General features: G+C 41.3%; 3 protein-coding genes across 12 annotated transcripts; 1 reads left to right on the forward strand and 2 right to left on the reverse strand.

Moving 5' to 3' along the window:
* Nucleotides 1–4654: 4654 nt before the first annotated feature.
* CRY1 (cryptochrome circadian regulator 1) lies at nt 4655–50264 on the reverse strand. 3 transcript variants are annotated; one of them, XM_065679565.1, is made up of 14 exons: nt 50149–50264; nt 21254–21362; nt 19575–19717; nt 17996–18180; nt 15861–15949; nt 15136–15276; nt 14729–15040; nt 11273–11424; nt 10964–11166; nt 10087–10188; nt 8783–8878; nt 7524–7595; nt 7316–7423; nt 4655–5319 (listed from the first exon to the last, which is right to left on the reverse strand). In XM_065679565.1, exons 4-13 carry the CDS (start codon nt 18111–18113, stop codon nt 7320–7322), a joined length of 1389 nt encoding a protein of 462 aa, XP_065535637.1. In that variant the 5' UTR covers nt 18114–18180; nt 19575–19717; nt 21254–21362; nt 50149–50264; the 3' UTR covers nt 4655–5319; nt 7316–7319. The 3 variants fall into 3 exon arrangements, with proteins under 3 accessions (XP_065535637.1, XP_065535630.1, XP_065535623.1); XM_065679558.1 differs by having other exon boundaries at nt 50139–50264; XM_065679551.1 differs by lacking the exon at nt 50149–50264 and adding an exon at nt 45499–46050.
* MTERF2 (mitochondrial transcription termination factor 2) lies at nt 49848–55916 on the forward strand. Of its 8 annotated transcripts, none has more exons than XM_065679619.1 (2): nt 49848–49985; nt 54212–55916. In XM_065679619.1, the coding sequence occupies exon 2, from the start codon at nt 54225–54227 to the stop codon at nt 55416–55418; it is 1194 nt and encodes a 397-aa protein (XP_065535691.1). In that variant the 5' UTR covers nt 49848–49985; nt 54212–54224; the 3' UTR covers nt 55419–55916. The 8 variants fall into 8 exon arrangements, with proteins under 8 accessions (XP_065535691.1, XP_065535658.1, XP_065535683.1 ...); XM_065679586.1 differs by lacking the exon at nt 49848–49985 and adding an exon at nt 49988–50066; XM_065679611.1 differs by lacking the exon at nt 49848–49985 and adding an exon at nt 49991–50037.
* Nucleotides 55917–58144: 2228 nt separating this feature from the next.
* Nucleotides 58145–68041, reverse strand: TMEM263 (transmembrane protein 263). Its single transcript, XM_065679648.1, has 3 exons — nt 67918–68041; nt 65317–65386; nt 58145–60806 (listed from the first exon to the last, which is right to left on the reverse strand). Exons 2-3 carry the CDS (start codon nt 65378–65380, stop codon nt 60520–60522), a joined length of 351 nt encoding a protein of 116 aa, XP_065535720.1. The 5' UTR covers nt 65381–65386; nt 67918–68041; the 3' UTR covers nt 58145–60519.
* Between the last annotated feature and the right edge of the window lie 3822 nt (nt 68042–71863).

Below are 71863 nucleotides of genomic sequence, written 5' to 3' on the forward strand. Positions count from 1 at the left end.
TTATTTATGTGCTATTCCCAGTCAGACTAATCACAGTTAACAAGATTATCTTCTTGTGCTAAGTGTAATTAGCAGAGATAAGGGAAGTATGATCTACCTGGCATTACGTGCACAGGCTTCCACTAACCATAGGTACTCACATGGGATCCCGCACACTGGCTGCACTTCAGCATTTTGCAGGTCTTTTGTAAGAGTTTGGGTTGTGAAATTTGCACTAGGACCTCTTGCAAGCAAGCAAAGCAACAGCATCCTGAAGGGAGAAGCTCCTTCTGGGTATCTCTTATTTTCTTTTCTGCATCTTCCATCTTTCTGTTCTGCAGGAGATTTTGTAATAAAAAAAATATGGAAATCAACTCTATTTGCATTTTTTAATTTAATATTGAATTAATTTTGCATTTGCAGTGCACACAATTCAAAACCAGGGTCTTAGATCCCTTGAAATCAACATTAAAATTATCTACATGTGACTGCTGAAGATTTCCCTGTGCTTTTTGGATCAATGTACATTTCCTCTCTACCCAGAAAATTTTCACCACATTGGGAATCTTGAATTTCTGAGGGAGAGAAAGAAAGATTGCAATAAACAATCAAGTTAAAGCTGAGCTAATGGCTAAAGTATGAGAATCTTGTTTGCTTGGTCCTTTAAAGGAGGGAATTCTTGCTCAAACACTTCTCTATTGGAAATAAAGAGCACAAGCAATGGAGGAGGTTGTCTCTCTCCATCCTCCTTCTAATCTAATCTAATCTAATCTAATCTAATCTAATCTAATCTAAAACAAAGCAGAACTACATGGCTACTGTCAAGAGTTTGTGCATGAAGGCCTCAGGAATGGGCAAAGACATACCTGAGGCCTCTTAGGTGGTACTAGGGCAGAAACAAGAATCAGAATCTTAGGCATCCTGGCTCCGTGTTCTGGTCATGGGTCCCCAAGGGACAGAGACAGCCCAGCGAATGTGTCAGCAAGGTAAAAGCTTGACTTCATTTTCAAGCCTAGTTTTTAAGTAATCTTTAGGCAGAGCATATTTAAAAAGATAAAAGATAAAAAGATATAATCCCAGACTGGTTTGGGTTGGAAGGGACCTTAAAGCTCACCCAGTTCCAACCCCCTGCCACAGGCAGGGACACCTTCCACTAGACCAGGTTGCTTCAAGCCCCATCCAGCCTGGCCTTGAACACTGCCAGGGATGGGGCAGCCACAGCTTCCCTGGGCAACCTGTGCCAGCGCCTCACCACCCTCATAGTGAAGAACTTCTTCCTAACAGCTAATCTAAATCTACCCTCTGTCAGTTTAAAACCATTCTTTGTCCTGTCACTACACGCTCTTACAAAAAGCCCCTCTCCAGGTTTCTTGTCAGCCCCTTTAGGCACTGGAAGCTGCTCTAAGGTCTCCACACAGCCCTTCTCTTCTCCGGGCTGAACCAGCTCAACTCTCTCACGCTGTCTCCATAGCAGAGGTGCTCCAGCCCCCCAACCAGCTATGTGGCCCTCCTCTGGACCAGCTGGAGCCCTCCTTCGGTTTAAGCAGGCAAGCACACTTTCAGAGTAATGGAAGAGATGTGGTTTCCGATTTGGAAACACGGGGTAACTCTTACTAGACCTATACAGCAATTCTGTTAGCTCTACAGATTCCCCCTTCCCCAGCTGCTAGCAGAACGCCTTGGCTGACTGAGCCGGTTTTTTCCCCTCTCAAACCCGAAGTTCTCCCTCTCAGCCCCCATATGTAGGCTCCTCAGACGCTCCCCCCGCGAGCCCCATGGTGGCCGCTGCTACCCGAGGCGGTGGGGAGCCCCTGCCGGGGACAGGGCAGGCTGCAACCACCGCCCGCACCGCAGCGCTCCGAGCACCCACAGCGCCACCTACAGCCCCCGCGAGAAACAGCGGCGGAGCGAAGGGCTGGGTCGGGGCGGGGATGGGAAACACACCGCGCCCCAAGCCGCTGTTAGCTCCCGGCGCACGCAGGTATAACGTGCCCAAGGGATGTATTCTTTACCTTCCATCTCAAACCAGTGACGGAGCTGCTCCGGCTTTAACGTCTAATTTTAAAGTAATAAAGCTCACGGAGCTTCATGAACAGGCAACAACAGTTTTGCTTCAAACATACCAAACGCCCTGTAAAAGTCTTGATGTTTTTACCACTGAGCATCACTTTCGGTAGCCAAAAATACCTGTAAATACAGTGATCATGGAATCACTGATGTTCTTCTAGTCCACTTTCACCGAAAGCACAATGCTCAGGACTGTGTCCATATGGCTCTTGATTATCTCCAGTAGACTCCACCACCTCCATGGGCAACCTATTCCAATGCTCAGTCTTTGGCCCTCACAGCAAAGACCTCCTGTGATACAGCTCTCCAGGGATTTGTGGGTAGCCGCAGCAAGCTCTGCCATGGTGGGAAGCCAGGCTTCAAACCATCACCGATGGGAACAACGAGGGCACCCAGCTTTGTTTGCAAACTGCCTTTTCCTGACAAGGTAGGGAAGTGGGAAAGACATGTATTGCAGCTCACTATTGCCCCATGCTCCTGCCAAGTACAGACAGAACTGGTAAGCTACAGGAAGCTTAATGTAAATGTCACTTTTCTTCAACAGAAACTAGCCAACTATGTTGCTAAGACCAGCATAAAGGTAGTTTCTGATTTCTAACTGACAGGTACTTCTCATTCCAGATCAGTCGAGGGCCTTTGCAGGTTTGCTCTCAATTTAACTCCTTCCCCTCCTTTCAGAAACCTCTCTAAGCAGGTAGCACCAGCATAAGACAGACCACACAAGTTCCTTTGGAAACAGTTTCCAAAGGCTTAAAGACATTTGAAAGCTATTTTTTTCCATCAGGAATACCAAATACTTGGTCCCTGCATGTTTCCAGAATACATTTTCCTGGGGCTTCGTTTCCAAAACCCATCAGTCAGTCTACAACACTCCTCTCTGCATTTCCTAGAAGCTGAGGGAAAGGCTAGCTAAATCCCTTGGGAACAGAGATTTCTTGAGGAATACTTCAAGCTGTGTTGCTGGAGGAGTGGTCAAACAAGAAACAATATCCTGGCCCTTATCCATACTGGGTTTATAACACATGTCCAACTTGAGAATCACAAGGGGTAGTGGGGGCAGGGGAAGAAAACCTCCACATTACAATAGATTTGGTCAACTTTCCTGCGTAGCCAAAGCCTCAGCCTGTTGTTATTTTTACGGCCACAGCAAGGATTAGTAGGAGGGAAGAATATGAAGCAAGGGGCTTTTATGAAGCTACTGCTGCTCAGAAGGCAACTTCTCCCCCCTCCCACACTAACCTACTTAAAGACTGTTCCACCACAGCCCTGACACCAGAGCTCATTCAAGCTAGCACATACGAGAAACAGCACCTCCATCACAGATTTTCCTTTGCTAATCTAAGGGCTTGCCTACACCAAGAAAAGAAATCCTCTTTTTAGCATTTAAGGAGTGGGGAATTAATTTACCATAGAAATTAACTCCTTGGGAAACTTCTTCTTTCATCTATTGAGCTTTCAGAGTAGTTGGGGGAAAGCACATGTTCTTACCTTGATGAAGCTTCTCTGTGGGAGTTTCACAGCCTATTCATTCAGGAAAGCTGGTGGAATACTGAATATAGATGGTATGGTTTCTTCTTAATACAAGTCAGCAGAAAAAATCCAGTATGATCTTATTTCGACAGAATAAAATACTTCCTAAGACAGTGTAAGCCTATAAAGGTTGGGCTGGGTTGGTTTTTTTTTTCCAGACTACTTAAATGAACAGAATTGTTTATTCTACTGATTATGTATGTTCCTAGGAAACCTCTCCATTCTACTTGGACTGATCTGTGGAAAATACTTAGCATCTGCTTTTCCACTGTCACTGTTGAGATATTTTCTTTCTTCAAGATAAGCCAAAGATCCCCTGCCTCAAGACAATAAGCATGCCTGTATTTTCTTAGTACTTTTGATTTTGCTATTGTATCCAGATCACTATAGAGAGACACTTACATAAGTATTATCATCTAAAATCTAGGAACAGGCAGAATCATGGCAGTTCATTCTGCAGCAAATACTGTGCTGCATATCTTGTCAACCCATAAATCTGGTCTGAATTTTAAACTAAAGCACAGAAGTGCCCCATGACTGGAAGTCACCCATGTGATACTAAGAACAAGATAATTAACTCCCCCCCACATGAGAAACAATTTGTGCACTCACTCAAGCAGGTACCTGACCTAGTTATATGTAAGATTTAGTAATTCAGACTGCTCTGCTGCTTCACAGATCTTAACAGCCTAAGAAGACATTTCTATTTGAAACAGTATTGACTGAATAGAGAGCAAACCTGATTGATACGTTTTTAGACATCAACATCCTCGAAGAGCAGCAAATTAGGTGCAGCTATCAACCAAACTGCAGTTATAGTTAAAAAATACCCAAACCAAACTGAACTACATTTTGAAGAAACTCTTAATACCCTGGTGGAAAACATTTAGTGGTAAGAACACACACATGCAAACCTGAATAATTTGGATAGTGCTTTCCTTCAGTATCACCAAACTTGAAGTTCACTGATTGTGGCTTCCAGCTTAAGTCTAAAAATTTACATTTTCCTTCTTTCTTGAACCAGTTTTGTTTGGTGACATGTACTGAAGCAACAGAGTACACAAAAGACATATGTATCTACAGATATAATTTTCTTTTATTAACAAGGTCTGTCATTACTGAACAAGGCAACTGGGAAATACAAGGACTGGACATACACATGAAAATTTTACAACTCGACAAAAAGTAGGCATATGACTTATATACAGATGTGATTAATAAAGGTTACAACTCTCCTGATTTTGATTAAACACAGTCCTAAGCACTTATGTTATGAAAATATGAAGCTGATCATACAGAGGTCAAGCTCTGGAGTCTAAAAATAAGAACAATTTAAAAACTTCAAAACCTTCTATGTCCATCCATGTTACAGAACATCACTACAGCTTTTCCCTACTACCATATACATGAAAGATTATCAAAAATATATTGATGGGTCTATCGCTAATCATGAATGCTTATATTTACATTAAGTTAGCAAATTCTTCACCAAATACTTTATATACAAAACTCAATTGTCCTTTGTGAAAGTCATTAAAAAGTTAAAAACCATAGAAATGCCAGTTAGAAATAACACATTCCAAAAATTGGACTTGTTTACAACAACTGAGAACAATTGAAAATAATTTATGAAAAACTATGCCATTTTAGTACATGTACTCTCACAACACTTTAGTTCCAATACAGAGTAGCAGGAATTTTGTTCTGTGTGTTCTTTGAGTGGTATGGTCTCTTCCAGTAATGCTGCAAGGAAAAAAGAGAAAAATTACTCTTAAACAGTTTGTCGTAAGTCTTTGAAGAAGGCAGAAATAATTCAAGGGACCAATACTCTTTCCCCCCTTCTCAGTGCAGGAAGCCCTATCCCCATTTGTATTGGCCCAAATACTCAATTCTTATTTCTTACTCCTTAGAGGCTGAAAGGGGAAGAGGGGAAAAAAAAGAAAGGAAGAAAAGAGAAACCCAATATCCTCTATACTTCAGTGCTATTCAGAAGGCACACATCCTTTCACCAGCAGTGGTTTTGGGTATGTTCTTGGCTGATACTTGTATTTGACTACCATGCTTTCACAGCATGCTTTGAACACCCCTAACAAAGTCAGCCTTCTCTGCCAAACTAGAAACCCCTCCAACCTGTCTCTCAATTGAAAAAGAGCTTAGACAGGAACCAGACGTTCGCTCTGCAGGCACTTCTTCTATAGACACGAGCACCTAAGGAATTCTGCAATACAAAACATGGATGCTGAATGAATCTACACATACTACTGATAAGATGGCTACTGAAACACGGACTCTTTTGGAACTAGGTTCCGCTCAGGCCCATCCAAGTACCAGAAATCAGTTTGAGAACACAGAAGCGCAGTTTACAGTGCTTCCAGTATGTGAGAAAATAGCAGATCTCAGCTCACTTCAAGTGACAGGTATCACGGAAACAATGCTGTGGCTCTTCACTGAACCAAATCAGTACAACACAATTGTTCATAATCACCACAATAACTTTGTCAAAGTGCTGACACCACATAACAAGCAAAAATAGACATAGATCTTGCTACCAAATCCAAACGAAGTAGATAGAATTTCTCTTTTTAGCTCTACAGATGCTGAATGCAGCTTCTATACTTGCTGTATGGAATCCCTACCTTCCAATTCCACCAAAGACCCTCCATGTGCTATTATCTCACCTGTTTTCTGTTATTCTTCAAACTCCATAATGATCAACTCTTAATTTATGCCCCTTCATAAAACACGGGCAGAATTACATCTCAATCACCCTTAATCTACACAGTCACGCTACTCCTAGTCTTGAAATTTTGTCCCCTCTTGTTTCAGATAGCCCTCCATTCTTTGGCTTTCCTCCTAAGTAATTACTCTAACTTATCTTTCAGGTCATCTTCCTTATTCCTCTTAAATCAAGCTCAATGGGGGAAAGAGTATAGCACCTTTGGCCTTCTCTTTTCTCTATTCTGTTCATAAGTAACATATCCAAAACACAAAATCCACTTATCTTCTCTATGTTGATGATTTCTCACCTACCAAAGTCCTTCCCTCTTCCAATCTACTGCTTCTTCCTACATGTTTTCACACCTGTTCACATAGATCTATTTAGCAGTGTCTCCTTCTCCAAACCCAAGAACTTTCCACCACAGCTGCTCTGGACAATCTTTGGCAATCTAAGCATCCTGCTTAGGTTACAGATAAATGACAAATGCTCAAGTCTTCATATCTTCCTTGTCCCTACATCTTTCCATGCAGTGACTACACCACCATTTTGCAGGTTTTCTGCAGTCTGTCTCTCTAACACGTGTTCTGCTTAGTCCACTTGTATGTCTGAAACTCTAATCCAGTCCCTGAGCCTTTAGTTGTAATTAGTCTCCCGATTTCAGGTTACCACACATTCACACAGCCAGGCTGGCAGAGCTTCAGGTGAGATGCAGAAGCAGCAAGTAGCTCTGCTAATGAATGTGAAGCCATAGTTTATCCATTTCCCTTTCATTAACACCTCAATCTGTGTCTCATAATCACTGGCCTAGTTCTAGTTTTATAATTACTTCCTACCGCATACTTTGTAAACTCTCTAGAGCCAGGATTGTGTACTGCTTGTTTGTACAGTATCTGGAACTGAAATATTTACAGCAATAATTTGGGATTCTTTGCATTGCAGTGATATGAATATTCGTATAGACAAAATCTGTACATGAATTTACTCATTATCAGGATAACTTTAAGGTGTCTCAGATCTTACCAGTTTAATTTGTGCTCTGTCGCTGGACTTTTGGTCCAACGCTCTGAGTTTCTTCTTCTGGATTTGGGCGTTTCCCTGCACTAATGCCAGTACCAAGGGCCGTTCTTCCTGATAATTTAAAACCAGTATTTATATTAAGACTCTGTTGCACCTTTATATATTAAGGAAAAGTGTTGTTTTTTTTTTTTTTTGTTGTTCTTTAAATTACCTGCTTGCAATAAGTGTGATTGCTGATTGTCTCCATGAGCATAATGTAAGATACTACTTGCTTGACAGTAACCTGTTCAGATACAGTACATATTTATTATAATAAATCAAATTTAGAACTGCAAGCAAGTGGACAATTACATTCTTTACAACAACAAAAAGGAGCCAATTTATTTATTTTTCATCAGCAAGAAAAATCCTGCTAGAAAACATCCTGAATGCAGAAGAGTTCTTATGATTAAAAAAAAAAAGCTTCATGAGAGTCTAGAGCAGTTAAATATATAGGCGCTTATATACACACAGTAAACAATATTAAGTGCCTACATATTTATGCATTAATTTTGCAACAAGGAGAATATGTACATATCCAAATAACTCTAATTTGTTATCAATTTTAACATTTTTTTCTCTTCCAAGTCTCCTCATCCTTTTTGCTATTCTGTTATAGCAATGCTAGTGAATCCTTAGCATAACTAATCTGTGAAGGAAAAAAAAAAACATATATAAGTAATTTAAAGGAAAATGCAAACTATTTTCTGGTTCACAAACTATCTGCTGGCAACCTTGACACCAATCACTCTGCATGAACAGTGCAAATTAGCAAAAGCAGTTGCAAAGTTTCTTATTCTGAACAGTTGTGGTGTTCTGGTGATGTTCTGGATGCTTAAATAAAACACTGATTGCAATCTTTCATGATCAGTAAACACAATCTCTGCTAAGTCCACAAAGAAAAACACTTGTGCTAAACTTGACTGCAACTTTGATTTATCACAAATCACAGGTTAAGTTTCTGTATAGATAAGTAACAAAAATTTGCCCCCATAATATGAGAATACCCACAGAAAACTGTAAAAATTGATCATATATGGGAAGAGTGGCAGAGAAATCAGCTAAAAGGTAGCATGCAAATTTTTGCTATCAGATACACAAACTGGACTTCTTTCTTTCAATATCTTTCATTTAGAATAACCTAATTTAGAATGTTAATTTTTGTTTAGTCACACTTGTGATCCCTCTAAATCAAAACATACAAATCCTGTTCTATATGAGCATTTCAGAGATAAAAGTGACAAGACAAGCAAGTTCACTCTAACAAATTATTTTTATGTTTCAAGAACAGAAATAAGGCCAGTTCGAAGTTGTAGACAGCAGCTGTCACAAAAAAAAAAAAAATCTATCCACGTTATTTTGATGTTTTGTCTGGTTTTCCACAGTTGCAAGGATTTGAAGGTCCTCTACAGACAGGCAATGCCATAGTACCTTGCTGCTGAATTCCACTTGCTCCTGCTGTATGAGACTCCCCCAGAGCACATGGCTGAACAACTGTGTGACCATCACCAGTTCCCAGCTGAGCTCCTGGAGAGACAGTGAAGACTTAAACATAACAGAAAATACAATTCCAGTTCCAAAATTAAAAATGTTGGAGATTTTTTTCTGTTCTTCAAGAAGTAGACTATGATTGTGGCTTTTTCCCCCCCGGCCACAAACCACCTCAGAACAGGTCCAAAGCTCTAATGCTTTCATCTTTCCAAATTCACACTTGCAAGTTCAAATGAATACACAGTAACCTCCTAGAAAACGGATACATTTCTAATGTGAAAAGTGAAAACACATGTACACATTTAAGTATATTTCAAGAAAAGAGTGCACATAATTTATTAAACACTATTTTTTTTAAACAAAGCCTTTCCTGTCTTTTAAATCTCTGACTTACGAAATTAAAGCTCAAGAACCCAGCTTTAAGGAGCCTAGACTTCAGCTCTTTCAGAGGAACTCTACTGGCTGAGAACAAGGTCCATCTTTCTCTGCAATCTGCTTCTAACCTTCACTGAAGCCTAAGAAGAACATAAAGCCAAACCCAGTAAATTTCCAGCTCTGCTGTATCCCTTTATAAGAAGTCCAAGGTGTACCTAGTATTCAAGATGTTGATGCACCATGGATTTATACAATGTTAATACTGTTTTACTTTTTAATTAGTAACTAGCTAGTGCCAGTCTTTGTACGTTACAGTAAGCACAATAACTGTCTAATTTTCATCAGAACTGGATGATAGATTCTATATTCAGTTTTTTCAGACACTGTCCACCATATTCTACTATATTATGGTAGAACTAAATTCCAGAAAACAACCTGATGCTTAGAAAATTTTACGAATTAACAGTTCTGAGTTGAAAACTCATTAATTGCTCCTTAATACAAGTACCAGAATGCTTATAGACTTCTAGAAGAAAATCACATTCAAATGCTTTTGAAATCAAAGTGTTTGATACATGTTTATAAGTAGCTTCAGGGGGAAGAAAACATTAAAAAATCTTACATGTTTGAAATAAAAAAAAAATCTAAAGATTGTATTCATGTATTATTGTATTTATGTATAGATTTCATCCATACATAAATACTACCAAACTCAGTGAATAAATCTAAAACTGTTTGTGACTTACACTGAGAACTGTCTTGTGAATACAGTTCAGTTCTTTCCTACAATACATAATGCCAAGGACATGAAAAAAAAGTTTGTGCTGTTCAGTTCCAATAATTCTTTGTATTAAAAGAATTTGACTGACCTCCTGCATTGCTACAACCAGAAATGCTTTCTCCTGGTGAATAGCCCATGAGGCCACCATTTCCATTTCCATTTGGATTAGAAGGCACTGTTGCAAGAAGACCTACACAATGAAATAAAACATACAACCGTGAGGACAGACTAGAAAAAAGAAAAGATGAAGTGCAGCATGTTTTTTTCTAATGATAGCCAGTTCTCCACCCTCACCCTGAGTGGTTTACCTTTATAACAGGAGAACATTCATCTTGTCCATTTCTGGGATCTCACCAAGTAATTTTAGCTCAAAATTACTTAATAGGCATTTTCTACATAACATTCCACGTAACTTTTCCAATATTCATTAGTTACACATATTTGTTATGTTGTGTTGAAGTGCAATGCATCTTGATTCAATATCCAATACCTGAACATACTGCCTGCTTACACCTTCCTGAGCAAGCTTTACCTCTCAGAGCAAAGAGGATAGTCTTTCCTAACTAAGAAGAATGCTACCAGCGGTTACATTTGTCTCTATTTGAGCAACAGTGCTTGCAAATGCAAATACAGTTTGGTTGACATTATCAACCACACTAATTCTCTAATCACTGGTACTAAAACCTGTCTGTCCAAGAATATCAGGATGCACAGAAGACCCAGTTTAACCTAAGAATTTCCAAAAGCCCACAGAACAAAAAATTCTGGGAAAGACTTGGAAAGAGGCACTCCCCTCGCTCTTTCTTCCCTTCCCTTTATTACATCTTAATATTTTCATTTATATGACACACAACCCTGGTCACCACACTGAGCTCATACCCAATTACTATTGGTAGGGGACAAAACAACTGATAGAAGGTGAGAGAAGTTTTCAAATAAATAAAGCAAATATCGTACAGCCATACCCAGTCCTCTGTATCGTGAAAGCTGCTGGTAGATTTGTTTCATCCTCTCAATATTCAGACGGCTTGCTTCTGCATGATTTACCATTGGTTTGGGATAATTGACTCCTATAATACACTTTGCAGCCTTCTGGATGCTTTCTGGGGCATTCCAGGGATCATAGATGTATTTTGCAGGGAAACCTCTAAGTACTGGCAAATAACGTCTTAAAATGATAATAATAAAAAGGGTCATTTTAAGTATAAGGCCACTTGTCAGTTTAGATTCAAACTGACATTCACAAATCGCTGCACTTTCTGGTTGTGAGTTACCTGATATAATCCCCATTTGGGTCAGTTCTTCTGCCAAAACCCACAGGACAGTAGCAATGAAAAAACTGCTGAAAGAAGGAACTACAGGACAGCCACATCCAGCTTCCAGCATTCACACTCCAATCTGCATCAAGTAGGAGCTCTTCAAAGACCTTAAGAAATAAGAGCAACAAGTTAGCCTGAACATGGCACAGCTTTGAGAAACCTATACTCTTTCTTACCTGGCAATACTCATGGAATGCTCAATACCTAAATGCCAGACTCAAGAAGAAAATATGACTGCCTTGGCTCTTAGTAAACATGTCAAAGGTACAACCAAAAAAAGTTACACATTCTTGCATTAACACAGCCTTATAAAATTAAATCCCCAAAGGATGGCTGGAGCATGACTGCTTGCAAGTGGCATTTGTTGCTTTCAGAAGAGCTGCTTCATAACATTGAAACAGAGTAAGCTTTGCAAACTTCCAGAAAACAGTGAACACACAAAGCACATTTCAAACTCAGATTGTCAGTCTGAATACCTCAGCCTGTGCAGCACCTTTCACTATACAAGGAGTCCGAACAGTAGAATTCAAGAGTTTCTGGTTGGCACAAACATTTAGAAGCTGTATTCTTGAAGGCCAATAGTTAATCTAGTAAATGACAGTTCTGAGGTTACCCACATAGATTAAAGGGGGCATATGAACCACCAAACATGCTGTAGAATGGTGGGACAGACAATGAACTCTGGTCTGAAGACAACAACAAAAAGATCTTCTCACAGAATCACAGAATCCCAAGGGTTGGAAGGGACCTAAAAAGATCATCTAGTCCAACCCCCCTGCAAGAGCAGGGTAACCTACAGTACATCACACAGGAACTTGTCCAGGCGGGCCTTGAATATCTCCAGTGTAGGAGACTCCACAACCCCCCTGGGCAACCTGTTCCAGTGCTCTGTCACTCTTACAGTAAAGAAGTTCTTCCTGATGTTAACGTGGAACTTCCTATGCTCCAGTTTACACCCATTGCCCCTTGTCCTATCACTGGATATCACTGAAAAAAGCCTAGCTCCATCATCCTGACACCTACCCTTCACATATTTGTAAACATTGATGAGGTCACCCCTCAGTCTCCTCTTCTCCAAGCTAAAGAGACCCAGCTCCCTCAGCCTCTCCTCATAAGGGAGATGTTCCACTCCCTTAATCATCTTTGTGGCTCTGCGCTGGACTCCTTCAAGCAATTCCCTGTCCTTCTTGAATTGAGGGGCCCAGAACTGGACACAATATTCCAGATGCGGCCTCACCAAGGCTGAGTAGAGGGGGAGGAGAACCTCTCTTGACCTACTAACCACTCCCTTTCTAATGCACCCTAAGATGCCATTTGCCTTCTTGGCCACAAGAGCACATTGCTGGCTCATGGTCATCCTCCTGTCCACCAGGACCCCCAGGTCCCTTTCCCCTTCACTACTTTCCAGCAGGTCACCCCCCAACCTGTACTGGTACATGGGGTTGTTCTTCCCCAGATGCAAGACTCTACACTTGCCCTTGTTAAATTTCATCAAGTTTCTCCCCGCCCAACTCTGTAGCCTGTCCAGGTCTCGCTGAATGGCAGCACAGTCCTCTGATCTTCTCTGGTAATTGCTACTCTCATTATATTAAAAATAGCCTATGAGGCTGTTGAAGATTTATGGGGGTTTTACTTTAAATCTGGAGCTCAATAGCTGTGAAACATTCAAGTTTCCAGCACCAATTGTATTTTAATTATTAACACAGACATTACTAACTTGTATAAAAGAAGTTAGTCTGCTTAGTCAGATCACCAGCAGCTCAGGCTCACAAGAAATAAAGAGAAGCTTTATTCTTTGAAGAATATTCAAGTACTTCTTATGAGAACATTCAAGTACCTTTTATAAAAACAGTGCACTGATGAGTAGTTTTCAAAACAGATACTTATTTAATACATATTTTTTGCAAGTTCTTATATTCCCTTCAAACTTGTATCATCTCCAAATGTTCCAAAGAAACAATCATCTTTTTCACACTATGCCACTAAAATTTAACACCTTACTACTGCCACCCACCTTCAACTAATAGTATTCCAAAATAAAGTCTAATTAAGGTAATCCCATCAAACAAGGATAACTCTCTCAACATATATTCAATAAGGCATTCAGTCTACAGTATGCACTGAATAAGTGTTAGAAAAGCATCTCTGTCTAAACAGATGCAACTGCTTGGAAAAAAAAAAGAAAAAAAAACAATGTGGGGGGTTTGGGGGGGGTGTGTTTGTGTTTTTTTTTAACAAGATTTATCTTAAAACACTTTTAAAATTTTTTTAAATAGAAAGTGACTCATAATGTAACAAGATCTTCAGATGAAGATTAAGTGTTAACACACAACTGCTCCACTAGATGCTGCCATGCAATAAGACTTTGAAAACAACATCACCGGGGAAGGCCAGATTAACTCTTGCTAGCTATGGACATATGAATTAAACATGATTCAGTGCACAAGTCTGAGCCCTCCATTTATCTATTATTTCAAAAGTAAGCACAAATTAAGTGTTTTTCTGTAATATAGAGCTTTGTTGTTTGGCTGCATTACCTGTGTATGTGCATCTTTGAAGTCTTTATCGATGAACTGCAGAAGGAAAATTCCTAAAGCAGCTTATGGTGTTGCGCAACCAAGACAGTTGGTTTGGTTTTTTTAATTAAAGATTTTGGCTTACAACTAATTTGTGAAGAAAGTTGAAATTTCCTAAGATTATACATATAGACGAGGTCACAATCCTGACGGCAAATAAACTCTTCTTTAGATTTCAAACATAAAAAACTATTCCTAGTTGATTATCATTGCTTAGTACAAGATGTGCTACCCTTCTAAAAATATAAAACTGATTCAAAGGCTGAGACTACATTATTCCATTCTTTTCTTCGAAAGACTGACATCTGTAATTTGAACTTTAGCATCTTTTGGATACTTGAAAGAAATTAACTGCACCGAAACTCCAGCCACATCATGTTGCACATACTCACACTTCTAACTTTGGACAAAGGGACAGAAATTGCTGAAAAGACATTCTCAAGCATTTAGTCTTCCCCCTTTAATTCCTGTGGTGCTCTCCCTTCACAGGGAAGCAGATGCAAGATGTGAACAGGAATCGTTCACACAATATGACTAGAAAGAAATTTCAGTTACAAGAATAACCCATGTTTATTTGATAAGATTTAGGAAGAAATCTCAAATTTAAAAGAACTGCAGACCTATTTTGACTGCAAGAAACACTGTAATATTCCAGTGAAAGGCGGCATTAAATCAGTGGTGCTGTGAAGTTTTGTCTGTTGATCAGAACCGATTAAATTTTGGCCACAGTTTAAGGTTTAAAATTCAACTTACAGCACACAGTGACAACAATTATAGAATGAGTATCTGCAACTTCTGTAAGTACTTTAAGAAATTCAAGAATAAGAAACAATACCTTCATCCCTTCTTCCCAGCTAATCCAGAGATCACCTCGAGTTAAAAAGCACGCTACGGCATGCCGGGCTAAATGGTGAATCCAACCTTCTTGACGAAGCTGTGTCATAATCGCATCAATCCAAGGAAAACCTGTTCTGCCTTCTGCCCATTTGGCCAAAGCCTCAGGATTCTTATCCCATGGGATTTGAACACAGATAGGATTCCCCTCCATTTTATCAAACCGTGGATTGTTAGTCGCCGCTGTGTAGAAAAATTCACGCCATAACAGCTGGCCATAGAGGGAGAGGGGAGGGGAACTGTTCTTTTTTACCTAAAGATCATCATTAAAGGAAAACATGTCATTAGGAGAAGCAGGGAAAAACCATGGCATCCAAGATTGTGTAGCTGACCATGCAGAAATCATACCTTTTTGTACAGATCCGTTAACTTGAAATAAAAGAGGCGACAGGACAAACAGCCAAAGCGGAGGTAGGGGCTAAGCCCTGTAGGGCTTGCCAGGAGGGAATTCGCATTCATTCGTGGTCTTTCAAAGTTTGCTACCCAAGCCTTTAAAAAAAACCCCAAAACAACACATATGAAAACAAACACAGAACAAAAACCACATAGCAGTATCAAACTACAGGCTAGGTACCAACTTATAAAGGGGGAAATTTCTCACTGTTTGTAACTGACCCCAGGCACTGGACAAATGATCATCTTACCTACTATCTAGGTGTTCCTTTTGAACCAGCAGATTCTCTAGAAGGCAATTTATCTCTTCTTCCAGAACTACCTATCCTTTTCTTTTAAATACAGAGGAAACCTAGATAACTAGCAATCTGTTAGCTTTCAGAAAAATTCCCCTTCAAAGTTATAAAAAGGATGTCCAAGTAAAATTACCTCCCAAGAACAAATAATTACATTTCTGAGTGAAAAATTGTACAGTAGATTTCCTCTAAAGTTCAAATTAAAGACAGCATGCTACCAGCTTTTAAAACTGAGAAACAGCACCTCGATTTATGTAATTATATTGAGGGCTTGAGTTCAAGTTTGGGTTTGATTTTCTTCTAAAGCAACTTGCTGAACTCCTCTTTTCTAAAAAGTAGCAATGTTTCCCAGATATGTCGCACTTTCAAAGATTTGCAACATACCTTTCGTTCTAAATGTCTTTCCAATCGTGTGAGAGCCTCTGTCTCTCCCCCTGGCCATACTGCAGAAGGCAGACCATCTGTGTCAAAACCTGAAAAGCAAGTTGAAACAAGAAAATTCCTTGGTTGCTTATACTGTAGCTCAAAAAACCCAGTACATCTTACTGTACCTCAAGACCAACCCTAAGCTGGACACGTGGCAAAGTTCTAAAACAGTATGCAACCAAGCTACAGGTTGGGCAGAGGAGGAGTTGGTGGTGTTGGTCAGCGAGAAACTGAACATGAGCCAGCTCCAGTGTGTGCTTGCAGCCCAGAAAGCCAACTGTATCCTGGGCTGCATCAAAAGGAGCATGACCAGCAGGTGATCCTGCCCCTCTACTCTGCTCTTGTGGGACCTCACTTGGAGTATTGTGTGCAGTTGTGGTGTCCTCAACACAAAAAGGACATGGAACTGTTGGAACAAGTCCAGAGGAGGGCCACGAGGATGATCAGGGGACTGGAGCACCTCCCGTATGAAGACAGGCTAAGGAAGTTGGGGCTGTTCAGCCTGGAGAAGAGAAGGCTGCGTGGAGACCTCATAGCAGCCTTCCAGTACCTGAAGGGGGCCTATAAGGATGCTGGGGAGGGACTCTTCATTAGGGACTGTAATGACAGGACGAGGGGTAACGGGTTCAAACTTTAACAGGGGAAGTTTAGGTTAGATCTAAGGAAATCTTTTTACTGTGAGGGTGGTGAGGCACTGGAAAAGGCTGCCCAAAGAAGCTGTGAATGCTCCACCGCTGGCAGTGTTTAAGGCCAGGCTGGACAGAGCCTTGGGAGACATGGGTTAGTGTGTGGTGTCCCTGCCCATGGCAGAGGGGTTGGAACTGGATGATCTTAAGGTCCTTTCCAACTCTATCTATTCTACGATTCTATTCTAAGTCTGATCAAAGCCCACTCAACACCACATACAATTTTTGCAGCAAAATCCGATTTTTACTTTTACATTAACTCACAAGTTTTACATGCTGAATGGTTTTACTTCAGTTCCACTTTCTAAGTTTTTTTTGTTATTTTTGCAAAAAGTGACCTTCCTATCATTTTTCAAACTTTTTTCAAGTTCTCAGCTCTGCAGCTATCCCCAAAAAAACTTTTTTTCTTTTGGTTTAAATTCCTACTAAGAATCAACAATTGCTATTGTAATTTACAGGATGTCTAAAATCTTCTTCCACCAAATTGAAAGCATGAGTGGTATCTTCAGAAAAATCATACGTTTCATGGACCTTAACTTAAATAACACATAAGGATTATTGTCAGATTGATGATAAACACATACTTGAGCTGCAAAAGAAAGATAAAAAGAAGGTACAGGATTTCTTCCACACCCCCACACCTCCCCCAGGATTGTTCACCAAGTGCATTAGATGACACATCTGCCTATAGTTTAACCACTCTCTAGCGAGATATTTTCTTAAAATAGCTTTAAAAAAAAAGGTCTGTTTTATGAGAGGTCAAACAGACTAGACAGAGCAACTAGAGATCAGCTAAAATCTATCCAGACCCCTTTGTTAGCAATTTGGAGGTCGTGCCACATTTGTTTCTATTTCCAGGTGGGCAAGAACAAGAAAGAGAAGGAGGGGGATTCACAGGATAATTGGTTCCTATTTCTCTTAAATTTAGAGAAACGTAAGACTTCCCATCCTCCCCCTGCCAAGAAGTCTCAAAAACCGTTATTTGCCTTATTATGATCTTTTTCTCTTTTTTTTGGCATTGCAAGACAAAATGGTTTTTTAAAATTAATTTGTAAAATGACAGATTAATGACCCGAAGCACAAAGATACCAAATGCATTTAGTACAAAATGAAGTATCAAAGACTATTAGTAGCTTAATGATTATTTGGTACCATGGAAAAATGGCTACGCTGTATTATACAAAGTCAAACAGTACTTAGTGTAGTTTCTTCTGACCTTCCATTTAAAAGAAAATGACTAAAATTCAGAGTTGATTATTGGTTTTTGTTCCTTTTGTATGCCATAACTGGTATCAGTTTAACTATTAACCATATGCAGAATCTCTTGTGCTTATTTTAAGTATTGCGCTTTTAGTAGTAGATTACATCTTACTTGTTTCAAAATGTCAAAGCAATTTTAGAACATACCTAGCTCTTCAAGTGATGGGACACCGTATTTCTCATCATGGTCATCTGAAACTGGAGTAGTACATTTTTCCATTACTTCTGGGGTTATAGTCTCTACTGGCATCTCCAGTGGTTCCATTCTACTAATTAGGGTCTGGAATCGCTTGTAAGTAAGAGGAGGCTGTCCTCCATTTAATTCTATTATTCTGAATTGGCAAAAAAGAGAGGAAAAATAAAAAAGTAGTATGTCAGACAGTAGTACAGAACTTTTTATATATATACATATATATATAAAATATACACACAGAGAAATATCTTCTTACCTGCCTGTAGCATGTTATATAAAATTGCAGATATACATGATAATCCAGACTGTGGACTTTTATCATCCTTTTTTACCCACTAGGGAGACACATAAATTAACCGTTCATAAGGAAGTAAGTTATTCTCATTCCCAGAGTTTAGGAAGGTCCCTCAGAAGTAAGTAATGAATATAGACAGCTCAAGGCAAAATAAAATGCAGATCAGCAAAGCAGATGAGAGATCACAGCTACCCAAAGATACATCCAAGTCACGTACAACACTACTATTTGCATAAAAAAGTACTTATTGTTCTGATCTAGTATTAACAGTAGTCGGTATTACAACTCTCAATATAGGGAACAATTAAGGTTTAGTTTTATACGCAACTGTTGTAAAAACACAGAGCTTCCATATTTTGCATTGTCATCTCAAGTATATCTAACATCCCAGAAACAGGAAAAGTTCAAAGAAATAATTTGCTAAAATGGCAGATGGATCCAACTGTTCATTTGATCCAATTGTCCTTGGGCAGGGAGAGAAGAAAAGGAATTTTCAATTTATGACTAAAAAAAACCCAGGTATTTGTTTCAAAATAGTAAATAACTCCCTTTCCTCCAATACATCTAGCTGCTTCTTATACATTGTCTTGTAACAGAATAAAACGGGCATCTACCACAATAAGTTACTCAATATTAAGAGAAGCCAAGTCATGCTTTCAAATAGTTTGTGGATTATGTTTCTATAATAGGAAGCTAATACTAATCCATTTAAATAGGTCTATTGAAAAATATAAACAAGATATTAAGTAAGGAGATGCAGAGATATCCAACAATCCCCGATTACTTACTGGATACATAACTGGTAGGAAGTAGTTCTTGAAAAATAAAGGACTTTCTACTAACGGTTTACAGCAAGTGAAATAAGGACAGAACAATCTGACAAAACAACCAAGCAGCAATCTTATTTGGGAGAAGTTACAGGGATGTTTGAGTAACTTCATTATAAAAGACAGATAATTAATATGATCATTATTTTCAGAAGAACCCCAAACCAAAATTGTATTTCAGATACAGTTATGTCTCTTTTTTGGAGTTGCAAAGACCTACTCAGTATGTAATAAAATTTGGATGGATGGATGGACAGACAGACAGAGGGACGGATAAAAGAGAAACATAGAACAAATTTGTAGTCTTCCTAACTATGAAGCGTTCCCCATAGAAAGTAGCACACAATATCTAACCAAATACTACATAAAATTCATATTTTCCTTTTAAAATCAGAGATAATGGTAACTTACTTGTCTAAGTCATATAATGTATGGGAAATTCGAACAATGACCTCCACTCCAGCTTCACTAGCCAGCTTCTTGATCGCTGCATCTCTTTCCTTCCCAAATGGTTCAGAATCATATTCAATAGAAAGTTTTGCAATATTCCATTCCTGCAACACAAAACAAAAATCTGGTCCTTCAGCAACTCAGCTGCTTGATGGAAGGTGAGATGAACGAAAACAAGAAGGACAGGGACAAGATGGAACACCAGTTAGTACCTGTGGACAGTTGTCAGAGATACACAAAGGCCCAAATTACATTAGACATCCAGACTCACAAAAATAAAGTCTAGCCTTTTGGCATCCAAGGAGCAATCAGGCATAAAAAAAGCCTTTATCTGTCCCATTACTGTGGGCGCACATCATAATGGAACAACCTCAACATTGTGAAAACTCGGCTGCTCTAACTATGGGATTTATGTACCTTAAGAGGCACAGCAAAAGGGAAAGATGACAGAGGCTGTTTTCTGTCCATTGATCAGCAGCAGTATTTTGCTCTGCAGAAGTTTTTCACATATGTCTGTCAACTTTAATAGCAGAACATAAGATGGGGGTGGTGAGGCAAGATAGCTGCTCCCCTGCAACCAAACATCACACAGATTTCCTTCCCTGTTCCAAACCCCTACCCCTCACCCACCAGAACAGGCAATCTTCAAATTCTCCATTTAAAATAAATAATAGCAAAAAAAAAAAAAAAAAAAAGAACAACTCTGTCTCCTAAAAAGAGGACACCTTGAAGCCTAATATCCTCTATGTCACAGATGCTGTTACCAAGGCCAACAATAACAGGTGGGGAAAAAGAAGCTAAGAAAGTGATCAACTAATGGCTAAAGCTTCTGCAGAGGCAGTAAATTGGAAAGGTGAAGTATGCACAGAAAGATCCTAGAAAGCCATCCTGCCAATCTAACTCAAAAATACCCTTCTAATCCCTCAGAATCTTAATCGGTTGATTTAAATATACCAGACAGACTATTTCAGAGACCTGGATTTACAACAAAGAGACAAGGGGCACTCTACGCTCTTCACCTAGTATGCTCTTTCACTTCTAACTCTAGCTCTCTCCTAGGTGAAGCCCAGGTACAATCCTGACAACAGGCAATTCCAAAGACTGCTTGCACTTTGAAAGGTTTGGCTCCTTCCATCATTAAGTCTGCCAAGACAAACCAATCAGGCCCCGAGTCCTCAAGCGACCTCCCACACCTCCATGTATAATTTATTTTTCATATCATAATGTAAAACCATAAAAAACATGTCCAAGAGCCAGAGCCATGTCCCCAGGGGAGCCAAGGAATTCCGAGACAAGTGTTACGTGATGTGAATACACCCGGGTCACATCAGCATGAGCTAGGCACTTAGAAGTAGGGACACAGTACCTACACTTACCAAACCATTAGAAATCTGTTCCATTACTGGAAGAAAAGAAACCAAGAAAGTGTAAAGTCAAAGAGCAACTCAATTAATTAAATTGGTGATATGCACATGAGGAGAAAATCCCAAATCTAACAAAAACAACCTTAAAGGGAAACTGCAAGGACAGTTAAGTATTTGTATTGATAACAACTTGCACTGAAGTATATAGTACAAGAAATATTCCTAGTTTAAATTAGTCATATTTATGGTTAGAAACAACTGCAAGGTGGCATCTACCTTGAAAAGTCTGGGGAAAACATCTGCTGGCTGTCCACGAATAACAAACAAACGTGAGTTCAGTTTCCGTAGATTGGCATCAAGATCCTCAAGACACTGAAGCAGGAATCTGCAAGGAACAGTAAAGAAGCATTTATTTTCTGACACAAACCAGACAATCTTACAATAGAAAAAGGGAACAAAGAGGAACAACTCAACAAAGGGCACGAAACCATCAGTATTTGGTACGTATTTTGGTGACTCATGCATGTTCACATCATAATCACACTTAGCTTACAGTAGTTCAATGCCATATAATTATTCAACAGCACAATTTGGAAAACCAAACTGCCACTTAAGTTTTCAGCTTAACACTGTTCAACTCTGGAATGGACTAAAACATACTGGTTTTGGCAAGGATAGAGTCCATTTTCTTCACAGTAGGTGGTAGAGGACTATGGTTTGGATTTGTGCTGGAAACAGTGTTGACAATACAGAAGTGTTTTAGTTACCACTGAGCAATGCTTACACAGATCAAGGCCTTTCCTGCTCCTCACCATCCCCCACCAGTGAGCAGGCTGGAGGTGCACAAGAAGTTGGGAAGGGACACAGAGGGAACAGCTGACCCAACTGACCCAAGGGATATTCCATGCCATATGGCACTGTGCTCAGCATATAAAGCTGGCAGAAGAATAAGGAAAGGGATGTTTGGAGTGATGGCATTTGTCTTCCCAAGTAACTGTTCGTGTTACAGAGCACTGCTTTCCTGGAGGTGGCTGAACACCTGCCTGTCAATGGGAAGTCGTGAATGAATTCCTTGCTTTGATTTGCTTCAATACATGTGGCTTTTACTTTATGTATTAAGCTGCCTTTAACTCAATACACAAGTTTTCTTGCTTTTATCTTCCGATTCTTTTTACCATCCTGCCACTGGGGAAGTGAGCAAACAGCTGTGTCGTGCTTAGTTGCCAGCTGGGGTTAAACCACAATGCATACTCAAGTCTTAACTAAAACTAGAAGTATCTTGTCACTCTGAAGCACACCACAGGAAAAAAACAAAACAAAACAAACACTACCACCAAGCACAAACAGAAACCAAACAATCAGCTCTTGGCATACTGCTACTAAATGTCCTCTGGTATGCCGTTTTTAATAATATAAACTATCACTTCGGCCTTCATTTATAAAAATAGCCCTCCATAGAACAAACAGTTTCATGCATCTCAGCTGTAACCTCACCCAAATTATTTAACGAGCAAAGCAGCAAATGGGGGGGGGGGGGGGGGGGAAGGGGAAGAAGAAGGAGAAGGAAGATGGGGTCCTGCGAATCTGCAAGCCTTCAAGAGAAACAGGTATTTGCACAAAGGATGTTGAGGCAGGTTCACAAGTGTGAATATTTATTAGTGGGTACAGTAACTAAAAATAATTACTATGGTAAAAGTTGTTAAGGGAAGAAATGAAAACAAGAGGAAGGAGAGGAGAAATGAAAACGTTACCTTGAGGCCAGTCAGAGAGAGAGATGCTGGGGGTCCCCAGATGAGTGCCCTGCCCTGGACTCCTCTCCAGTGTAACAAGTGGCTCCTCCACAATATTTTTCCTTAGTAGCAATAATGTTATTTTTCACCAGGAGCTACTCAAACCTCATCAGCTATTCTAACTTAAAATGCTGCAGGCACTCACCAAAGTTCATGCTGCTCATCAGGGCAGCAACTGAGTCAGAGCCTGCTGGTCATTAACCTCTGTGCACGCACATTATTGGATTCCCCTGCCATAAACCAAAAGCTACACCCAAAGGGAGAGGGCGAAGAGAGAGAAGATTCCCACACTGCAGGCCATTATTCCTGAGAGTGCCTGCTGTAACAACACTGTGTGCAGACGCCAGGCCACAAGGATAACATCACAGGAGCAACCGCCCAAGAACAACGCTGGGAGCCCGGGAGTGCCATAGGGCCCGGGAGACACTGCACTTACAGCCTGGGTGGAACAGTAGGGAGCTACCAGTGAAGGGCAGGCTGCACCATTGCCAGTGGCCACAGCATTGCAAAGACTGACCAAACAGGTTTCCTGATATCAGGAGATCATGCAACACCTTGGTTTGAAGAGTGAATCCTAAAAAATAGCTAGTTACAATGAAAACGCTATACCTTCTAAGAGGGATACAGCATATATGACTCTTGTAAACCTATTAACATACATGTGGCTGACTTGATCTGAGAGGGTAACTGCAAGCAAGTCTGAGAGGAAGCCAGAGTACAAGAATACAACAGCTTCTTGGTTGGCAACTAGGCTCATACATTTTATAACCATAACAAACCAAAACCACCTAATCCTCTCACTCGGCTAAGTTAAATTTTGTTTTGAAAAAACTCCAGGGCAGTGTGAATATGAAGCATGAAAAGTAAAAAACTTCTGCATACTCATTTAGTTAGAAGCCACACAGGAGTCATTTTAAGAATCAGATGAGAATTGCATATGCTTCTATCAGAAAGAACTTGGGCCCCATGTTCCCAGGTCAAAGTCAGTTCCAGTTGAACTCTGAAAAGTACAGATTCATTTTATCTTTCGTTTTTCAAGAAGCATATGCATTCACAAACTTCACAAATCATTATAATGAAAACTTACCCGGGGAATTACAGACCAGTCAGTCTCACCTCTGTGCCTGGCAAAATCATGGAGCACATTCTCCTGGACAGCATGCTAAGGCACATGAAAAACAACAAGGCGCTTGGTGACAGCCAGCATGGCTTCACTAGGGGGAAATCCTGCCTGACCAATTTGGCGGCCTTCTATGATGGGGCTACAGAACTGATGGACAAGGGTAAAGCAGTTGATGTCATCTACCTGGGCTTGTGCAAAGCGTTTGACACTGTCCCACACAACATCCTTGTCTCTAAATTGGAGAGACATCAATTTGATGGATGGACCACTCGGTGGATAAAGAACTGGCTGGATGGCCGCACACAAAGAGTTGTGGTCAATGGCACAATGTCCGTCTGGAGACCAGTAACGAGTGGTGTCCCTCAGGGATCGGTGTTGGGACCGGTCTTGTTCAACATCTTCCTTGCTGACATGGACAGTGGGATTGAGTGAGCCCTCAGCAAGTTTGCTGATGACACCAAGCTGTGTGGTTCGGTTGATACGCTGGAGGGAAGGGATGCCATCCAGAGGGACCTTGACACGCTTGTGAGGTGGGCTGATGCCAACCTCATGAAGTTTAACCATGATAAGTGCAAGGTCCTACACCTGGGTCGGAGCAATCCCAGACACAGCTACAGACTGGGCAAAGAAGAGATTCAGAGCAGCCCTGCAGAGAAGGACTTGGGGGTGCTGGTCGATGAGAAAATGAACATGAGCCGGCTTCAGTGTGCGCTCACAGCCCAGAAAGCCAACCATATCCTGGGCTGCATCAAAAGGAGCGTGACCAGCAGGTCAAAGGAGGTGATCCTGCCCCTCTACACTGCTCTCGTGAGACCTCACCTGGAGTATTGTGTGCAGTTCTGGTGGCCTCAACATAAAAAGGACATGGAACTGCTGGAACAAGTCCAGAGGAGGGCCACGAGGATGATCAGGGGACTGGAGCACCTCCCGTATGAAGACAGGCTGAGAAAGTTGGGGCTGTTCATCCTGGAGAAGAGAAGGCTGCGTGGAGACCTCATAGCAGCCTTCCAGTACCTGAAAGGGGCCTATAGGGATGCTGGGGAGGGACTCTGTCAGGGACTGTAGTGACAGGACAAGGGGTAATGGGTTCAAACTTAAACAGGGGAAGTTTAGATTGGATAAGGAGGAAATTCTTTCCTGTTAGGGTGGTGAGGCACTGGAATGGGTTGCCCAGGGAGGTTGTGAGTGCTCCATCCCTGGCGGTGTTCAAGGCCAGGTTGGATGAAGCCTTGGGTGGGACGGTTTAGTGTGAGGCGTCCCTGCCCATGGCAGGGGGGTTGGAACTAGATGATCTTGAGGTCCTTTCCAACCCTAACTATTCTATGATTCTATGATACCTTTGGAACAGTCCAGGAGAGGTTCGAGGGGTTTTCTTCTTAGTTTTTATAACAGAATATAGGGAAAGAACATGAAGAGAAACTGGTGACAAAAAACACTTGTAGCTAATCAAACTAACAGTCTGTCTTTCAGGAAACTTAGGGTTTGTTCCTATTGGCATTTCAGTTTCCTCTGTTTTCTAAATTTCTTTTCTTCCCAACCTGACTGACCAGATCAGACAACTTCTAGACTAGACCTGGCACAAAATCCTATTCAAGAAGATTACATGCACTGACCCAGTCTCCAATTCACATCCAAGATCCCTAAACTTGCCCTTAATACCGTTTAATCTCTATTTTGTTGGGTCTCCAAATCCCCTTTTTTATCTCTCTTAACTATCGCTTACCACACTCCAGCATTTCAATCTCCATAAAACTCTTTCATGTACTTAACAAACATAATGGTATAAACTCATAAAATATATGTAGGAATGGAGCAGAAGAGTGGCAAGGGGACACCTGAACAAAACGAGAACAAATGAAAAACAGCCAAACCACAGATGGTGTTGCAAGACTCACTGAAAGCACGTTGTTATAAAATAATGAACCTAATTAAACTCTAGCGACCCTATGATATCTATAGTAACACCAATGCAAAAGAACACTTCTGACATTCAGAACACAGATTCAGTTTACAAGTAGTTACACTGAATATGTGCACAGTTTATTAAGCATATCTGAATCCTTCAGTTGGACCAAATGTGTTTTAACAAAATGTGCTTCCAATAATTAATAACCTGCTTTGTTTTTGCCAACTCTATTTATGCTATGTCACATCAAAAGGCATTTTCTCATTAAAATGCTAATAGAAGTTGTCTAACAAAAACCTTCACACAGATTTATAGAATCATAGAATAGTTTGGGTTGGAAGGAACCTTTAAAGGTCATCTAGTCCAACCCCTCCTGCAATGAGCCTTGCTCAATTAAAAATGAACCTTCTTAAATCATTGGTTTTAGATAGAGCCCCTACCAAGAACCTGAACAGCTGAATCAATTACTTGCCATAACCAAAGTTTTCACCTCCTCTTTTTCTCATGAGCACCTTCAAAACTTGCACAACATCTTTACTGTGCTTGCAAACTAACATGCTAGGTACATCCACAGATATAAATTACTCTGCATTTAAGGCAGGAAAATTCTACATTTCAGAACTTCTGCATTCATCCAATGTGTTACCACATGCCTGTGTGAATAGGCCCACATGAAAGGAAATTTTTAATTATTCCAGCTCCCTGGGACAACTTCTAATTCCTGCACTTTCTCCAGTTTTGGCATGGTATGGCATTTTAATGCACTGCATTTATCCCCTGTCCTAGTAAATTCATGTTTCTTCTATAACAGACACTGGTATGTTGTGGCGGAGTAATAATATATACACAAGACACAAACCCCCATACTTATGAAGCATACTTAATAATTCTCAGCATTCAATACATTCTCACAATAAACTATTACAGGACCTGGAAGAAAAGAGTTTTTAGCTTTCCAACGTATCATTCTGACTCCTAACACTTGTTTGCAAGTGAATATAGTTCTCAACTACCCTCATGCCATGCTGCAGCACAGAAATATACAGGTGTTTGGCTCAGTGCAAACACTTAGGGATAATAAGAACAGTATTCTAGCACAATTCTAGACAAGCCAAAACTATTTGAGCTTTCTCTCTGAAGAGACACAGGAGTATGCTCATAAAAATGTTCTTTTCACAGTATAACATAAATTAAAGTGTGTAGTGGTCAACATGCTGAAGAGAAGGGATGCCATCCAGAGGGACGCTGACAGGCTTGAGAGGTGCCCCAACGCAAACCTCACTGAGTTCAACAAAGCCAAGTGAGAGGGCCTACACCCTGTCACCTGAGTCAGGCCAATCCCAGGCACAGGCTGGGCAGAGAAGCGGTTCAGAGCAGCCCTGCGGAGAAGGGCCTGGGGTGTTGGTTGATGAGAAACTGAACATGAGCCAGCAGTGTGTGTGCTCAAGACCAGAAACCAACCATATCCTGGGCTGCATCAAAAGGAGCATGACCAGCAGGTCGAAGTAGCTGATCCTGGCTCTCTGCTCTTGTGAGACCCCACTCGGAGCACTGTGTACAGTTCTGGGGTCCTCAACATAAAAAGGACACGGAACCGCTGGAACAAGCCCGGAGCGGGGGCATAAGGATGATTAGGGGACTGCAGCATCTCTCCTATGAAAACATGCTGAGAGAGCTGGGGTTGTTAAGCCTGGAAAAGATTCCAGGGAGACCTCAGAGCAGCCTTCCAGTGCCTAAAAGGGGGCCTACAAGAAATCTGGAGAGGGACTTTTCACAAGGGCATGTAGTGACAGGACAAGGTGGAATGGCTTTAAACTGACAGAGGAGAAAATTAGACTAGGTATTAGGAAAAAATTCTTTACTGTGAGGGTGCTGAGGCACTGGCACAGGTTGCCCAGAGAAGCTGTGGCTGCCCCATCCCTGGCAGTGTTCAAGGCCAGGTTGGACAGGTCTTGGAGCAACCTGGTTTAGTGGAAGGTGTCCCTGCCCATGGCAGGGGGCTGGAACTGGGCGAGCTTTAAGGCCCCTTCCAACCCAAACCATTCTGTGATTGGTAAATTTGTCTGTAAACAGAAACAAAATATACAAACCTCAACCTCATAAACAGTATTTTTTTTTCAGTATATGAGCTCTTGAGGAAAAGTTTCTTCATAGCAGCTATGAAATCAGGAGCTACTAGGCTTGAGTTCTATTACACTTTACACCAAAGTGTGGCAATTAGGATCTACTTAAATTTCTCCACAGAGTAACAGCTCATATTTCCAAGTCTGAAACATAAACCAACTTTTTCTTCTCAACCTAAGAGTCAATGGGAAAGCACTTTCTTTTTGACTTCGAACGAATATTAAAAACTACATGACATCATTAAAAAAAGACATAAAAAGGATGCACAGATATTTTTATCAGATTAGAGCATCAGCTCATGTTTCTGCATATGGTCTTCAAGTTCCCTTGGATAAACCAAAGGAAGGAAAAGTTCACCATCAATACCACAGTAGCAAACTGCCGGAAGTACATGCCTGACTGAGATGATGGCAGGAGACAGAAAAAACTTACTTACTGTAAGTCTAAGTGAAGATGTCAATGCAAAGCACACCTGTGCTTAAGCAACATTCTTATAAGGCATGGCACACATTTTGCTCAGGATCATCCAATTATGACATTAAGAATCTTCTTGATAGCTTCTGAAGTCCACATTCTTTAAAAGACATGAATATTAAATCTTGGCTGTTTACTCCAAGAAACCCCACAATCCTCCCTGCTGCCAATCATGCAAAGTCTGCCTTTGGTCCAAAATCTAAACTAAACGTTCTGCCCCCCTGCTCTTTAAAAGTGACTGCCAAAAAATGGTTTGCATAATACAGATAACAATTTTAGCTAACATGCATCTGAAATAAACCAATACCATCAAGGCAGAAATTCAAGAAGTTAAATAACTAATTGTTAATACAGTTAACCATTAACAAAGTGAACAAAAGAAAGCACTACAACATGCAGCCTTCCTGGCTCTGCATTATTAACGTGATTAAAGACTTTCTCCAGGGAGTAAGTCAGGAGCAGCCTGTGAAATATGTAGCACTTTTATCTAGACTTGCAAGAAGGATACTTACAGACACACTGTTTAAGGGTACCATTAAGTCTTGTCTGAGGTTACTTTTAGGAGTGATAAACACCCAGAAACCGCAATCACACAAAACCATCCTTCTTGCCAGTCTGAAATGAGAACAGTTGCTGGGAATTGAGGGGACTTAAAGTGCAATGCCTTCTCTTTCAGGCATCATTCACATCTGAAAATGCTGGTGCTAAGCCATTAAGAGTCAAGAAACTTCAGTTCCATGTTTTTTCCTGAACCAACCCAGATTCTGAACTGAACCATGAGGCAAGGTAAGAATGTTAGACTGCATATCCAGTCCCACACAACAGAAAGGTATCTAGGCTTCCTTATTCTGAGGAGTACATTTAAAATGTTGAGTGAAAAAGGACAGTTCTAAAACTTGTTTCATTCCTAAGTTTAATATTTTTACCTATGACTGGTCAACTTCCAGCAATCCATCCAAAACTTCTGTTTAGCCAATCTTTTGAAATGCTTTCTATCTACCCACTAGTCCTCAAGCCAAGCCAATGATTACAATCTCTCCAGGGAAAGAACAGAACTGTCGAACAAGAGACTCGTGTCGTTATGGATATCTGATTGCCACCCAGACTTTGTCTATCAGAATTATCTTAAACAGCCTAACGTCTGTTAGTTTTACCCTTCCATTCTATTTTTTTCCAACGTTGCTATCACATAGTCCTCCATCTTCCACAGTTTAGTAGAGCTGGATTCAATAAGAACAAAGAATATTGTATAACATCAACCACATTGCTTTGTTTGAGTATAATTTGCAGCATTAGACTCTGATTCTGTTAATAAATTACGCAACGTTTATTTCTCTTCATGGGAAGGGGGGGCAGTGGGGTGAGAGCTCCTCTCTTTCATATCAGCTATTTTGCTGTATGTTCCATTAGGTCATTACGAAAGCCCAGCATCATTTAGGTAAACACGTTCCTCATACTAGTTTCTACAGGAATCATTAGGTATAACTCACCTAATACCAAAACAGAGTACGAGACACTAAGAAGTGTCTTAAATTTGATGTACCTATATATATTTAATATTTTACAAGTATATTTTCCTGTTTGATTCCCACCAACCAATGTGTCTTAGTGCGAGCAGTATATGCTTATGAAACTCTAAGAAGATTAAGCTCAGACAGGATTTAAGTGTTATGTACACTGCACCGCATCCTTTGGCAGCAAGCCATTGTAATATTTTCCTATTACCAAATCAAGGTCACAGCGGCATGCCTTACTATATTACACTGTTTCAGCAAACGGCACATACAACTTCCACATCCGAAACAGGTATACGATAATACATTTTGTAGAAGTAATATCCTTTAAGCTTATACACAAGAGCAAGAAAAGTTCCATGTTATTCAACTCGAGATACTTAAGTGGCTGAGGGGGCTAACTAATCTCCTGCAGGGTTGCTCTAGTCAGTGGAAAAAACCCAGCTTCTTTAGAGTGCAATTCAGGACTCCAGCATCTTTCATAACTCAGTAACAGCTGATTCACACGCAAAACCAAAACCAAACAGACCATGAAGTGCATTACGTGGGTTTTTTCCCTCCTAATACTTACTACTGTTATAATCTTCAAGCCAAAGTTTGATGAAGGTGATGGAGGAAGAATGCAAGATATATCCAAGCCTGCGAAAAGCTGAAATATTCATAATTGCTGCAAAAAATCTTAAAACCAAATTTAACTCTTTGAGAAAGGATGAAAGAAGGAGCTTCAAACAACTGAAAGAAAGTGAGTTTAAAATTTAATCTCTCCAAGATGAGCCCTTTTGGATGAATCTTTTCTGAAGCTAAGTAGTAAAGACCATTTCACACATGCAGTGGGACCAGAATACCAACTACAGCAAGCAATACTGCTCTATTAGAACAACAAAATCATTTTAATCTAACCTAATTTATATCGGACACAAAGCTAGCATCTTCTTACATATCATTCCTCATTCATTTCTTTCCAATTGAACTACCTTTTCAAGGTTAGTATTCCCCAAAGGAAGGAAACACACAACATTTTTGTCCTATTCAAAAGATGTTCATAACCTTCCAAACAGTATTCAAACGACGTTCATAACCTCCCAAACAGCAATCTGTATTTGGTTCCTATTTTGTGAGCCATACGTCACAGCAAATAGTGTATTTAGCTTCTGTAAAGATCTGGAACTTAACTTCACATTCAAAGGGCACCTACTATTCATCTAAACTCTTCCCATATAACTAGCAACAAACATCTCAAATTACTTGCTTGTTACAAAGGTCAGCCTTCTGGTGATACTAACAGGCTCATAACTTCCTAAGTTTCTACCCCAGGGTCTTCCATTCTTCAATGTATATATTCTGTGTTTATTTTTCTCTAATCCTCTAATTCCAATCTGATATATTGAAGTCCTTACTATTTGACTTTAATTTCTTATGCCTATTCTTTCCAGGTAGAAACTAGCTGGATGTATAAAGGAAAACCCAAGAGCAAACAAATTTACTTGCAGTGGGGACAGCTGGGGATATAGGACCAAGAAGCAAGTTACAAAACTAAGCTGACAGCACAGACATGCTCATATTTAAATAAATTTAAAACTCGTTATTCTCATGTTCCAAGTTCTCTTATTTAAACAAGCAGCTCATAAAGCTTGCTGTAATTAAACCAGAGCTGGCCTGCTTTATAAAATAGTTCAGCCACGTTATTTTCGGCAATCTGAACTGTCCATGAGAAAGTTAACAGCTATGGCTCATTTCAAAAGAGCAAGCTTGATAAGAGCACTATAAGAAGATACAGCCTTGCAACCTGATTCTGAAGGACAAATTTTGTACTGCCCCTCATTTATTTTAACAAAACCCTTTTACTTTCCTTACATCCAAGTGACCTTTTCAAGGTTATAATTACTGCTAATGGGATTTTGTACAGCTCCAAATCTCCCAGAAATGAAACACTGTGTAAAATGAGTATCTTTTTCAACTACACTGTTAAGAAATTGCAATTCTTTAAGGTATAATTCCATCATCTCTGGCTTTCCATACCTGAAAAATCTATTAAACTAATTGAGAATTAAGGTTAGACCTGAAATCTATTAGCAAGCACAGAAATAGGTAGAAAGTTTGGAAAACAGAAAAAAAAATAACTGAAGCTATTCCTGAAAATCTTAGTTAGAACTGACTAGATTTCATCCCTGTGGTGATCACCTTATGGTGATCAGACAGGCAGCATTATCCTAACTTGCCATTGCTATTCTTACAGTTCAAGGCAGCCAAAGTTTTCTGAACTGGTCTTTCAAAACTGAGATTAGTCATTTACATCTGAATGCAAAGTAAACATGGACAAAATGTGTTTAGATTTTTGAGTAATAACTAATTCAAAAATTCAATTATTTGAATAAAACAGAAAGAATGAACGTTAAAAAAAAACCCAGAAAAAAATAAAAACAAAAACCCCAAACCAACAACTGAAACACAGCTTTATTAAGCTGCATAAATCCAGAAGAAACTGCACTTTGAGCCAAACTTTCTTAGCATATAAGTAGAGGTAATGGTATGCTTCATGCTGCAGGGGCCTTCCATCTCTAAGTCTAGAGCTGACGAAAAAGGTACACAGGACTCAGTAATGTAAGCCCTGGTAAACAGAACTGAAATAAAGATCGAGATGTAATAAAGGGAAAAAATACAGATAACCTCTGGATAAGCATGTTATCTTCCTCTGCCTCAACTGCAGCAGTTCACTGCAATACTGAAGGTCAGGGCAAACAGAAAGCACCTCACTTGAAGTAAAGTAACTAAATCTTGAAAATTTATGTAGTACAGCTCAGTGGAACATTGATAACTAAAAAGTGATATTCAATCTTCTTCCGCAGAAATGATAGCAGTTTAGGTAAAGGTTCAATTAATCATAATTAGAACAACTGTACTTTTCATGTTTTCCTCATTTTCCCTGTCTACCCATTCCTTTCAGAAGACAAGACTGAACTACCAAAATTTGCTTCCTGAACACCAGTCACAGATGTTTTTATTACTAGGACTGTTGAAAGCATAGACAACTGGAAAGCATCATCATTGTCCTGGGTTCCCAGTGCACACAGGATCACTTTATTTTTTCCAGTTTGTTTGTGCCAGGATCAGAATTAATAGAAACACAGAAGATGCAGACAGGAACACTACCAATTTAATGAACAAAGAGAGGGAGGCACCAAGTCCACCTTCCTGAAGCTGGATAAACTTTGTTGGAGACAAGGCAGTTAAAGTAAGACCAGCTGAATATCAAGATAAACTATTAGCATTTCAGAAGAGAAATACTCCTAAAAAAAAAAAAAAAAAAAAAAAAAAAAAAAAACCAAGCAACAACCCTCCAAAGTTATTTCTATAGACAAAAATGATAGGGGACATCTGTAGGCTCTGAACTCTGGAAACTTAATCACCATTGGTGAGTATTATTGCTATGCAGAACCTTCAAGAAGATATGTTCCCCATTAGAGGTCAAAACTGAAGAAAAACAAACTCTATTTGCTTTAATCCCCACATGTCCAATATCAAGGGACAAAGATCAAGGGGGGAGGAGGAAAGGGGAGAAAAGAATATCTACAAAAAGTCTGAAGCTTGCATTGCTAAATGTCTCATAACCTGATCATTTCCTTATACCATTTGTAAGAAGAACACTTCAATATGAATCAACAAGAATAGTTTCCTAAAGTAGGTCGTTGCTGCAGCAACCAGGCGGCTGTTTGGACTACTCCCTGCCACAATGACCTACTTTTCCAGTTATATGTAACCGCTGTGGTAGCAGACGAATTTCTCCTTCCCTTCAGAGCTGCTCCAAGAGGATTCCCATACCACGGACAAACTTTATTCCTAACCGGGACAAAGGGAGGCTTCAAGCAAGAACAAGCAGCATGGTCAGTTCTACTCCTCTGTGTCTTATTTAGAAGCATTGGCTGCTAAAGGTTAAGTGAAACTTAGTATGTGCTCAGAGTTCAAAAAGTACCAAGGCAATGTTCAAACCTGAAAGAGCTGGTAGAAAAAAAAAATGGAAGTGGAAGGTGTCAAAATGAACAGCAGCTCACGAACAATGTGTTCCTTGCCAGTGTCAGCAGTGTCAGCACAAGCAGGCTCCAGTACTACCAGCCAAGCACAAGCTAATGGACATAATCCTTTACTACAGATATAAAATAAACATTACATCTGCATAAAACCCTCATGAATGACAGGTAAAATTAGCATGTTTTTAAACCCTGTTTAACACTGCATGAACTGTGGAGTGGGGACCTACAAAGGTACTACACTAACCCAGGAAGTAACATTGACAATTACTTAGTATCCTGTTTACTGCTGCTGTTAATGACCATCAACAGTATAACAAAGATCACTAGGGTGACTTCTCATTGAACTACATCTTAACTTCATGAAGAAAAAGATTATCTCTGTAGAAATAATCCTACAAGGCTTCAAACACCAATCACGCTGACTTGTGCATAGGTATTTTTTGATCCTTTTAGGCAAACCTCAAGTTCAAAAGCTTGCATTCAAGGTAGAATTGAAGAGGCAAGCACAAGAGACTAACAATTCCAAGCAGAAGACAACCCATTCCCACAAAAGGCAAGCTATGCATTACTGTATAGTACATCTTAAAACTTCAGTTAACAGAAAGATTCGCAGATATAACTCATACTATGAAAGCAGAAAAACAAAACACAAACAGCAAAGCTCTCCAAAGCTTAGTTTACCTAAAACTTTTAAGTTCAGCAGGAAAAATACTGGAATTAATGACAATATGATAGTGCAATTAAAAAAAGTTCCAAAGTTTCCCCCATGCTTTCACCTGGGCACAAACCATATATAATGAGACAATTACTCCTGCAAATCTCATACTCTTCAAATGGAACAGGAAAAAAAATAAAAAAACCCAACAAAACTAAAATTTATTTGTACTTTACCATTGCACTTGACAAGCCACAGAGCAACAAATGCAGAGGGCAGATTCTGAAAGAAAGATGGACTAGTAGAAGAAAAACCAGAACTGTGAAAGAAATCAAGGCTGCTGCTGCAAAAGTATGATCACTAAAGTAACACTTTTCAGTTTGAAAGCATGACCTCCAGTGCCAGAAATGTAAGTTACATTGTGCTCTGTCGTATGGAAGTAGTAAAGAACTGGAGTAAAACCTTCAGTAACGCAGCATTGAAGAACTTTTCTTCAGCAAACGCAGTGTTTCAGAGTTGGCACTGAAAAAGAGAGGTTGGCGGACCTATATTTGGAAGAATGAAGAAAGCCAAAATCTAAAACGTAAAAATAGGAAGATCCACATTATCTCCCACAAACCCATGATATTCTTCATGGTTTAGAAGAAAAACACTACGGCTCAAAGTATTTCTCACCAGCAAGTTTAGTGGCAACTACCTTACAGAAAGGAAATTTCAGTAAAATGAAAAAACCCTGCTCAGTGAAAACCACCACCACTGTATGGTCTTTATATGATCTCTATACATATCTTCTGAAACTTTGAAAGCCTTGTAATAAAAGGGTAAAATACACCTCAACTGAAGCCGAACAATCAATATCACAGCAATTTACAACATTATCCTCTGCCTAAAATGACAGAACTACATATTAAAAGATGTTTCCAGGTCATACCAGTTAAACGGCATGCTGGAGAAAAAGTGAAAAAGTCACTCATAACAAGTAATTTAAAGAAGCATTCACAGGATTTAGGATATTTGGCATGATAGCAGTAAACAGCAGCTAAGCTACCTAAAAAGAAACACAGATAAAGCACAGTAAATTTGGTATTACTAAGCCTGTCATGTGAAAAATAACCAAAGTCGCAGCAATCATTCCTAAGCAATCCAAATAAACCAATTCAAATTACATCCTTTGTTCGATCACCATCATTAAGACCTGGACAGTTTCAACTTCTTGAGTTCAGTAACAGCAAGACTTACAAAAACAAAGAACAAAACCAAAATGCAACCTGCTCCCCAGTCAAAGACCATTTTGAAACCTTGATGGCAAAACCTGCTCTGTAGACTGTTTTATTTTAAATGCAAATATGGGTTTCACAGATATAGAGTCATGCCTTTCCCATAAGAGGGGAATAAGGGAAACAATAGTAAGCAATCTCTTCTAAAAGCTGTATTGTTCTCTTTTCTACTTTAAGCCCCTAGAAAAAAAAAAAAAAGAGTTTGCTTATTCTCAGGAATGTGAAATACAAAGAACAGGGGGAAAAAAAATTAAGGAAAAAAATAATCCCTTGATGCCACAGTATTTAGCCAGAAAAATTTCAATTCTGAGGAAACTCACAAGAGAACATAGGAAAGAAAAAATTCACTCCATTCTTCAATTAATCCCATGTATTGGGAATCAAATAATTAACTACTTTTAATACCCATTGCTCTGTAAAATGGAGTCTCACAATTTTCCGTACGCTTCTCCAGTACTTCAGAACTGAACAGATTGCAAAACTGAGATCAAGCTTGCCATGGTGTTCCGTATATTTAGTGCATAGCAAAATTGCAACCATGCAGATCGTGATCGTGCTTTACGAGTTATGCACAAGGCATCAAGTAACAAGCAACCTACATGGAATTACCTATTTAGTCATGTTTCTGATGAAAGCTGCCATCCTATTTCTGTTCTTTTGAGCATTATTTTGCCCCTCTCTCAACTGCAGCACAGTCTGCCCTTCACCTACAAGATAAGTAGAACTGACATTGGCATTACAAAAAGGGAAAAAAAGAAAATGCAAGCAGTAAACTACATGTGTTCCTTTCTATAAAAAGTAAAGCATTTCCTAAGTCATGGATTCCACGCTTTGGACAGATAACAGATAGAAAAATCCATGTTTTCCTTACAGGAATTGTTCCTAAGTAACTTATACTGTAAATAATTCATCTCTCACTGAAGAATGAGTAACAACATATACCCATACTTCACAACTTACCCAATTTGAGCTCGAACAGATTTTTCCCAGCGTTTCTAGTTTTCATTTTGAAAGGATAAGAGTTTGTATTCCAAAAGGCATCAAACTTACTGTGCAAGAAATTTGCACCCCTTCCTTTCCATGGCAGTGCAAGAGTCACAGACATACTAACAGACATTAAAAAAGGAACACATATGACTAAACAGGAAAGGAAATGGTTTCCTACAAATGAAGAAGCACTGAGATAAAGTAAGTTTCAAAATCAGGCTCAGAAAGTTTATCTAGTTTAGTTGCAGGAGGAAGCAATGAATTACACAAAAGCTCAGGTACACATCATCACATGCCTGTTAACCCAGATACCAGACTTGCAGGATACATCTTGACCAACATTCAGCTGCAAGAAATCCCTTCTATCTCTGTTAACCAGAAAAGGTCCCATCGTAGTTCAAGAAGCTTCTTGTGTTAGCACTTGTCAAGGAGATTATGAGCAAGAATTACCAAATTCTTATTTCCTACCCAGGTTTACCAATAGAGACTTTCAGACCTTTCAAATACTACTGCAATAGAAAACCAAAAAAAACACTCCAAAAAACCCAAAACAAAACAAACAAACAAACAAAATCATGAAGTACAGAACTTAAGAAAAAAAAGAAGTGTATTTTAGGAAGCTCTATTCACTGCAGCTCAGGTACTGTCCAAACTAATGCTAACAAAGCTCATGTGTTATTTTTTTTTTACTCTCTCTCCATTGGTAATTGGTACGCTCTCAGATTTGTAACTGGTCCAAAAGTATAGATATACATATAGACTTTTGACACAGCTGCCTCATCTACACACCCGAAACAGAACTTTACAATATTGATCTGTTTTCCCCCGGTTCCTTCCAATCTATCCTTCACCACCACTAAAGCATTATTCCTGCATAAAGAAACTTTATGCACACAGAACTCCAAAGCAGCAAAAGCAAATGCTTAATGGTGACCTGAAAAATGTATGGAGGTTTTGGGGTTAGAAGAACATTGCAATTACAGTTCACCTGTTGACCCAGATTGCAAAGAACTTGAAAGCCAAAGTATACAGAAGCATACAAACTAACCGTGCTCCACATTTATGGCTCTGAAAGATTGAAGGAAAATGTACTGCACAAAAATACCATGAAGTTCCTGCCCCAGTAATGAAATCAAGCCCTTTCCTAGAGGTTACTCAAGGCACGGTTATTAAACCTGTTAAAATGTGATATGCAAATTGCTAATCCTATAAAACAGAAAGCTGTGTACTCCCACAGTACTTACACAACCGACTCATGCTCAAGCTGACTTCTGCCTTTTTAGGTCACTAAGGAAAGGTCACAGAATTCCCTATAGCAAAGAGTTTCTTGCAATATACCAATTAATACATCACAGACTTCAGTGTAACTTCCACACTGAAAAAATGGCTGACGCTGCTGGCAGCCTGACCTTTCTCCTACCACGGGTTATACAACTAACCTGAAAACCTGCAAGGCTTTCAGAGACTATGGAAAAGAATCACCTTCTTTGAAAAGAAAGGCTTCCATGCTCTAGATAAACTGCCAGAAACCACAAAGTTCAGGTGGTACAATGATAAGCAGACTTTTCTGCAATATCTGCATAATGAAATTTGTTTTTAAATTAGCTCCCATTGGTAGGAATGAAGACATTTTCATAAAATACCTTATTGCATGAAAATGGACAAAAGATGATGATCAGATGGCTGGAGCACCAGAGCACATCCCCTGTGAAGATGGGATGAGAGAGTTCATCTTGTTCAGACTGGAGAAGAGAAGGCTCAGGGGAGACCTTAGAGCAGCCTTCCAGTACCTAAAGGGGGCCTACAAGAAATCTGGAGAAGTTCTTTTTACATGGGCATGTAGTGACAGGACAAGGGGGAACAGGGAGACTTAGATCAGCTCTTAGGAAGAAGTCCTTCCCTGTGAGGCTGGTGAGGCCCTGGCACAGGTTGCCCAGAGAAGCTGTGGCTGCCCCATCCCTGGCAGTGTTCAAGGCCAGGTTGGACAGGGCTGTGAGCAACCTGGTCTAGTGGAAGGGGTTGGAACTGGATGATCTTTAAGGTCCCTTCCAACCCTAACCATTCTATGATAACGCATAAAATAACTTGCTTTGAAGAACGATACAGAATTCATTGACACCGCCACATACTGATTGTTGGAGAAAAACCTTTACTCTTGACTGCCTAAAAAAAAAGTTGTTTTAATGTTCACCATAGATGGTGTTTCTTGGGAGTTATCAGCCTGTCTTTTTATGATCAGAGGAGGTAACACAACAAGTTGCAGACAGATTACCTTCCCCAGCTCAAATAAAGCATGGATTTATTGATGCTTAGGTAAAATAAAAAACTAGACTTCTGGGCGCAAGAGAAGGAAGACTGAAATAATCCTGCAGAGTTGCTTCAAGACTGCGTTTGTTCTTTGATACTCAAAGTACACACACTATACTTGCGTATCAAGAACACCGTACCCAGATCTTCTCTTGATATCCTCAAACCTGGAAGCCAGTGATGTAAAAACAGGTCTCCAAAAAACTAAAGAAAATCTTATTCTGAGGATTATAACTCCTTCAAAATCAATCTTGCAGTCAAAAAGCAAATTGTATAAATAATCACTGGAATTTTTCTGGCCTATAACAACTGCTACTTGGAAAAAAACATGCTGAACACTGTATAAAGCTGGATTTGTAGTACCACCTGCTCACTCCAGGCCAACCAGCGCAGACTTCTTGTCCAGTTTTGTAATAGCTGCATTACAGAATCTGGTGATACAAAATCATTCACCAAAATAAGCAAACAAGCATAGTATGATTTCTCAACTGGCAGGGCTATTTCTAACATTCTGAGAGTCTGACAAAAAAATAAATCAGGCCTTCCTGCTAACATAGTAAAAAGGTCAATACTTACTTTTAGCAATATAACTTCAAAAAGTGTCAATAAATGCAAACCATGGAATAAACCAATAATCGCCTTCCAAAAAACACCCAGTACACAAGCAACACAGGCCATAGCTATATGGCCATTTTTATTTGACTCAACTTCATACTGCTACAGAAAGAAATAGTACCTGCCTTCCCCACTCTCACCTCTTTGCTATTACTACTGCGACCTTTTTGCTGGCACAATCTACCACACAGCTGATCCCAACACAATGGGAACTAATCTCTTTTGGACAGGTTGATGAGCTCACCTGGTTTACCACAGGGCTGTGTGTTATCACAGAAGGGTGGAACTAGCCCTGTCATCAACACCACAGGATTAAAACCATGAAGACATACGTCAGTGTGGTTCAGTGACGTACTTTGTAAATCATAGGACTACATCATGTACCATGCTGAATTAGAGACGGAATTGCTAATCTGTGCAGCACTTTTGGTGCAGACGGGTCTTTCCGTGCAAGAGGACAGGTGGGCAGCGCAGGTATGTGGCACTGGAGGGTTTCTGCAATCCAGCCACCGGTACCACAGAACTCCCATCCGAACACATAGCTTTTGAAAACAAGTTATCACTCTTCAATAACAGATCTGAAAAATTACAGATTAATCACCCTCAATTTACTGGGCTGGTTGGACAAAAGTGCTCCAGGCTGCACACTGCACTAGAGTTGAAGCCACTCATTAAAAGTTATGATGGGGTTGTATTGGATTTGTGTGGCAAGTGTTTGACATCAAGGTGGCCCTGGGGAGAGAAAAGCCTGCATCTGAGCAGGTTTGCTGCAGGACTTGTGACCCCATGGGAGACCCATGCTGGAGTAGTCTGTTCCTGAAGGATGCACCCCATGGAAGGGACCCACACTGGAGCAGTTCATGAAGAACTGTAGCCCATGGCAAGGACTCATGTTGGAGAAGTTCATGGAGGACTCTAGATGGGAGGGACTTCATGCTGGAGCAGAGGAAGAGTGTGAGGAGTCCTCCTGATAAGGAGGAAGGAACAGCAGAGACAACATGTATGAACTGACTGAAGTCCCCATTCCCCTGCGCTGCCGGGGGGAAGGAGGTAGAGAAAATCAGGAGTATCCTACTCTGATTTGATTGGTAATAAATTTATTTATTTTTTTTCAAGTCATGTCTGTTTTGCCTGTGCTGGCTGAGTGACCTCTGTTCTCCCTGTCCTTACCCTCAACCCACAAGGCTTTCATTCTATTTTGTCTCCCCATCCAGCTGAGGGAGTGTTAAGAGTGGCTTTGGTTGGCACCTGGCATTCAGCCAGGGTCAACGCACCACACAAGTGTGCCTAGGACACAGCATAGGAATACTGAGGTTCCCTTGTGGACCTGCTACACACTGGCTATAGCAGCAGAGCTCAGCACAGACTACCCACCCCGTAAAAGAAACCCCAAAGAATCTACAGAATACCCGAAAAACTAATGTTTCTCCCAAACCTGACGTATTGTCTTTGTACATGAAAAGCCAAGAGTATTACCTCTATTCACATTTTAGATAATCAGTTTGATGTTAAATACTTCATAAATCAAACAGATTTTCAGCTTATGTGCTACACCATGAAAACACAGGGACGTTTTCAGCTGGGAGGTCAATTATTTTGTACATTCCTCTTTACATAGAAGAATGACACAAAGTATAACACATAAATTTTGCCTGCCTGAACTACAAATATAATATCATTTAAAACTGCAATCAGTCATAAAATAATTCTATTGACAACCTTTCTTCACCAATCCCACATCTAACAAACAGCTCCTTAAAGGACAAATCATTACTTACATATCCTGAAGCTGTATTTTCAAAACCCAGTGTACAGAATAGCAAGATTTTACAGATGCTACAGAAAGATGTCTAAGTATTAATTTTTTTAAACAAGTTCCCATTTCCATGAATTATACCGACTGCCCTGGAAATGAAATGTTTTTTCCCCTCAGGTTATTAATTTTTATTACGCCTTGAGGTCTAAGTGTAAAAAAAAAATAAAAATAAAACAACCCATCTTTTCTTTCTCCTAAATCAACACAACCATTTGCTGTAACAGCAGCTCACGTTGCAGGACGCTGAACACATAAATATTCTCACAAAGTCTAACAGGTACACAAATTTTATTATTCTTATTTTAAAAGTGAAAGTTGTTCTCTTCAGGAATGATTAAAAAAGTAATACAGGGATTGTCAACATTAGACTATCTATCCTTTTAAAAATCAATTGCTGCATGACAGTCTTAACTAGCATATCAAACACATACATGCACACTCAAAAAGACAAACCAAAGAAGTAAATTATTACCTAAAGTAAATCCTTCTGCAGCAGCTAACAATGTTTGCATTTCTCTTTTTAGGTATTGAGATCTACTGCCACTCTGTACTAAAGCCAGGGCTAAATGAAACCTTCCCAAAGTGATATTGCTAAATGTGAGATCGCATTCTCCTTAATATGGAAAAGTCTGTGAGCATAATATGGAAAAGTCTGTGAGCATATACAAACACATTTTTTCACAAGTAGGTAATGGTTACTTGCTGGAGTACGTAAGTTACATTCTTTGACTACTGTGTTGACATAATTAGATACATGGTAATTCTGGTGCCAAAAGTTTGAGGACAATTGACAAGAGATGTATCAAAGCAGGTTTCCATTTAGCAGGTCCCTTCACCATTTCTTCATCACCTTTTACTGCACTGAATAATCCCCCTCTCACAAGCCTTGATCTGTCAATGACCCTGGAAAACTCATTATATAGAAAAAGCATGTCTCAATGGAAGCACTTCTTGATCTGACAGCTTGAAAGAAAGAACAAGAGGAAGAAACAGAAGAGAACCAGAAAAGATGAAGTGAGCTGAGGAAGGCCCTGGCATTTGTTATGTAGCATTCATGAATTTAGAACAGGTAGGCTGAATGCCAGGAGAAAGGAGGTCAGTAAGACCATGTGACTGCTTAGTAATTAGACTTGCTCAATAGCACAATTACACAAAAATCTTAGTTCATGAGTGTTACATGACTGCTTAAAGAGCAAAGTTAATCAGAAAGCACCTATGTATTAAAGGCTGCTATTGCCAGATTTAACACACATTTTTTAAAATGAACTCTACCTGGCAACTCTGCAGATGGACAGTATTACTTCTAACAAGAAAGCAAACCTCCTGATCTCTCGTATCCTTGAACCATTTCTCCTCTTATCCATTGTGTTAGTCATACTTTGAACCCTGACAGACAAGAGTTTTGCCCAGGGCACTGGGACCATAAACTCACCAGAACATAAACTCTTGCTGTCAATCAACTTAAACTAAGAAAGGACCACTGTAAACTCACACCAGATTAAATTTGACTCATGTTCCAAATGCTGAAAGGCTTCTGCTCCTAATCTCAAATAAAATGTTTCTGACTAATTCAACACCCCACTCCACAGGCATGTAAGCAAAGATCTTGCTTATGGTCATCAAGTGACCAAGGAGACAAAATGCTTGATTGTTAATTACAAGCGCCAACTGAGACTGGCAAACCAAAACACTGCACTCTTAAGTCTTGTGTATGCATACCATGAATGTATGTTCCACTGGTTCAAAGTAGCTCATTAAAACCACTGGAACCTAAAATGGATTCATTCCAAACTAGTAACTGTTCATTCAATTAAAAATTTATTGAGGTCACTCTAATAAACACACAGCTTTAGCAGCCAGTTATTCTATAAAGTCATCATACTTTCAAACTTGAAAAAAGACTGAAGATCTCACAAAACCAAGCTATGCAGGCAGAAAGGTCTCCTATTTAAACCCATGGGCAGAACGTACCCTGAGGTTTGAGTCCCAAGAAACTGCAGTGCTTTGGATAGGGCCTACAAGAAAGCTGAAGGAGAACTTCTTATAAGAGCAAATAGTGATATGACAATGGGGAACGGCTTTAAATTGAAAGAGGGGAGATTTACATATTATGAAGAAATTTTCCCTGTGAGGGTGGTGAGACATTAGCACAGATTGCCCAGAGAGGCTGTGGCTGCCCCATGCCTGGCACTGTTCAAGGCCAGGTTGGACACAGGGGCTTGGAGCAACCTGGTCTTGTGCAAGGTGACCCTTCCCATGGCAGGGGGGGTGGATCTAAATGATCTTTAAGGTCCCTTCCAACCCAAACCACTCTATGATTCTATATATCACACACAAATGTACTCAATGCCTGTATTTGCTAACGATCCTATTATATAGTCATTGAAGAACAAGAGCAGTAATACTGAAGACATGAACCTCCCTTTGCTAGAATCAAAGTTCACATTTGTCTATCATTCACCAGCTCAGAGAATATAACCAAAAATGGCTTAGCATTTCAATTGCAAAACACACTAGAAGCCCATGAAGTATTCTTGAGACATGTGATTTCCTTAACACTTAGACTTGTGCCAATTGCTCACATTCTTTTAAGACTTAAGTAGTTGTTCATGCTTCACCCATAAAACTGAAATCTGAGTTTTCTTTATAAAATCAGAATTTGTTATTCAAAAGAAAACTTATGGCCCTTCAAAACAAATGAAAGAATTTTAAAAGCTTCTATAAACGTACCATTATAAACCTCAAATAAGGTGTCTAGCAGTTATTATTTTTAAGTGGTTTGAACATTATTTTTGTCAGTGAAAAATGGAATGGCCATCAAGTTAAAGTTCACTGAAAGCATTTTTAACATATTTCTATCTTCTGAAAACCAGAAACTGAAGCATAAGAAAAACAAACTAACTAACCTCCAAAGGTAAGTTACCTGGCTGGTAAAGTATTTAATGACCTGGGATAGAAATTATTGAATCTGAAAGAAACAATCCTTAAAGAGAAGCAAACTGAACTGAAACCCAAAGTATCTCAATTTTGTCACTCTTCTATGACACAGTGTTGAGCCAACTTTCATTGTGCTTGATCCATAATTAGGCAACTCTTCTCAGCATCACAGTCTGGACAGACTAAGATCATGAGCATTTCAAGTTCCTGACACTGGATGGATAGATGATACAAGAACTCTACTGGATTATCCTTTTAAAAGAGTAGAACTTTCACATTCCTAGTAATGTCTTACCTCACAAGGCAAGCACACACAAGACAAGTCCCATTAACCTCTAGCACGCATTCATCATGGAAAGTGTCAAGTCACAACTCCACAGTAAAGTTCATTCTTGTACTAGGTAAGATCACATCGGGCTTGAAGATGTAAGTAATAGATGTGCATGCCTCAGAAAGAGACACTACATACCCTTCCCTATAGGAAAGCTACGCTAAGAAATTCCTGCCCAACTAATCTAGCAGCTTCCCGGTTTTTCCAGAAATGGAATCACCCTGGAATAGAAAGGGGTTTCTGCCTGCCTTGAGGGCTTGAGATGAAGGAAGGAAGCCACCCCCCGGGCTGCTCCCCCAGAGCTCGCATCCCGCTGCAGCCCCGCTCTCAGCTCCAGCGCGGGCGGCTCCGGGGGTGCACTCGGGCACCGACTCGCCGCCCTGGGGAGCGGGAACAATACCCCCCCCTCCCCAGGAAACCACGGCTTCCCAGTTTCTTCCCCTTTCCCCCCCGAGCCGGCGCAGGGGCTGGGTGTGCAGCACGGCCCCGGAGCGGCGGGGAGAGCTGGCAAGCGGGCGAGGGAAGCCAACGCTGGCGGCGGCCCAGACGGTCGGCGGGGCGGATGGTGAGGAGGCGGCGTGACCACACACGTAACGCGGGGATCGAACCCCCCCCGTTCCCGGCGCCCCACACTCACCGCCACCTGTTGATGCCCACGTTGGAGGAGCCGGCGAACCAGGGGTCCAGGATGTAGACACAGCGGACCGTATCGGCGCCCTGGATGCATTCCCGCAGCGCCGGGTTGTCGTGGAGCCGCAGCCCCTTGCGGAACCAGTGCACGGCGTTCACCCCCATGCCGCCGCCGGACCGGACCGGGCCGGGGCCGGGGCCGCGGGCGCTCAGCGGGAACCACCACCGCCGCCGCCCGCTGGGCCGCTCATGGCGCGGCGCCGCCGCTCGACGCCCGGGCAACGGCGGGTGGCCCGCGGGCCCTCACCTCAGGCGGCTCTAGGACCCAGCGGAAACAGCAGGGGCGGCCGCCCAGCGGGGACGCATCACCCCCGCGGTGCCCCCGCGCCGGGGAGAGCGGAGACGGAGAGCGGGATGCGGTGGCGGCCCCGAGCCCCCGCCTCCACCGCTGCACGCGGGAAGCGGCCGTGAGTGCAGCCGCACGCACCCGTCCCAACCGGCAGCCGCCGCCTCGCCGCTCGCCCTGTGACTCTGCGCCGGGCGCCGGGGCTCCGCTGCGCGCCCCGCCCCCCGCCGCCGATTGGCCAGGCTCAGCCCCACGTGACCGCCGGCCCTCACGTTTCTGAAGTGTGTTTACTACCGGCGTTGGGGAGGGAAGGGGTAGGAGGCGCGGGCACGGGGGAGCCGAGGGGGCCTGACCGGGCCCGCTCCGGCAGCGGAGCGGAGCACGGCTGGAGCAGGCCGCGATGTCGGCAAGAATTCCTCCCGCCGGGGCGGTGCAAGGCGGTGGGGACGCGGCGCTGGGGGCGGAGACGTAGCCCCCTCCCCTGGCCCGTGTCGGAGGGGCCCGGATGAGCACGGGGCTTTGAGGAGGCTCCCAGAGGCGCCGCGTCCTGGCAGGGCGCGCACGCGCGGATCCTGTTATGTATAGCGCCCTGCGCGCTCCCGGGGTGTGCGTGGGGGCCGCACATGCGCGGTGGCGGTGGTAGCAGGGGTCGCCTCAGCGCCCGGCGGGTGGGCGGTGGAAGAGTGGCTCGGCTGATCCCGTCTCGCCCCATCCCTGCCCTCAGGGCGCTTATGTAAGGCCAGAGGCTCGTGTGGGTCTGCCCTCGCCGCTCCCGCCCTTTCAGTGTTGGTTTAAGATGTGCGCTGGTGGTTACGAAACGGGCTGTGGGTTTGCCACTGTAGTCTTGAGGTGCCGCCAAGATCTGAGCAAGAGCTGACAAGCAGGGGAGGGCAGCTCGGCCATGCAGTGCTGCGGGAGGGAAAGATACTTGACAGCGAGTTCTGAGCAGCAGAATGAATTAAAATGGTCCCTCTAGCACTGTTACTAGAGCCATTATTAGTAAATGGTGTACATTCAACATCTCTTAATTGCAGAGCTCAAACACAAGACAGTAGGTTTCTCTATGCCTTCTCCCATGTTAGCTGAAGGAGGTGTCGCACTGACAGGACTCAGTAGAGCAATTTCGAGTCCTAACAGGGCAGCTCTAGATGCGGATCTGAAAGTAAACCTCTGCCTGCGGGTTGCAGTGCAAATTACAACCTCCAGAATGTTCACAGATGGGTAGCAACAGCGAGAGCGGTCTCATTACAAATAACATCTCTCAAGTAAAAGGCAGAGGACAAATCAGTAGGTCTGACCTTTGTCTTGTCTGGAAGTCTGGTAGACTTCCAGAATTCCAGAGCAGGACAGTACTATAAGAACTGTAGTTACTCTTTCTACTACATTATTCGTTTCTGCTGGGATGCATGTAAAGTAAAAGTAAAGTGAACAAAAAGAGAAATCATGTGTTTCCCTTTATACTTTTCTTTCCTCACTTTGAATGACTTACAAAAAGTCATGCATGATCAACGCAGCAAAGGTCCCAGCCATGACCAGAATCCCTTCTACTTGGTTCCATACAAAATTTCCTTCTAAAAAGTGTCAAAGCCAAACTGTTCTTAAGCCCCGACTTTGACAATAACATGAATTACTATGAGCTTTTCAGTTACTACTTTGTCATACGCAGAACATCATATTCCAAGGTCCAAGAAGAATATACAGGATCCTTCCATACACCCGTGCTGTAACTCAAACCTGGAGTATTTGGGTCATTGTGAAGTTAAGCATAATTGTCTCAGTTAATACAAAGTACATTCTTCCTTGCCTGTTTTGGTTTTAGTCTTAAGAAATGCTGAATATTTGGTGAATCATTTTCAAGAAAATAAAACAGAAATGAAATCTTGGTAGTTAATGACCACTTTCCATCAAATTCCTATTAATTCTATAATTTCTCAGCACACTGAAGAAGACAGATTCCTCATTTTCAAGGAAAGTCACCTCACAATACAGTTTTCTATTTCAAACTTAAAAACTGCTTTTTCGTGCTCCTTATGTTCTCTACTAGCTCCTGATGAGGCTGCAACACTGAAGATGGCCCTCAGTAACGTCCAGCATCAACCGATCTGCCTTCTTGGGAATACTGAGATGGAAGCAACCCTCCCTCACAAGACCTGACAGTTCTATGATCAGATTGCAATCAGGAAAACCACCTGGCTACAAGCCGTTTGTCGCTAGACTAAATAACAAGTGTAATATATCATTAGCTTGTCATTATGTCAAAGCATTTTTCAGCTCTAGCCATACCTTCCATGCTAGAAGGTTCTTGATTTAGAACTGGAACGAAGGTGAAGAATATATTAATTAAAGTGTCAGATCTCAAGAGAAGAGTCTCTCCAAGTTAGCAGAAAAATAGAATCACGGTTAATCAAGGAACTCCTACAAGTAAACCTCACCACTGTGTTCCCTTGTGGATCACTTTTTAAAACAACTTCATTGCTAATTTAGTCCACACCATGATTGCAAAAATCAAGAGAGTGGGGAAGAGTCAGAAGAGAAAAAAGCTAACGTGAAGGCACTGAAATGACAAAAACATAAGGACACATGTATGCAATACAGTGGGTATTATAACCCAGAGGTGCTTTTTAGATACATGTTTTTAACATCATGGTATATATGTCATTTATATTCACACACACTGTTGACTGTTCTTGAAGTAACAGTTACGTCTGAGACAAAGGACACTAGGATCATAGGGCACGGTTTATTTCATTAGCGGTTCTCTTATTTATTAGATCATTTTGATAGATCTAACTGAGACTGTTGGAAATGTAGCTGGCAAAAGAAGTGTTCCCAGAGATAACAGTACTGACTTTCACTCTCTGAAGGGTGTGACTGTGCAGACCCAGAGTTAGTTTAAAAAATCTTAATGCACCTAGAAAAATCTAGGCTAGAAATCGTTCACATGTCTCTGCTGATGAGTTATGCTGAGATTAGAAGAGAAATAAAAGTAGATACAGCTGAAAAAAATGAGGTGGAGGAAGATAACTCTCACCAGCACAACTCATTTAACGTCTGAAACACCTCCAGCAAAACACTATAAATCCAATGACTACATATGTGAATTTTACTTTTATTCTGTGCTAAGTGGAGTGACCACATCAAAGAAGAGATACTGATGTAAGACAAGCCTCCCATCGTCACACCAGTGTTGCTCTCCTCCCACTTTGATCCTGAAAGGATTTTTCTGGGTACTGCTTCCAAGAAGAGTAGAAGCCATCTTGCAGAAGTTGACACATTTGGTATCAGGAGCGGCAGGGTTTTGGTTCCTGGGTAGTGTGTGCAGCAGCTGTCATGCTGGATGGGGCAGAAGGCCTCACCAGCACCATTATTTCAGCTGCAGTTCTGGACAAACACAAGAAATGACCCATTTCTGCTACCTAATCAATAGCATCATTTGCTTCCCAAGAGATGACAGGCACTCAAGTTGCCTGATTTTAAAAAGTTAATTTCTGTGCTATGATGATACTTCAGAATTATTGATTTGCAAATTATTTTGATGTTTTATTCTTTTTTAAATTTAATGCACTAATTCTCTCTTGAAAGCTGTTTAAATCCAACCACCTTTAGCTATTTCTTACTTTAACCTTCCAGCACTTAAAAAGGGCCTACAAAAAATCTGTAGAGGGACTTTATACAAGGGCAAGTAACAACAGGATAAGGTGGAATGGCTTTAAACTGAAAGAGGGTAGATACACATTAGTCATTAGGAAGACATTCTTCCCTGTGAGGGTGCTGAGGCGCTGGCACAGGGTGCCCAGAGAAGCTGTGGCTGCCCCATCCCTGGCAGTGCTCAAGGCCAGGCTGGATGGGGCTTTGAGCAACCTGCTCTGGTGGAAGGTGTCCCTGCCTCTGGCAGGGGGTTGGAACTGGGTGAGCCTTAAGGTCCTTTCCAACCCAGCCCATTCTATGACTCTAACAAAGTCTGTTTAAACAAGCAGAAGAACCTCATGTGACTTTGCACCACGAAAAGACCGTTCAATCCCGTTCACCAGAGCAGGACCTGCAGCACACTTGACTGGCATCCGCACGACAGCAAAAGCCTCCTTTACCTCAAACTCAGCCTTAACAACTGCCCTTCACAGCCACACGCCCCTTCCCGTCGCCACATGGTACATCCCCCCGTCGTGTTCTCCCGTACCCCCCTCGCAGGCGGCACCGATGGTAGGGCCTAGCGCAGCGCAGCGAGCCAGGTCAGGCACGGCGCGGCGGGCGCGGCGCCGGTCCCGGTACCGGTCCCGGTGCCGGCCCCAGCCGGTTCTGACCTGTTCCCACCTGTCGGGGGCGCGGGGCGGCGGGTGCCGCGGCGGTGGCCGGTGAGGGCGGCCTTGGCGCGGCTCTCCGCAGCTGACGTGCTGCTCGGCCTCCTGTGCTTTGACGGCAGTGTCACGGCAGTGACGGCCGGAAGATAAGCCGTGCGAGATGCGGAAGGAGGGGTTGTGTGGGATTTGAGCTGTGCGAGGTCGGGAAGGGAGCCCTTGGGCGCCAGTCGTTGTCGTAGGTCGCGGGTGACGCTGCAGCCGGGTGAGCTAGCAGTGACGGCAGAAACCGGCTGTGGCAGCGAGGAGCTGGGCCGCTGTGGGAAGGGGCCTGCCGCCCTCCGCTCCAGGCCTGGCTGCAGGGCAACGGCCGCCTCCTGACCCTCCACCCCGAAACGGGGTCCAGAGGGAAGAGAGGGGCTCTGCCGGCGGGGATCGTCCACATCGGCCCGGCCTCCACCAGGCCGTGAGGGAGCACTTTGTTTTCCCTGTAGAAAGGCAACCTATGGAGGGTTTCAGGACCTGGCTGGACAAAGCAGCCGTCTTACCTTATAGCAGACCCTGCTGTGAGGTCTTGAGGTTCCTTTCAGTTTGGATTATCAAAGGTTCCTCTTTTTTTTTTTTTTTTTTCTACAAAGCTTTGTTGGCCTAGCATACTTTTGTAATCCTTCTTTACCTCATCTCCACTACTGTTACAAAGCAGGGATTCCTTTTTTTGTCTATAAGCGCTGAAGTGCAAATGCTTGCTGTGCTATGCGTTAATCTACAAAAGTGCTACCTATTACTGCTCCAGACTTCACAAGCTATTCAAATGTATTTAAAAAAGATGTTCTGTGTTGCCCTCTTCTAGGTAGGTGCCTGCTTTTCCTGATTAAGTCAAAGTTCAATCTATGCATTCTGTAGTTTCATTTAATTCTCTACAGCCCACTGAGACCTAGCAAGAGCCTGCTGTAATGAGAATGGTGGTGACCAGCATACAGTAGTAGTCACACTGGTGTTCTCTTCAGTGAAAGATTTGTGAAAAATACAACACAAGCAAGAGGTTGTTTTGCTGATTTTCAGAAAGTGAGATTTGAGTCTTCAATTCAAAATTTCTGAATGAAATGAAGGATGAATAGCCAGTTGACCCTAGTATCCATTTCCTATAGAAGATACACATAGAAGCCTCAGTAAATAGTGAAACTTACAATGCCTCATTGCTCTGTAGATCCAGGTCACTGCAAGTGTGCTAGCAAGTGGGATCACAGGTAATCCTGTGAAGGCAGACATTATTTTGCTTCCTTACTGCTGTTAGGACACGTGGTGATAAGAGGGTGCTGCTGGCAGCAAGAGCAAACTTCTGTCTTAAGCTTTTTTCCTTAGTCCCTCAATTGTTTTACAATCCCCACAGCAATGTAAGTATGTAAAAAGTTATGGTGGGGTCCTGCATATTAGGGCAGTAGTTCAGCTTGTGCTTTTAAGAGAACTCTCAACTTCTGGAATAGGTTACATACCCTGGAAATGTCATCTATGGACTCTGAAATACACCACAACACATCTGTTAATCATCTTCTCAGTTTCTATAGAACACAATGACATTAAAATCCATTAATCTCATTTTGCATGTTATATTTTGCTCTGTGCTTTGCAAGGGCTCCTGAGTACCCCAGTCAAATGCAGCTTAGCAAATACCTTTCCTTTCATAGTATTCGGTGTTTATGCATGGGTGATCCTCACTAACAGCACTAAAAATTGACTATGATGTCAGTTGAACATAACAATTGTTTCCATGATCTTGGAAGAGCACAATTTACTACATCAGGATTTTTTAAAAAGTTCTATAATAGATCAGATTACTGTATTTTAAGTGACTGCATTACTCACAAGACAGTTTTGTTTAACAGCAGGATTACACACTGAAGCAAAAGTCATGGTTAGTTATTTTTCTTGTTTGTACTTTGGAAGTGCTATCTGACATCCCAAGCCATTTTAACAATACTTTATTACAGCTGAGCTAAAGCATTAGTGAAGAAAGCCCTGATCCTCCAGAGATTTACTTACTCTGCTTGTAGCCACAAAATTCAATAGAATGCCTCAGAATACTTGGACACAGGCAGTTGTGTCACTGTGAGTGCAGGAGAGGCTTTAGTTTGCAGTCCCCATGAAAACAGTTGCTTTTTCAGGACATGGAAAGGTCACAGCACACAAAAAGGCTGTGACTTACCCGCCATTAGAATGCTCTCAGCGTTATTGCGAAAAACTGCCTGTTCTGTGGTGGAGCTTTGCTGGGCAGCACTCCTCAATCACAGATTTTATGAAGATAAAATCATTAGCCTTGGGCTCTTGACACAAGCAGTTGTGTTTGGCAATCAGATTTTGCCTCACAGGTTTGAAATAACACTAAGAACCAAGTTACAGATAAGCCACTTCTGTTAACGTAAGTTTGCATACAGGAGATTATTGTTCTGTCTTAGTTTGTGATGTAATAACATAACAAGAGCCCAGCTTTTAGAAGCCAAGAAACATCAACTTAAAAACAAAGGCAAGTTCTTTCTTGAGGTAAAGTGTTTTACCCCTGGAAAATATTTAACCTTACCTGGCAACTAGACAGAGGCTTTATCACTTAAGTCCTATAAACAAGCCATGTATTTCCTTAAAGATGGGCTATAAAGAAGATTCTAGGGGTCTCATGTAGCTGTGCCTGCAACACGCTTCTTGGTCTGTTATGTAGATTTGACTGCATGATTGTGACAGTCTGCTAAAATAAAACCCCAGCTTAATGGTCACACAGATACTTCTTGAAGCATGCTACCCTTCAGGAGAGGTGAAAGTAACCCTATAAATAGAAGAGTCAAATACACAAATTGTAATTTCCTCCCCATTTTGAGTTTCAGCAGCCTAAAGCATGTTACCAGCAGCAGCAACCTGTGTAAGCATTTCAGAGACCAGCAGTTCTGTCTTTCACCCTTCCTGCTTCCAAAAGGTGGTTATGAAAACCGTGTAGGAAGTTGAAGATACAGTTGATGATAGCATTGTTTGACTGCTATTGCTACTCTGGCCACTGCAGAGCAGGTGGTGATATGTGACTGTCAGTTTGAGCAAAGATGGAGTACGGTTTTACCCACACCTACCTTGTGCTTGCTGTGCAGACCCCAGCACAGCCATGCACCTACTCTGTGAGCACTCTGGTTACCCACAGTGAGCACTGGGTTACCCACAGCACTGGGTAACCCAGTTTTCACTGGGTTACCCACACCTACCTTGTGGTTGCCATGCAGACCCCAGCACAGCCATGCACCTATTCACAGATGGGGCTGGCTGGGAATGACAGAAGGACTTGGAGGCAGAAATAAGGCGTCAGTGCAAAGCACAGCTGGAGCAAAGCAGGTACTGGAAGAGACAGGCAAAGGCCTGAAGGTGTCACAGCATACTTACTTCCTCCCCCAGAGTACCAGTGTGCTTCTACAGGACCCAGTTCTGCTGCTGGCTTAGCAAGTGAAAAACACATCCATAAAGGTTTCAGTGATTTTCTTTTTTCCCTTAATTATAACAAGAATAATTTCAAAATGCAGTTACGCTAGGAACTGCTGCTGAAGGAGCATGGGGGGATCTGACACACAAAGGAACAAGTCATGCTCTTAACAGTTCCTGAAAAGTTAAGCAAATATATTCAGAAAGGCTAAGATATTTAAACTACCATTTTTTCTTGTTTTAAATTCATTTAGTAGAATTACTGTCAGATTAAATTGCATGAAACATGTTTCTAGTGTAGTATAAGCGAGCTGTAACGCAATAACAATGTTAGCTGCAGGAAACAGTTCGGTTCTTGTATGACTGCAAGCTTTCATACAGGCAGAGCACTGCCCCCACATGAGGCCTGTTATATCCGCACATCACTGTTCCAGTGAGGCATCCCTCAGAACATTAACCTTTCAGAAATGATTTTTACCTCCCTGCTATTGCGTGAAAGCTGGATTTTGTGCTAATAACAAAACCCACTGTTGAGAGTCATTTCTTATGCCAGCTCAGTCTAAGTGTCAGCATCTTTGAGTGTTAACTTGTGCCTTAAACATGTTTTCTTACAGTTCTCTCTCCATTAGGCTCAACTTCGCAATGCTGAGGGGACTCACTCACGGTGCAAAAGGTACGTTTACTTTTTTGTTGGCAAGACCTCAGCACCGTAACCCGGGATTGAATTTTTCATCAGTATGGACTGAAGCAGCCAACAGAAGCTTCCTAATCCACTCCACTTACACAACTGACACAAAATCCAGAGAGGAGAATAAAAAAACCATTGAGAGTCTCTACAGATTGTCCGTTGATGTGAAGAAAATACGCAGACTAAAGGAATGGGTCCTTCTCCAGGATGTGGCCTACGTTCAAGAAATCGCTGGTATTTTACAGGAAATGGGAGCGGATGAGGCTGCTGTAGCCAGCATTTTAGAACGCTGCCCAGAGGCAGTTCTCCATACCCCTGCAGAGATAAACTCTCAAAGAGCTCTGTGGCAATTAGTATGCCAGAATGAAAAACAATTGATTAAATTAATAGAGCAGTTTCCAGAGTCTTTTTTTACTACTGAGTATCATGAGAACCAGAAGGCAAATATACTGTTTTTTCAAGAGCTGGGACTTAAGAATAACATAATCACCAGGTTCTTGACAAGTGCACCCAGTATTTTCTATAATCCTGTGGAGAAAAACAAAGACATTATAGAGACATTACAAAGAAATTATTTAAGTTTAGGAGGTTCTGATGCAAATATGAAGATCTGGATACTGAAGCTATTGAGCCAGAATCCATTTATTTTATTAAATAACTCCACTGCAATCCAGGAGAACTTGGAATTTCTCCAGAAGAATGATTTCACTGACCATGAAGTTCTGCAGCTGCTGTCCAAACTTAAAGGTTTCATTTTTCAACTCACTGCTTCTACTATGCAGGAGAGTATGCTTTTTTCCAAAAGAGTCTTTAAGTGCAGCGATCAGGAACTAAAAGAGCTCGTGCTGAAGTGCCCAGCCCTTCTCTACTATTCTGTTCCAGTCTTGGAAGAAAGACTTGAAGGACTTCTGAAGGAAGGAATTTCTGTAGCACAGATTAAAGAGACACCAATGGTGCTGGAGCTGACAACGCAAATTGTCCAGTACCGAATTAAAAAACTCTCTGCTTTGGGATATGATATCAAGAGTGGAACTCTAGAAAGCTTGAATGGTACAAAGAAAGATTTTGAAGTTAATTATGGTAAGATACAATCGAAGAAGGAGAGACCTATTTTTAATCCTGTTGCTCCTATACACGTTGAAGATTAATTTGAATACTGTATTTTGAATTATTCAAAGGAAAATTGTCAAAGAGAAAAAAATGACGGTTCTTTGAGAAGAGCTGAAACAAAAGTAATCTTAACCAGACTGTAGTCCTACACTGTACTTTGTCCTGGAGCAGGTCTTAGGCACAACTTCATTATACAATCGTAGCTTTCTAATGCTTTCAGATAATATCACAGAACCTGGTTATGATAAAGGTTGCTTTTTTTTTCGCACAGGGAGTACCTCACATGTTTGGGGCTTTTTTTGTTCTGTTACATTTCCTTATCTAACAGGGCATTGACTAGTTTGGATTTAAACTCTGTTACTGCACAGTCCAGCCTGTGGCAGTGATTAGCACAGTCTTTATCTGAGAAAGAGAAATGGAGGATTATTTTTCCAGCAGTGTTCATCAACCTAGTGGTTCACTGATGCTTGGAAACTCTCTTGGAGTTCAATTGTGTCTTGCTGCATTAAAGAAACTACAAGACAACCTCCTTTACATTTCTGAGACTGCAAAACTTACTCCTTTTGCAAAAGGCTTGGGGCAGAAAGAAATACATTTATTGCTGTTATCTAGTTCTTAATATCTAGCAAGGCTGTGGGAGAGAAAGGGTTAGAGAGGGATCCAAGTGAGTCTGAGATGATTGTAGGACAAAGGAAAAAGTCATGCTTTTCATCAGGTGTAACAAAACTCTAGCCTGTAAACCACTGATGATTAAAAATGACTACCAGATTTGCAAACAGCTGCCATAGTTTCTAAATATATGGGTGGCACTGCTTCTCAGATAACACCCTAGGGTAATTGTTGGCAAGTGCTGCCTTTCAAAATAGTAACTATCTGACAGAGTTTAAGTTCTCGAGAGATTCTATTTATTTTCATTTACAGGCTGTGGATGGTAATATAAAATAGTATCATCGGTGACGATCATCTCAATAGAATTAGGATCAGTGATTTTATTTCTCAGAAAGACTTTCCTAAGTGACTATGCCATACCCATTCCCTTGTGCCAGCAGGAGAAAAAACATTTACACATTCCCCCTCACTGCAGGCCATTCTTCAAGGACATTTTTAACAGACATTTTGGCAGCAAGTCCAGAGTTCCATTTCTTAAAGAGAAGTTTTAAACTGCTGAGGGAAGCTGGTATTAAATTCGAATCATAGAATAGTTAGGGTTGGAAAGGACCTCAAGATCATCTAGTTCCAGCCCCCCTGCCATGGACAGGGACACCTCACACTAAACCATCCCACACAAGGCTTCATCCAACCTGGCCTTGAACACCGCCAGGGATGGAGCACTCACAACCTCCCTGGGCAACCCATTCCAGTGCCTCAAATTACTTGTTTAGAGGGTGGGCTGCAAAGTGACTATTTTATATAGGCTGCCATATTATCTGCCAGGTGCTTGGAAAGGGCTAGAAACATCTGGTTAGAGCAGTGCCAAGACTGCAACAGCTGAAGGTCTTAAAACTCACCACCATACGGGCAAGTGCGGACGTGACAACAGTTTGTGGGGGTAAACGCTGCCCTTCTAGCACATATGACAGCAGCAAGAGTTCAAGAAGGGGCATGTATCACAAGCACAATGAAAGTCAGGCTGTGTTACTAAACCACATCTTTGCTGACTCTTCAAACCACATTATTGGGTTTTAAAAATTAACTGGGTAGATAACCATATTAAAAATCCACAGGAACTTGCCTCTGTTGCTTTCTGACTGTCCTTCAGTGCTCAGCTGCTAAGCAGACCACAGTATTACTTGAATTCAAATACATCGTTCCCCTCAAACGCAAGGGGGCATTTCAGCTCTCTGAAGCTACTGGTAACACAATCTAATGCTCAGTCACAGAATCCATCAGTGGGTTAGGATGAAAAGGAAACCAAGATGTTGAAGAGTGTTTTCCCTGAAAATTTAGTTTCAGCGATTTTGCAGGTAAAGTTCCTGAAACAGCTTATTCCCATCATTTAAAGTATTTTATTTCCAGTGGCAACAGATAAAACAGGAAGGACATACTTCCATCATTAAGTCATAGCCTGAGTTACCACCAACTCATCTTCCATTCTCAATGTTTCAATTTCGCCTCCTCCCCTTCCAAAACAAAAGTATAAGCAGAAAGATCCTCTCTACCAGCAGAATGAAATTCATTCAGTCCTTCATAACATTTTGCCTGGCACCCGTTTCTGTCTTCCTCCCAGGATTCATTTATAATAAAAACTCAGGGAAGCTCCCAGTTACCAAAACATTATATTGCTGAAATCTGCTTCCTCACCTCTTGCTGTTACGCACAGTGAAGTGAAATAGTCTGAACTGTTTAAGCCTGGCATGGAAAAGCCCAGCCGTCCATTACGCGGTGAGCAGTCAGGCATACAAGTAGTCTTCAGGAACATTTCCCCTTTTGAAATGGGGACTGGGAAAGGGAGGGTAAAATAAAACCAGCACAAAAACAACCCCAAGACCCAACCAGCTCACTTCCCCTGAAAATACCAGTTCCATCTGCCATTCAACTTACTACAGTCTTAAACATGGGTATCCTCAAGCCTCAGTTCCCAGGGGAAACAAAGGGATTTTGTGTCATGTCTATGCACAGCCTACACAGTGAAGTTACAGTTTTTGTTAATAGCTGGTTGACACTATTTAGATATGGCTAAAAGACACACCAGGCCATGATACTGTGGGAAGATTTTTTACCCAAATATGCCTTTCTCCACACATAAACTAAGGAAGCTTTCAAGTGTCTGAAACAGCAACAATTTAATGTTTCGCAAGTGTCAGGAAAGAATCAGAACAAGTTTTTAAGACAAAACAAGTTTCAGAAGTGAATGGAAAATATGCAAGATACAGGACAAAGCTTTTTTTTGAAAACTCAAACCATAAGCCATGTTGAAGTGTTTCAGTTACAAGATTCAGAGGTAATAACTACAAGATATATAAAGAACAAAACATCATGAAGTGTGTCGGCAGCTTGTTACAGATCTCACATTGCTTATCTCACAGACCATACTTGTTTTGCAGCAAGTTTCATTGTATAAAAATTAGAGAATGTCATAAAAAAAGGGGTATGAGCAGTTCATTTGTTTTCAGCAAACTATTAGGAAGGGTTTGGGTGAGTGTCACAAATGCAACTGTGCTCCAAACAGGTTACTCCAAGGGTTCAGCGGTAGCACTCTGGGGATACGTCTACACTGGGAACTGCACAGCAGCAGACCACACATTATTTGCTGCAGCCACATTGCCTCTGATACCCAAGCTAGCTCACTTCTAGAGTTAACAGGCATTCTTGAACTGCACTGTATTCTGTGTGATTAGCTTTGACAATTAAAAACAGTTAAAGTCTTCCATTTGTTGCATAAACTTACCACAGCCCTGCAGCAGGTTGGAGCTGAGCAGCTGGTGCATCTAACAAAAGGAGCAGATAAAGCCATTTACTGGGCTTTTGCTTTCCCCACCACCCCAAATCCCCATGCTTACAAATATTGTACTACCAACATATACAATTACTGATACCAGATAAAGTTGCTCTGGAGTGTAGTTGAAGTACCAATGGCTCAGAAAGGCTAGGTGACTACTGTACCATACCTTACACACAGTACACTTCCAACATCTGTGAAAAAAGGACTAAGCTTTAGATAAGTGATATGTTTTGATTGTTTTTTCTTATCTAAAAAGTCTCCCTATATAGCCTTCTTGAACAACCACAGCAACTGAAAAAGGAAGCTTATGTGCTTAGAAGTTCTGTGCAGGAACACAAGTTTGTAGAAAATACTGCATACACAACACACACAGCCACCTTCTGTGGGCTTCTGAAGAGGTTACTTATCTGCAAAGTCAGTACACAAAAAGATCACCAACAGCATCTGTTTTAAGGCAACCTCAAGCTGTGTTGTGCCAAGTGCATTTCCCCTCACACTGCAGAGGATCTACAGATGTTCCCACTGGAGGTGTGTCAGCATTTGGAATCTGTCAGTATACAAGTTACTTGGATGATGTTTCTCTCTATTTTCTTTTAAGGCCCCATCTACTTTTTTTGGTTTCTTTTAAATAAGAGTATACATTTGACTCAAACATCAAAATGCAATGAGAGAAAGATGTCGTGAAAAAATCCTTGCATTTGCTTTAACAGAGCAAGAAACTTAACCTGGTGCATCATGGAGTTTAGAGACTACAGCTTTGCCAGTTCTTCAGTGGTTTCCAACTACACAAAGGCATTTCAAGTCAGACAGTTGTGCCAGATGACCACAAACATCAGCCCAGTTTCCATTAAACCATCATTTTTTCTAGTGTTTAGAAGTTTATTAGAAGCAAGTTTTCGCTTGCCAGCAAATACACCTGAGATGGAGCAATCTTGTTTCAGTAAAAATGGAAAAGGTTTCAGTTACCAGGATTCATAAGGAGAGTCCAAAACTCATACGTGAACTGCATTTGAAACGACAGTTCTTCAGACAGCTTCACCTAGTAAAAAAGATATTTTTCTCTAATAAGGCATTATTAGTTTACTCTTTATGATCCCTTTTACCATGCTGTTGAACCTTCTCACTTCTATCTCCACTCTGACTTCCAGTTTCTGCACCACACCAGTTCTATTTGCTCCAGTATGCATGGGCAGAACAGTCACTGGGAGTTTACACGCTGCCTGCAAATACAGTTTCATAACCCAAACTATTCAGGCACATCCAACAATGCCATTACACAGCTGAAGGATCCTTAGCAGGAGGATGTGGAAACCACTGAGAACAGTGAATGGTATCTCATCATATTGATGGTACAGCAGAGACTACCAAGTTTGTGTTCACATTTTAGTCCAAAACCGCAAAAGACTTACAGTAAATGAATATTCAAATATGTATTATCCCTTCAGATACACTTACTTCTATAGTTATCAAGTGTAACATTTCACCAGATACAAAGCTTCAATCTAGGCTCTAATGAATCTTCATACGCCGTGCTAGCCAAGCTTCTTCCGTCCTTTTCAGATGAAATAGAGTTACTTGCACAACTCTTTAGAAGATAAAGTGTCTAAGACACATGGCTTCTCATGGTCCAAATCTGAGCAGATTTTAATGCCACTGTTGTAATATTCTGGAGAATCAAATATGTCTCAGTTTTGGATTTAGTCAGACTTATCCTTTTTCTTTCCCGTTAAAGGCACTTTACTTGCAACAGCAGATCCTACAGCTGTAACACCTCCAGCTACAGCAGAAACGCTTCCTTTGACTAGCCCCACTCCCACTGAAGGCACAGATGTAACTGCTGTTTTAGTAATTTCCAAGCTCTTCCCTCCAATCCAAGCAACACCCCCAATCGTGGCACCAACAGCTCCCTTTGTGACGCTGAAGAGGCCACCAGTCACACGAGAAAGCATGCCAGGCTGCTGCTGCGGGTGGTCTTTTACTGAACCTGAGGGAGGAAGCAACAATGAAATCAATCACAGAGTTAGGATTAAAACATTTAATTTTCTTCCAGCAAGACCTTTTCTGTAATTAGGAGCAGGGAGGGAGGAGTCCAATGGCCAAATAAGCTCATTAAATGAAATTATGGAAATGTAACAAAGAAAGGGTTTATTTCCCAATAATAAATACATAATAATGTATAATAAAAAAAAATAACGTAGTAAGAAATAATACATAGTAATGTGTCTGCCCCATCCCTGGCAGTGTTCAAGGCCAGGGTGGACAGGGCTTTGAGCAATACAGTCTAGTGGAAGGTATACCTGCCTATGGCAGGGGGATTGGAACTGGATGAGCTTTAAGATCATCTCCAACCTGAACCATTCTGTGATTCTACAAAATACCAAAAGTGGTCCCCAAAGGCATTATCATTATGAGGAGTTAAAGGCTCCCAACAGAAGTCCCAATATGATGCACAAAACCAAATCACAAGCCATGGGATTTCTGCATGCTGTTGACCGCATAAATATATTCTTTTTAATGTTATGTTTAACCTGCATTTTGCACAGTCTCTTGCAGTATAAATAAATTTCTATATTTTACGGTACAATTACAAAGCCTCAAAATAATGTAAAGTATTACAGTAATAAGAAAGACTCACAGAATTCGGCATTTAGCCTTCCAATAGTTGGGTAATTACTTCATATTTCTAAATATAGGCTTCGAAATGCTAAAGAGACATTTGTACCTTGCCTGAAAAGGGAATTAAGATTGCAGCCCCACACCCCGCTACTGCACAAGCATCATCTACTTGTCAAAGACAAAATAGGAAGATGAAACAGTATGTTAATGATATATTTAAGCACACAAGAAAATACCATCTACTGCACCTAGAAACCAGTCACCCTGACACATTTCTCTGCAAGGTGTTTTCAGTGTGAACCTTGAGAAATCTCTGGTCTCCACAACAGTGTTGGACACATCAGGATTTTTCAGCTTCTGTCTTGTCAATTCCTCACCAACCCCAAACCCTTCTTTAAAAAAGTTTCAGATTGAACCATGGCAAGAGACAGACAGTTAATAAATGCAAGGAAGAGTTCCACAGTATTCTGTATTTTCTAGCTACCTGTAGATAATATATGGGATTTAACACATACATTTCCCTTTCTAGCAGAAAAACAACAGGGAGAACCAAGAAAAGAGCAAGTGGAACCACACTGGGTTTGGCAGGGAAGAAACAAACTTGAAAGAGAGAGGTGAGGGAGTCAGCAGCAGAAAGAACATGCTTGGAAGAGGGTAAGTTTACAGGGGCATGGGAAAAAAAAATAAATCAAGATCTAGATCCACTAGAGACCTGTATCCCGCCTCCGTCACCACATTCACTCCGCACTGTGATGCGCCTTAAGAAAACCAACGCAACAGGTCTCAGTCTCCGGTACCCTGACTGCCAACCACCTGCATTTGGAAAACAGTTTCCAAGAGTCACCTCCCAGCACTCATCTACTACAAGATGGACAACTTTTCAGGCACTTCCAGTGAGTTTCTGATAATGCCAGGACTGATCCAGGACTTGGAATTCATTAGAAGTGTGGTTCCTATATGAGTGCCCTGAATAATTCAAACAGAAGATGCCAAAGTGAGAGAAATTCTTACAAGTTTGACCAAAAAAAAAGTACCCAGAGGAACAGTGCAGCTCAGGGGAGCAGAAAGTACTAAAAATGCTTCCAGCTTACACTAATGTCTCTTATTAAAGAAACTGATATACATAACGGAAAGGGCCATGGAAACTACAAATATGAATGACAGTCTTTTACCTAAAGCTAAGTAATACCCTTGTCTGGTTCACTCTAGGCCAGCAGCTTTCAACCTGGACATCTCCAGCAAAAGCACGCTGCCAACTCAAACAGATCAGAATTTCTATTTACATAAAGAAAGCCTTTAAGGAGTAACACTCAGAGGAGTATATAGAGCCTGGTATAAAATCCACTGTCTAGGTATTACTCATTTGAAGATTCTTGTGACCAGACTTCCACACCTTGTAAAAAACTTAGAAAGTGCTTCACTTCCACCTAACTGGATCATTATCATCAGGGTGAATAAAGCTTTATCACACTGAATTTTAAGAGCTGATTTCAGTGAGTCAGAGGTGATATTAGCAAGAAAGAACCCACCCAGAGCTAACCCGAAAAATAACAACAAACAAAAGTAATCTTGAAATGCTGCTTCTCACATTACTTCAGGTGGACAACATCTACTCTCACAAGTGTCAATACTGACTGCGACTTAGTGCATTAATAACTTCCTGGCTGTGGCTGACACATTCCCATTTCATTCCTGTTTGCACTGTCCATGAGGTCTAATAAACGTCCTGCAGCTGCAAAGTTTTCACTGCTGGTTGATTTCTAGTCTAGGATATGCACTCCTGCTCTCCTTGTTCCTAACCAGTATGAAAAAGAAGGTAAACCAGACCATTCCTAAATTTAGGGAGAAAATAACACCTGTTCCTTGTTCAGAGGTTGGATCATGCTACCTTGTAGCCAGCTTCCTGCTGAGTCCAACAGCAAAAGAGTTTGCATGAATTTAGGTTGCAAATATAAAGCATTAGGACTACTCATAGAAAGCATGAGCCCAAAAGTTGCTTCTACTTATACATGGCTTTAAAGCCTTTGGGCAGTAAGCTTTGAGTGGGATTTGGACAAACTGGAACTATTATATCTTTATGAAAAACTGCAAATTAGTTTTGAAATTGAGCCTTTCCTCTGAGGATTTTTTTGGCAGCCTGTTCTGAGAGCCCATCTTCTTGCAAACATGAATGCCTTCCATCCATGTTTGGCCATCTTCATATGACAGTGTAAGCATATCGCATATGAAGGCCTTGTATATTTAGGGCTTTTCAAGGGTATTCCAACATTTTAACTATGCTCATAAAGCTTCAAGAGTGCATGTGAAACAGAATCGAAAGGAAAAAGCCTTCTCAAAGATAGCATTTCTATTAAGATGAGTTGTGTTTCATTCTGCTCCCTTTAACTACACCAACTTTCTTCATCTATTTAGTCCTCATATTCAAACTGGTTCTTGTCATACTGAAAGAAGATACTGTGCAGAAGAAAATCAGCCTTAATTGCTCACAAATTTTAAACAAAACCTTGCATTATCTAGTGATGTTCAGACTCTGCTCTCATGCTCTGAACCACCTGAATATTCTAGGAAGATAAAAAATGCCCACTTATTTCACTACCTTCCCCAAGAATCAGTTGTAGTTTATCAGTCAGACCACTGTTCACTTTCTATACATGAGGTTTAACATGCATAAACCACAATTCAATGTTTAAAGCAAAAGGAAAATAAAAAAGGTGCCTTAAAAGCCAGACTTGAAGATAACACACATTAGGGCATAGTCTTCCAACATGGCATTTACTTTCAGAAATGCTTCTGGGATCTTGACAACCCTGTAAGAGCTTACGCAGAAAAGACTTCTGTCCTCACACCATGATACCGTAACAAGTTCAAGGATGGTAGAGCTTAAGAACCACTGTGCCACTTTTCCTGTCATCTTGTACTTGTGTTTCCTGCCTAATAGTTACAAATAGAGTGAGCTATTTTGCTTCAACCCCTTCTGCTACACTTGAACAACAGTTATTACGCACTAACTGAAGCAAATTGTTCAGTTATACAATATATAAAAGCTGAGGAAAATAAAAACCGGAACCAACAAACAGAGCTTTAAAGGGCCATTACATATTGAAGAGCTGAGAAGGAAATGGGATTCACAGACCTACATATCCAACACATTTGGTCTTAAAGCAGGAGAAGACAGAACAGAGACAACCTGTGTGCCAAGAATGGCTTTTGATCTAGTATGCTTCCAGACACATTATGCAAACAGGGCTCTTCATAGTCCTGCTGCTCCACAGTCTGGAAAGGAATTCTGCTCATTAGCAACTGCACTTCCTCTGCAGATCTAATATCCAATTTGAGATTCATTTCGTTCAGGAGACCAAGATGTCACCCATCCAGTGAAGTCAAGAGTGAGTGGGTTTGTTTTTATGAAACCATGAGATTATTTCAACAGCTAGAACCACAGTTAACTGTATGATGGAAAAGAGTCTCAAAAGTAGTAATGAAGTTCCATATATTTTTAAGCACATCTTGTTTAAAAGGCACTATGAACTCAGCAAGGTGTCCAAAAGCAAAGCCAGGCTCTTTTCACCTCACATAACGAACAGCAGACCAATCTACATCTCTGGAAACTAATCTGCAAATTATGTCCTTCCGGATCAGCCCATCTTCTCTGTAATTTATCAGTACAGTTGTTTACCAAGTTAGATTCAGTGGTCTTACTGCCATCAGGATAACGCAGGCGTGAAATGAACAAATAGGCTCATCCCATCCCAGGACTGGCTTGCTTACTGTACTTAACTGAAAGTTAAGGTGTTCAGCTTGCAGATGTGTTTTTAAAAGAGAAAACCGATGAATTTCTGTGAATTTACAGAAATCAGATTACGAAAACTAATACATACCTTCTGGTGGTTCATCATGAAGGTATGATGGGACTTCCTGTTGGGTTTTGTCCGTTTGATTCATTATTGCCTAAAAAAGAAAATCACATATGCTATACATCTTTTCTGGCAAAGCATAAATGTAATCTGTGTACCCAAAATTCATGTAGTTTAAGTTCTACAGCAAAGGAACTCCTAGATAAGCTACAGCAGCTCCTGCCAAACTGCTGCTCTTTGTTATCAAATTGTGCTTTTGCATTCTTCAACCAGACTCAGTACTTGAAGAAGGGAGCCCTCCAGCAGGTCAGCAGGCTTGGTGAGAGCTGCCACCCCACCAAGTACATCTCAAACCTAAAAAGCAGGTAGAAAACCAGTGTGAAACCAAAACAGACGCTGCTATAAACCAGCTCATGATTAAGTACTAAAAAAGCAAAGCCTAGTGATCATAGAGGTGGTGGCACTAGAAAAACAGCAGCCTGACTGTAAGATCTGTTAGTACCTGGAAAGCAGTAGTTTAAAGAAACAAGTCCTTGCAGCTGAACTTTGAGTAAGTGCCATGAAAACAAGATGTAAGAATTGTAACAAAACCCCTCCATTTATGCTGTAGCAGTACTTCATACATGGTGTGGTGACAGCAGCAGAACTAGACCATTTTAACTCTACACAAACTTCCCAATGAAAACATTTCAGAAACAATATGTCTTTACACAAAAGAAACCCTGCTGTTTCCTTAGGACAGTTCTAGATCAGCAGTCCCTGACACTGAGGGGGAGCACAGGAGAAAGCTCAAGTCAGCAGCTCTGCTTACTGCATTTTCTCTGTGGAGGGGAAGAAAGCAGTATCTAGTCCAGGTTTCCCTCCTGCTTTCCTCCCCTACCAAAGCGTGCCTTGGTGCTAAGTCCTGCCTCCTCTGCCAAGCCCTCCTGCAAATCCTGCTTTCCCTCCTCAGCAGACACTGAGGTCAGGAAAAGAAGAAAACCAAGTTGCATTATACCACTCAGCACCCTTCTATCTTCCTGCCAGTGACCTCTTGGTTCTCTTAGCCCTGAATAAACCTTTAAATCATTCAGTTTCTTCCAGAAGTCACTGATCACCTCAAAAATAATTCCAGCCTCTCTTGCTGTGCCCAGATCTCTCCCTATTTTCTCTGGATGAGAAAGCAGTAGCTGGGATCTGAAGAAGGGATGAGGAGGCAGAAGCAGAACGAGGGTGGGAAGCCTCACCTGGAAAACAGCAGCTAAAACCTTCATAGTGCAATTATGAAATCAAAGCATCACAGTCAAAAATGGTACCCACATGCTAAATGATAGATCTTTGGATGAGAAGCAAGCCCAAACTGAATATTAAAGAGTCCTCACAATCGGCACTGAGGGTATCAGTTCACGACTCAGAAAATGCAGGTACCTTTACACAAGAAGCTGAACAGGAAAGCAAGCAACCACCCTACTGCAGGATGGCTGATTTGATGGCAATGCTGAACAAGTACCTCTCAAAAGCCACAAACGCAAATATGGAAGCTAAGAAACAGCAAAGTGAGTGGCAACCCATCAATATGGAAGACTAAATGCATGAGGGCTAAGAGGCAATTTGAAAAAGTATCAATTATGGAATTCCTTGTTCTTTTCTTTCATCACAAATCAGGAAGTCAAAAGAAAAGAAAAAAGGCCCGACTGATCCCAGGGAGCAATGGAGTGCAGTCAGGCTCTGGGAAAGGACCCTACTCAGGTCCTACATGACCTCTTTGCATTCACCTTTGCATAATGCAAGCTGGAAGAAATACAAGGATTTCATCCTCACTACGTGACGGTACATGTAGGCTGTTGCTTTTTTGCCAACTTGAAACAAAAATATCAGGTACTCTAAGAAAGAGAAGCCAGATGCTGTAAGAAACTGACAGGCTTGACATTACTGATCAAAACATCTGTACAAAGATGAAGCAACTATGCTTCTACTTAACATGTGAGCTACTTGATCAGGAATTTGGAAGGAGTTTATTCGCTGCATATGGGAAGGTCCTAAAAAAAAGTAAAACAAAAATCACAGCCTAGCAAGTCTTACTTCAAACAAAGGAATAAGCAAGCAACCAAAATGGTTCTTAAGCAGACTCACGGGAGACACAAATGAGTTAAGCCAGAGATAAAGTATTTGTTACGAAGAACTACCTCCACTAATACATTTGTATCTGGCCAGCAGGTAGCTCCCAAAAGAAACCCAGATGAAATTGCTTCTTTGAGCTTCCAAAAAAAGGCACTTCAGCAGAAAATTTTCAGGTATCTAGGTTACAGCCTGCATCATGCATCCCTGTATCCAATTTAACACCTCAGGAGACTTAAAAGCCTCTGAAAGGCGATCCAAAATCCTGTGTGCTAGACAAGGTGTAGCATATCTGGTGAACAGGAAATACTACAGGAGCATGTTTTAAACCTGGCTCCCCTCCAGAGATTTAAGGTGAGTATTTCTGCTGACTGGAGGTCAAAGACCTGGAATAACTGCTTGCTGGCAGATGACTTCATCCAGTCTTCAGATGAAGATGGCAGGAACGTATTTTTTTTCCTTCAAAAACTGGAGTTAGAAAACCAGAAACCCTTCCCTATGTAATACCATCAAGGTGAAGGCACTCACCTACAATTTGATGCCTCCTTTGTCTGTTAAGATTCAAGCTCCTATGTTCCGCTTTGCAAGAGAGTCCCCTGGTCACCAGATTGCAGCGTATCCTAAGGCAGGTTTCTCTTCACACTGCCTGCTGCATGTCCCCACAAAAGAAGAAAGCAAAATTTATCAGACCCAACAGAGATTACAACTCAGCTGACATCTGAGGCAGCGATGTGGAGGTGCAAAGATAATTGTGCAGAGAATTGGGGTAATTCAGACACAGTATTGATTAGCAAACTTTGGAAACTTAAGTGGGAAGCTGCAGATTCAATGTTCCCCAGGCACTGAACTACTCACAATTGTTACCAGCAATGCAAACACATGCAACAAGGCAAAGATTTGTCAGAAGCCTGAACCCTGAATGCAAAATAAACTTCAGCATCTTCATCCAGTGATGCCAAATTCAGTGTCTTCTGTCACTGGGTTCATTTAACACCTCCATTTAATGATCCCATGGAATGAGGTAGGACCTCCAAGAGTCCTGGCAGAACTCATAGACATTCATGAAGCAGACATTTAGCGTACCAGTGGCACTCTCCAGTTTCCTTCTTCATCTGTGCAGATGTGTTGTTTTCTTATGTTAAGAACTGGAAGCAAACCCAGATCTTAAAAGACATTTCAAACAGGGATACATGTAAACTACTTTTTGCTTTTTCCCCCCTCTCTGCACTTAGGAGGGTGCCAGTCCTTCAAGAGTTTAGGGATAAATTCTCATCTTTAACAATGCATTAACATATGTATTGACCATCATACTAAAAGTAGAATAATAATAATTTTGAAAAAAAGGAAGTCACTCTTTCGATTGGTTTTAAAGAAGAAAACACACTTTCATACTGTCAGAATATGAAATATACAGGAAACTTCCAACTTTTATACAATTGTAAAGAAAGAACTGGTTTGGGAAAGGATTTTTAAGAGCCATTTATAACATGAATGTTATTTCAGGACCCTGAACAAAAGCCTAAGAAAGCTCTGGAGGTAACACTTCAGCCACACATACGTTCACATAAAAGCTGATTAAAATAAAGTTTTCTCACCAAATATATTCCTTCGTGAAGATTTCTAGTTAGGCGTTTCCACACAAGTATCCCGCATACACCTATGAGAAAAGCAGAAGGTTAATGACATCTTATGGTCATCCACTGCCACATTATCTGCCATGGGCGTATGGTGGGAATGATACATGGAGCCCCATGCTCACGGAGAAGCGCACTTGGCATGGCCTTAAGACACCAGAATTTTAAGAGATTTATCTCACTGACCAAAACACCAATTCCTTTTGTGTTCTTGGGCAATGGAAACAATTTACTTGCTCTACATGCCGTCAAGAGGCTTACTACAGTGTCATAATTAATGTTAAGACACAGCCTCTCCTTAATGAGTCTGCAGCTCTTAGACAGCAATCTGTGTAAACTTTTAGCCTTCCATTGAGAAGTGAGCTCTAGCCATTACAGATGTGTGTGCAGCTTCCTGAGTTTCAGATGATGCTCTTGATGCCTTTCTGACTTTACAAACAAAAAGCCCCACTGTTTCAGCACAGCAAACCTGGCCCAAGCAGCAGCCAGTAAAAACTGGCTCATTTCAATGCCACTACTCAGACATTTGCGGGTAGCAATGAACCTACCCAAGGATGCGGCCAACTTCAGTTGGCAGCATAACGCTGCTCCAGAAGGCTGCTGCAGCAGCAGACAGTGCTGGAACTATTCACCTGACAACTGCAAACAAACCTTCCCTCATCTCAGTCCACCTTAAAAAAAATGATCTTCCTTCTGACCACCAGCTATGAAGTTAGAAAGCTTGGCTACGGAGCTGATGGAAGACAAAACAGTCCTTGCCACATGCATGACTCTCCTTCCCCTCTTCCAGCAGCTGCAGACTTCAAAATAAACTTCATGTCTTTCACATACATGAAAATAACTGTTTTAGGGGTGATACTTTAAGGAATTCCTTTTGGAAAGAGCAGTGGTGCTGTGCTCTCCAAATTAAACAAACAAGCATGGAGCCAAAAAGGTAATCCCACCCATGGCTGCTCTTCAGGGTACCCCTTTTCAAGCTGCACAAGTAACCCCTATTAGCTTCCCTGCTTTACACCTTGGACTAGGGCTTGTAACATTTATGGGTGGGAGTGCTCAGTGCTACTAATTCTCTCAGACATAACCCTCAGAGCACAGCCGACATGGAAACATGCTTTTCAGTTAGTTAATGCAAAAGAAACAGTTGACTGAGCTTCTGCAAGTAGGAAGAGTCAACGCTAACAGCACTAAAGTGAAAAAGCAAATCCAGGCATGTAGAAAGAGTACAGCTAAAAACCAAGAGCATAGCTGACATTTCAACAAGCCTTCTGCTTAGAAGCCAAGTTTCAAAATTCAGATTTATATACAAAGCAAAACTGGCTTGGAAGCAATCATACCCATTCCAGAGGGGGAAAAAGAGACAAGGCTTTCAGGGAAAGAATGTAAAAAGTTGATCAGAAGTTTCCAGGTGTGAACACTGATTAAAGCTATAGCAGGATGGGCTACAGCCCCTCAGAAAACATGTCAAGTCTACCACAAGAAATCTAAACGGGCTCACAGCACGCAGGGCTCAGCACACAGCTGGGAAGGTAATGCAACATTAATTGTGTGCATGTGGTGTATTAAAAAACAAATACACCCCCCACACACAATTGAAGGCAATAAAGGAAGCGTATCTCCTGCAAAAAACCTCAACCCAACCCTTAACTTTGCACAGGACATTACAGCATCATATCTACCTGTAGGAGAATCCAGCATTTCTCCAATTAAAATATAGATCAGGCTGCAGGAAACACCTGATGCTGGCAGTGAAGTTTTCTCCGAAGCAAGGATTCACAAGAAAACACAGAAGCTCTAATTCCCCTTTTCTAATCCTCCAAGCCTGTTTTCTAGAAATTAGACGGTAAATTCCAGTAAGGCACAGGGCACAGCTTCAGAAAGGCCATGGAAGCTTCATTTTACCAGTCCTGTCATCCTGCACCTACTGCTAGCTCAGCTTTCTAAGGCAGAGCCTTCTCCATTTCTTCTAATGCTTCACCAATGCCTTGAAGTCCACTTGGCCTCAGCACTCCTCCTCCACGAGGCCTACAAAGACAACACCTGACAGCACCTAAGAGCAGGAGTGATAGAGAAGTCGCTGAACTTCCTTGCCACCCCTAGCTAACGAACTCTTTCCCATGCATCCCCCTCCTGATTGTTGGCTCCTGTCTGGCATTTAGCCCTGTTGACTTGCCAGACAAGGACCACCTTTTGAACTGAGGAGGCAACACCAACTTCACTGAATGTTTAACCACAGCTTAACAGAAAGCTTTGAGAGAAAAAAAGTCTGCGTAGCATTTACTCAGCAGGCTTGTAACTGATGCGCATACAAACCAGTATTTGCGAACTAAATTAAGCTATCTCGCATGCATCCTTCCAGTTACAGAGACATACTGCCTGAACACTGAGGCAGGCTATGTGCACTTGGTATTTGTCTTCCTCATGGAGTGACATCCTGATTCAGAGCTCTTGTTTTCAGCCTGGTTACGTGAGAAGAAGGAAGCATTTAATCACATCCGAAGAGGCTGCCTATGAGCTTCACACAATGACTAGAACCTGCTGTATGGCTAAAGTAACTTGCATTAGTTTTCAGGCCACACCACATAAACACCTAGGCTAGCTGAACGCCGAAAGATAAGCTGCTCCCAAACAGCTTGCCAAAAAACTTTTCCACATCCTACTCCATCAAGCTGGCCTTGACAGAACTGGACGGAATGAACAGCAGGTTACTACAGGGAACCTCTGTATACAGCAAGGGTTACGAAGAGCACCCGAAGCAAAGCTTCTCCTGACGCAGAGAAGTTGACGGGGGAGCACAAGCCCAGTGACGGGGGAAGCCAAGGCGAGCCTGGCTCCCCCGGCTG

The sequence above is a fragment of the Lathamus discolor genome, chromosome 1 (assembly GCF_037157495.1).
Source record: "Lathamus discolor isolate bLatDis1 chromosome 1, bLatDis1.hap1, whole genome shotgun sequence".
In the NCBI taxonomy this organism is placed as follows: domain Eukaryota; kingdom Metazoa; phylum Chordata; class Aves; order Psittaciformes; family Psittacidae; genus Lathamus; species Lathamus discolor.

Coding starts and splice junctions, on each gene's coding strand:
- CRY1 (XM_065679551.1), bottom strand. CDS start 45,656: ATGGGGGTGAACGCCGTGCACTGGTTCCGCAAGGGGCTGCGGCTCCAC. Junction 15,041..15,135: donor TAACGGATCTGTACAAAAAG/GTATGATTTCTG, acceptor GATGATCTTTAG/GTAAAAAAGAACAGTTCCCC. Junction 7,596..8,782: donor AAGTGGAATTCAGCAGCAAG/GTACTATGGCAT, acceptor GTATCTGAACAG/GTTACTGTCAAGCAAGTAGT.
- MTERF2 (XM_065679579.1), top strand. CDS start 50,035: ATGGTAGGGCCTAGCGCAGCGCAGCGAGCCAG. Junction 50,067..54,196: donor AGCGCAGCGCAGCGAGCCAG/GTCAGGCACGGC, acceptor GTTTTCTTACAG/TTCTCTCTCCATTAGGCTCA.
- TMEM263 (XM_065679648.1), bottom strand. CDS start 65,380: ATGAATCAAACGGACAAAACCCAACAGGAAGTCCCATCATACCTTCAT. Junction 60,807..65,316: donor TCATGATGAACCACCAGAAG/GTATGTATTAGT, acceptor TTCCTCCCTCAG/GTTCAGTAAAAGACCACCCG.